General features: G+C 38.9%; 4 protein-coding genes and 2 pseudogenes across 5 annotated transcripts; 1 reads left to right on the plus strand and 5 right to left on the minus strand.

Moving 5' to 3' along the window:
- Window positions 1-1125: 1125 nt before the first annotated feature.
- On the minus strand, window positions 1126-2112 carry LOC143586838 (uncharacterized). Its single transcript, XM_077068300.1, has one exon. It carries the CDS (start codon window positions 2110-2112, stop codon window positions 1126-1128), a length of 987 nt encoding a protein of 328 aa, XP_076924415.1.
- A 15065-nt stretch (window positions 2113-17177) lies between these two features.
- Window positions 17178-17879, minus strand: LOC143586845 (basic blue protein-like). Its single transcript, XM_077068308.1, has 3 exons — window positions 17705-17879; window positions 17232-17548; window positions 17178-17183 (listed from the first exon to the last, which is right to left on the minus strand). The coding sequence occupies exons 1-3, from the start codon at window positions 17877-17879 to the stop codon at window positions 17178-17180; spliced, it is 498 nt and encodes a 165-aa protein (XP_076924423.1).
- Window positions 17880-21156: 3277 nt separating this feature from the next.
- LOC143586854 (phospholipase A1-II 1 pseudogene) lies at window positions 21157-50004 on the minus strand (annotated as a pseudogene). Its single transcript, XR_013144772.1, has 2 exons — window positions 49378-50004; window positions 21157-21854 (listed from the first exon to the last, which is right to left on the minus strand). The product of XR_013144772.1 is annotated as a phospholipase A1-II 1 pseudogene (transcript).
- Window positions 50005-51300: 1296 nt separating this feature from the next.
- On the minus strand, window positions 51301-55243 carry LOC143586167 (phospholipase A1-II 1-like; annotated as a pseudogene).
- Window positions 55244-59202: 3959 nt separating this feature from the next.
- Window positions 59203-63150, plus strand: LOC143586862 (R-linalool synthase QH1, chloroplastic-like). The gene is made up of 8 exons (XM_077068320.1): window positions 59203-59303; window positions 59842-60151; window positions 60257-60530; window positions 61351-61723; window positions 61805-62023; window positions 62109-62247; window positions 62332-62580; window positions 62681-63150. The coding sequence occupies exons 1-8, from the start codon at window positions 59203-59205 to the stop codon at window positions 62978-62980; spliced, it is 1965 nt and encodes a 654-aa protein (XP_076924435.1). The 3' UTR covers window positions 62981-63150.
- Window positions 63151-63864: 714 nt separating this feature from the next.
- LOC143586177 (phospholipase D alpha 4-like) lies at window positions 63865-68870 on the minus strand. The gene is made up of 4 exons (XM_077067779.1): window positions 68673-68870; window positions 66416-66976; window positions 64414-65608; window positions 63865-64335 (listed from the first exon to the last, which is right to left on the minus strand). Exons 1-4 carry the CDS (start codon window positions 68757-68759, stop codon window positions 63929-63931), a joined length of 2250 nt encoding a protein of 749 aa, XP_076923894.1. The 5' UTR covers window positions 68760-68870; the 3' UTR covers window positions 63865-63928.
- Window positions 68871-72089: the final 3219 nt, after the last annotated feature.

Consider the following 72089-nt stretch of genomic DNA (forward strand, 5'->3'; position numbering starts at 1 on the left):
GCTACCAAATGGGTCTTTCTTCTACTATCAGTACTCCCCCACAGAAAATTTCTTCTTTTGGCTTCCAACTCCTCTATGACCTTCGCCGGAGCCTTATAGATAGAGAAGTAATAGGTGGGGATGCTCTCGAGCACGGACTTGAGGAGGGTTAAGCGATCTCCCATGGATAAAAAACTTGCCTTCCAACCTGTTAACCTAGCATTGAACACATCTAACACCGATTGCCAATTGTTATAGTGGTTCATATTTGCTCCAACTATAACTCCCAAATGAACAAAGGGGGTTGAACCCACCTTGCAGTGTAAGATAGAAGCAAAGTTTTGAATTTCTTCATCCCCAGCCTCAACCCCTATTAAGCAAGATTTGCCAAGGTTGATCTTTAGGCCAGAAATGATATGAAAGATTCTTAGAATCCTCGCCAAATTATTAACATTTTCTAGGGACCATTCACCCAAGATTATAGTATCATCCGCATATAATAAATTAGAAATGAAAGGGCCACTATTTGGTAATTGTAGCCTTGAAACATCCCTTGTTCACACGCATTAAGAAATAAAACCGACAGCACCTCCATACCAATGATGAAAAGAAAGGGAGAAATCAGATCTCCTTGTCTAATCCCTCTCTCGCACTTAAATTCAAATGTGGGAGATCCATTAACCAACACCGACGACTTAGCCGAGGAAATAATACAGCGGATCCAGCCGCGCCATTTCCAAGGGAAGCCCATCCTTTCCAAAACCTTGTCTAGAAAAGACCAATTAATGTGATCGTAAGCCTTTTCGAAATCAATTTTAAAAAACATCCCTTTTTTCTTCTTTTTTTTTTGAGCCACGAGAGAATTTCGTTGATTATAAGTGGCCCGTCAATGATTGATCTACCACGAAGAAACGCAGTCTGATTCTCTGAGATCACTGAATCTATTACCAGCTTTAACCTATTAGCAAGAACCTTAGACACCACCTTGGAAATAGACCCGATCAAAGTTATAGGCCTGAAGTCATTTAGCGAGATCGGGTCGCGGACTTTGGGAATAAGGGTAATAAAAGAACACACCGATGTCGACAGCGAACCATGAACATAAAAATGGCTCATTACCGCTACAAAATCACGCTCTAAGAGGGATCAGAATCTTTTTATGAACTTAAAATTAAACCCATCCGGACCTGGAGCCTTGCTTTCACCACACTCCCAAACCGCTTTCTTAATTTCCTCAACCGAGAACGGAAGAATAAGCGATTCAGCCTCTGCATCAGAAAGGGATTTAAATCCCGGGCAAGAAAAGTTGGGTCTCTCTCCCCAAGACTCCTTAAACCTCCTTTTGAAAAAACCAAACACCTCCTTTTTTATCTTAATCGGTTTATCACACCACCTACCATTAATAATAAGGCCATGAATCTTATTTGACATAGCCTTATGTTTAATGATCCTGTGGAAATAAGCCGAGTTGTCGTCACCATCGGACGCCCATTTAGTTCTAGATTTTTGGAGTATATCCATAGACTTTTTATGTTCCATATCAGCTAGCTCTTTAATACATTCCAGCCGAACCCATTCTTCATCTTCTTCTAAATCCCTTTCCTCCAAAATCCCTTCCATCCGTAATAAATCTTCACGCGCCTTCTCGTATCTCTCCCCATGCTCTTTTTTAACTTTCCTATCCCACTCCTTTAAACATGATTTGAAATACTTTAACTTCTCAGCAATGAAAACAACAGGGCATCCATCGCAACTGAAGGAGTTATTAGCATTCACAACAACCGACTCGAGATCAGAGTGTTCCAACCAAGAATCAAAAAATCTAAAGGGAATGGGCCCGAAGTCAATATGATTAATTCTTAACAAGATAGGGGCATGATCGGAAAGAAATCTAGGCAAGACTAACCCACACGCCTCCGACCAAAGATCCACATACTCCTTATTAACGAGAAATCTATCTAACTTGCTGAATTTTCTGCTATTACTTTTACGGAAGGTGAATCTAGAACCTCTTAAAGAAAAGTCAAAAAGGCCAGCATTCGCTATAAATTCATTAAAGTCGCGAGCACTTGCCCCGTCAAAAGCCGATTTTAGTCTTTCATTTGGGTCTCTGACAGCGTTAAAATCCCCCATGATAATCCAAATACCCGGACGAGAGAACATTAAGTTACTCACCTCATTCCAAACAGCTTTTTTTAAAACATTCGATTTGGGACCATACACATTGACAACATTGACTTTCTGTTGGATTCCTTTTAAGTTCCCAGAGATTAAGATAAAATTATTGTTCTTTACAACGGGCTCCTTCAAAAACAAGGTTGGATTCCAGATACATAAGAGTCCGCCAGATCTCCCCGCCGAGTTAACAAAATCAAAATCGAAGAGAGTTTTGATCCCCAAAAATTCTCACACTTTAGACTTGTTCCATCAACCACTTTTGATTCTTGCACTGATAAGAATGAGACTTTATTGCTGGTAATAAAATGTTTAATCCACCTAACTTTAGCCTCATCCCCGACACCTGTGGCATTTAAGGATAAAAAATTCATAGGGCAGATCGTTCAATCACCTCCGCCATCACTTCTCTGTTGAAAGTGCCCAACTCAACACCGTTCAGACCACACTATGGCCCCCCCACTCCGCCATGAGCTTATTTAGGATACAAAGATCCTCAATTCCTTTAGTCTCACCCAGACCACTTGGATACCACCGAACAGACTTCTGGAGCCAATACAATAGTTTTTGAACAGACATTGTTATGTCCTGAGTCATTAACCAAAACACTCTTAATAAGTTGGATCAATGTCATTCTTATTTTAGTGGGGGTGGTAAGATAGTTAGGGTATAGAATGAGAGGTCAAGGGTTCGAGTCCTAGGTGGGGAAAATTTGCCAAAAGTACCTTCAAAAGACAAGGATCTATTTGTTATATTTTTCTATGTTTTCTTCTTCTTATGGATATTTTCTTCTTTAATTGTGGTTTCCTCCTGATTGATACGTGAGTTTGGGGATTGTCAACATTTATGTTGGATTTGAGATGAATCACTTTGCAGAGTTTGAATTCGACGAGTGGATGGTGGAGAGGATCATGGCCGGATGGGAGAGTTCGGTCGGTGGCGATGAGATTGGTGGAAAATATTAGCCGTTTTAATTTCTTTGTTATCAAGAAATATACATTAAAAATAATTAATTTAAGAAAGGTAATATATAGGGGATGGATCTTGCGAGAAGTGATATTACAGCGAGAAGTGAAGGTATAACTCCATTAATCCCTAATTTCACTCTATTTCATATGATGTTACATACATATATGTAGGTTGGTTGTATTTATGTCTTAATTACACATTCAAACCTACCTACAAACATATAATTGTACCGAGCCACATTCAAACCTATGTATCTACACACATACAAACATACATACACATATACAAACATACGTACCTACACACATACATATGCACCTACACAAGGCACCTACACATAAGAATGAGAGTGAAATTAGGGATTAATGAAGTTACACCTTCACTTCTCGCTGTAAAAAAACTTCTGAAATGATCCAATACCTATATATATATATATATATATATATATAGAGAGAGAGAGAGAGAGAGAGAGATGATTAAATAAGAAGTTTGATTTTCCTAAGAAGACTAGGAATGAGGGTATTTTAGTCTACTACCTTAATATTGAAACCCACTTAATTTAATTTTAAAAACCCACTTAATTAAAACACACTTAATTAAAACCCACTTAAATTTTCACTCATCTCCTACAACTACCGCCACCCACCACCACCACCTTGCCGGAAAAGTCTTCGGAAATTTATTCGGAAAATAAAACACTATGAAAAACACAATGAAAAAGACACAATGTAAAAAACACAATGGAATAAACACTATGAAAATAAAAACACAATGACAAAAACACAATTAAATAACACAATGTAAAAAACACAATGCAAAAAACACTATGAAAAAATAAAACACACTTGTATAACACAATTTTGTAAAACACAATTATGATAAAACACACCTTGTAAAACCCACGATTTTTTTTTATTTTTATAAAGCAATATGGTACTCATATAAAAGATAAAAAAAACACTCATTTTTATGGTGAAATTGTTTTGAAAAAAAATGTCGTATAAAAAAGTTATAGACGTTTTAAAATGATAGGGGAATTTGACATGTGCCTTGCATTGTGGAGAGAGAAAATCAACAAATGTGTTATCCCTATTATGCCCTTACCCTTGTTTTACACTTGATGATATCTTTAATCTAATCTCAACCATTTAATTCTCAAATGAATGGACAATATTATTTTCTATTCTTCCTAAGAAAACTAATCTTCTTATTATAACTCAACCCAATATATATATATATATATATATATATATTCAATATCACGTCAAACATCACATCATAAAAATTAACCATTGTCATGTAACCGTCACGTCACATCTGTCACACCCTCAAAATCCACTAACGGAGTTTTACCGTCAGAGGGTGTGAACTAACAGGATCGGAATCATTAGTTATAATCAAACCATAAAAACGTTTAAATGCAAATAAGTGCGGAAGCGTAAACCATATAAATAAAGATGATTCAAACAATGCATGTTCCTAGACCGCGCGCCCGCCTCGGCTACCTGAGAATAACATACTAAAAGGGTCAACACGAGGTTGGTGAGTTCACAAGTTATATAAAAATAAATCGTTTAGCGTTTGCGTTCAGCGTTTTACGTTAAGTGTCTTGCGTAACCACGTTACGGCGTTTAAGCGTTTTGCGTAACCACGTTACGGCGTTTAAGCGTTTTGCGTAACCTCGTTACGGCGTTTCAGTGTTGCGTAACCCCGTTACGACGTTTAAGTGTTGCGTAACCCCGTTACGACGTTTAAGTGTTGCGTAACCCCGTTACGACGTTTGAGTGTGTAACCATGTTACAGCGTTTGAGTGTGTAACCACGTTACAGCGTTTAAGTGTGTAACCACGTTACAGCGTTTAAGTGTGTAACCACGTTACAGCGTTTAAGTGTTTTGCATTACCAGATAGTGTTATGTCAAATTATATATCGATAGGTAGCTAATCTATACAACAAGTATTACTAAGTGGTTCGAGACCGAAGCTGACTGTTTATCAAGTGCCCGTCACCAGGTCAACCCAGACCATGGTAAGTGTTAGCCAAAATTACACCCACTCAACCTCCAGTTGAGCTTAGCGTCGGGTGGGGTTTGTCAAACCCAGTAGTACTACTCAACAGTGACTCGCTATTCCAAATATTAACCGGTTCGATGCGTGGGACTTCAAGGGTTACGTGCCGCTTAGCCTCTACAAGTGATATATATAATTTATAACAAAATCTTAAATATGTGTTTATCTCAAAAATGCGTTTATCGGAGTATGTTATCTCCCCCAAGTGAAAAACGTTTGAAAACAGTTCAAAGAGCGGGGTAAGTGAACTCACTGTTTGCGAAGAATATCCGATCTAGATCACCGAGTGATGCGCGTCGTAGAAAACTCTCTAGCGTTCTAAAATAACAAAGAGATTTTCTAAGTATCGGAATGTTTAACGAGTCTCTAGACTCGGCACATAATACCTATGCACGTAACATGTTTCGTGTTTCGTTTGTGAATCGTGTGTGACTTAAACAAGTAAAATTGTGATACGATACATGAGTGAGCAATTACTTTCGTGTCACGTATTAATAACATACTTATTAGCAATTATTCCCGTAGGGGCATTTTGGTCAACAAACAAAGACTAACTAACCATTATTCCCCATAAGGGCAATTTGGTCAATTCATGGCAATCAATTAGCAACTATTCCCCGCAAGGGTATTTTGGTCAAAACATAACAAATATACAAAAACTATCATATTTCATGCATTTTTACACAACTCAGCAGTTAGTTTCATTATGACAGAATTTCTACTTGAAAGATTGTACTATTTCACCGATCATAACGTCTCAATTAATTCACCAAAAATCACCACAGAAGCATACATATCTTAGGTTTCCAGAACATATTTTATCTTATTTTTATTCCACATATTTTTCTTATAATGACCAAAACATTACAGCAAACTCATATCAGTCAGATTCATGCGCAACAGAATGTTATTTGCAATTCCCGTTAAACGAAAAATCCAATAAATGCAGGACCACTTGGGTTAGGTTCCTAACTCAATAAGTCAACTTCCAGAAGTGGAACCAACCCAATTGGCCTCGTAGATCATGAGATATAACATTTACAAAACAACCTAACAGCAGGTCTAACAACTCAGCTTTGCACCACGTTTTTGTAAAATCATAAAAGTTAACTTTCACACGTCCAAAAATTACAAATTTATATTCTTTAGAAACTAGACTCAACCTAGTTTACTGTAGTATCAATTATCTCATTCATTTACCACTTTTACATCCCGTTACAGTCATTCCATCATCAACAACACAATCTGTCCAGAAACTGTTTTCATCCAAACTCAACAATTTAACTATCTATAGATCACAAATCATTCATAGAACATTCTAGACATCATAACTCCTATCAATCATACCATACATACATAGTTAGGGTTTTACTTGATATCAAACTCAAAGACAACAATAATCATGCAACAATATCAAATCTAGTTATCAATCATCATCAATTAAATCAAGAATCACATGAATAACATAATACCAAGAAATCAGCCATAAAGGTTTACAATTAACCCAATAAAACTAACAATTAAACATAGAGGATACATAGAATAGTTGTGTATACCTTCCTAGCACCTTAATCTTCAATCAAACTTGAAAGATCTTGATTGTGTGTGTGTGTATATTAATCGATCTCAAGGAAATAAAGGGAGGGGATGGCTGCCGATTTTAGTAGGGGAATAGGTAGGAGGTTAGGGTTTAGGTTTACCATGTATTTATAAAGGAATATGTTACACTTTGGCCCCTCAACTCCTAAGTATTACTTTTTCTAGAACATTCTATCATAACTTGCACATTAAGTTAACATTAAGTATTACTTTTTCTAGAACATTCTATCATAACTTGCACATTAAATTAACATGACAATAATATTATCACATAACACATAATCCTAACACATAATTATCACATAATTAGTGTTTTAGTGTTTTTCGTTTATTCATCAATCGTTTGCGTTTCGGTGCAAATCCCGAAAGACTACTACACATGTAGTAAGTGTTAAGCGTCATTTAAACCCTAGTTTAAATGTAATGAGGTTTGCGTTTAGATTCAATAATCTAAAGTTTGAATTGACGGAGTTGCGTTAACGGAGTTAACCTGAAATTGACGATTGTCACATCATTCCCATGTTAAAGAATTTTCGTCCCGAAAATTTGAGTCAAGTCGTGATGAGTGTCTGAAAAAGTAAGAAAAATTTTCAGTTTGTCATATCATCCCCTAGTAGAAAGAAATTTCGTCCCGAAATTTAATTCATACCTCCGGTGATTTCTGACGGTTTGCCGGGTTTCGCGGTTTTCTATGTTTGGTCAGCCCTTCAAAAAGGTGAGGATACTTTTTCATCATTTGATTCTCGCGTTCCCACGTGAACTCCGGTCCACGTCTCGAGTTCCAATGAACTTTAACAATTGAAATTTTGCTGTGCTTGAGCGTTTTGGTTTCCCAATCCAAAACCTCAACTGGTTCTTCAACGAAGCGTAACTGTTCATCAACTTGTAGTTCCTCTAAAGGGACTACTTGAGTTTCATCGGATAGGCATGTGAAAAACATTATGTACACTACTGAGTTCTGCTGGTAAGTCCAGTCGGTACGCCACTGGACGAACGCGTTCCGTTATCCGATAAGGACCAACATATCGTGGGTTGAGTTTGTTTCGCTTTCCAAAGCGAACCACACCTTTCCAAGGTGAGACTTTGAGTAACACTCGATCGTTTACTTGAAATTCGAGAGGTTTTCGGCGCTTGTCAGCGTAACTCATTTGGCGATCACGTGCTGCTGCCATGCGGTTTCGGATTTGAACAATCTTTTCCGAAGTTTCGAGTACCAGTTCTGGACCAGTGATTTGGCTGTCACCCACCTCTGCCCAGCAGAGCGGTGATCGACACTTCCGTCCGTCTAGTGCTTCAAACGGTGCTGCGTTAATACTTGCGTGGTAGCTGTTATTATACGAAAACTCTACCAAAGGTAAGTGGGGTTCCCAACTTTTTCCGAAATCCAACACGCATGCACGCAACATGTCCTCCAGGGTCTGAATAGTCCGTTCACTTTGCCCATCCGTCTGAGGATGGTATGCTGTACTCATATCGAGACGGGTGCCCAGTGCGCTTTGCAGCGACTTCCAAAAGTGCGAGGTGAAACGAGAATCTCGATCGGAAATGATCGAGACAGGCACTCCGTGTCTAGGCACCACTTCTTTCATGTATACGCGAGTCAGTCTTTCCATTTTGTCTGTTTCCTTAATTGCTAGGAAGTGTGCCGATTTAGTCAACCGGTCAACGATCACCCAGATGGTATCGCATCCCGTCGGTGTCTTAGGCAAACCCGTAATAAAGTCCATTGAGATGTGCTCCCATTTCCACATTGGGAGTTCCGGTTGTTGCAGTAGACCAGATGGTTTCTGGTATTCTATCTTGACTCTGGCACAAGTCAAGCATTTGCTCACGTAGGTGGCAATGTCGTCTTTCATGTTCGGCCACCAGTAAAGTGCCTTTAAATCATGATACATTTTATCTGAGCCAGGGTGGATAGAATATCGGGACTTATGAGCTTCGTCCATCACTAGAGTTCTCAACTCTCCGTATCGTGGAACCCAAATCCGGTTCTCAAAATATCGGACCCCGTCCGATTTGGTTTCAAGTTGTTTGTCCATGCCCCGCATGAGTTCTGATGGAAGATTATCATCTTTCAAAGCTTCAAGTTGTGCATCGCGAATCTGGTCGGGTAAGCTAGCATGAATTGTGAGTTGCAATGCTCGTACTCGTCTGGGTTTATCGGTTTCTTTTCTACTGAGTGCGTCGGCCACTACATTGGCCTTGCCAGGGTGGTACTTGATGGCACAATCATAATCCTTAAGCAACTCGACCCAACGACGCTGTCGCATGTTCAGCTCCCTTTGATCGAAGATATGCTGGAGACCCTTGTGGTCGGTGTATATGGTAAACTTGGTACCGTACAAGTAATGCCTCCATATCTTTAGGGCAAACACCACAGCTCCGAGTTCCAAATCATGAGTCGTGTAGTTCTTCTCGTGAATCCGTAGTTGTCGAGAGGCATAGGCTATAACCTTCTCGAGTTGCATCTGCACACAACCGAGACCTTGTATAGATGCGTCACAGTGTACCTCAAAATTTTCCGTTCCCTCGGGGAGGGCTAAAATAGGGGCGCTACAAAGCTTGGTTTTCAACAGTTGAAAAGCGGATTCTTGCGCGTCACCCCAGTTGTACTTAGTGCCTTTTGTGAGTCAAAGCAGTGAGGGGTTGAGCAATCTTTGAAAATCCCTCGATGAAACGCCGGTAGTAGCCGGCCAGTCCTAGGAATTGCCGCACCTCAGTCGGAGTCTTAGGTGCTTCCCAGTTTTTGATGGCCTCTACCTTACCGGGATCGACATGGATACCATTCTCGTTGATCACATGTCCAAAAAAAAAGTGAACCTCGCGAAGCCAAAATTCACATTTCGAGAGTTTAGCATACAGTTGTTCCTTCTTCAATAGTTCCAAAATTACCCTTAAGTGATCTTCGTGGTCAGTCTCGTTCTTGGAGTAGACGAGAATATCATCGATGAAAACAATCACGAACTTGTCGAGGTACGCCTTGCATACTCGATTCATGAGATCCATAAATACGGCTGGCGCGTTGGTTAGGCTAAAAGGCATAACCGAAAACTCGTAGTGACCATACCGTGTTCTGAAAGCCGTCTTTGAGATATCTTCTTCGCGCACTCTCAGCTGGTGGTAACCGGATCGTAGATCAATCTTCGAGTAGTAACTCGATCCTTGAAGCTGGTCAAACAAATCATCAATTCGGGGTAAAGGATAACGGTTCTTGACCGTCACCTTGTTCAACTCCCGGTAGTCGATGCACATTCGGAAAGTCCCGTCTTTCTTTCGGACAAACAAGACAGGGGCTCCCCATGGCGATGAGCTAGGTCGGATAAAACCCTTATCCAACAAATCTTGCAACTGAGTGGACAACTCCTGAAGTTCCGCCGGTGCGAGCCGATACGGGGCTCGTGCTATGGGTGCTGCACCGGGTGTCAACTCGATTTGGAATTCGACTTGACGAATAGGAGGGAGTCCGGGCAAATCCTCTGGGAAAACTTTCGGGAAGTCTCGCACAACCGGTATGTCTTCAATTCGTTTCTCCTCCGCTGGTTTCTTAACAATCTGTGCCAAAATTGCCGGATGACCCTTTCGTAGATACTTCTGTGCCTTCAAAAGGGTAATGACGCTGGTGGTCATGCCGCTTCTCTCGCCTCGGACCGAAATGATCTCGCCGGAAGGGGTAGAAATGTGAACTATCTTGTCGTGACATATAATCTCCGCTCGGTTCTCGGATAACCAGTCCATGCCGACAACGACATCGAAACTACTAAGCGTAAAAGGAATAAGGTCGATATCAACAATATGACCTGACAGTTTTAACTTACATCCCGCAAGTACATGAGTCGTTACTATAGTCTTACCGTCAGCTAATTCAACATGAATCTTAGCATCTAACGGAGTTGGAGTTAAGTCTAAGAGTTGACTAAAGGCTTTCGACACAAAACTCCTATCAGCTCCAGTGTCAAACAAAACAGAAGCAAAACAATCGTTTACAGGGAACTTACCAGACACCACATGCGGATCATTGCGGGCTTGACCCGATCCAATCACAAACGCTATTCCTTTGCCATTTCCTCCACCATTACTGCCACTTCCATTACCCCCATTATTGTCATTCTGTTTCAGCTTGGGGCAATCCTTCCGGAAATGACCTTCCTGTCCACATTCAAAACATCCCTTAGTCGTCATCGGTGGCTTAGGAGCACCCTTCGCCGCAAGGTCAACTCTACATTCCTTCGCTTGGTGACCTATCTTTCCGCATCTTTGACACTTGACACGGTCACACTGACCAACATGATGATAGTTGCACCTATTGCACTTTGGATATCTCCCAGCATATCCGCTCGAACCCTGCCCGCTACCGTTGTTATTGTTGTTGTGACTTTGATTGTTAAAGCTCCGAGTGAATTCGGGCTTACGGTAGTGTTGTTGCGGTGGGAGGTTCGAGGATGAGGATCTGGTGTTGTCAAACTTCCTCTTTCCGCTGCTCGGGTTGCTGTTGCTGTTGTTGTCATTACTCGGGTTGTCACGGGCCTTAGTGGTTGAACCCCTAGGTGGTAACGCACCTTGGGCCACTGCTTGATCCGTCAGTTTGTGAGCTAACCGGATCGCTTGTTGTATCGTGGCTGGTCTGGAAGACGTCACCATGCCCTGAATCTGCGGTGCTAACCCATCAATGTACATTTCAATCCTCTTACTCGGCGGATCTACCATCCGTGGACACATCACTGCTAACTCGTGAGAACGGGTAGTGTAGGCTTCGATTTCCGAACCCACCATCTTCAATGACCAAAATTCTGACTCCGACTTTGAAATCTCCTCCCTCGGACAATACTCTTCTCGCATCAAGTCTTTGAACTCCTCTCAGTTCATAGCGTTAGCTAGTTCCAATCCAAGAATTTGCACATTTGCACATCGTCTGAGGACACCTCTGAGTGTGCCTCCTCCTCAGCCGGTTCTTCTTCAGGCTCCTCCTCGGGATCTTCCTCGGGGTCCTCCTCAGGTTCCTCTTCAGGATCTTCTTCAGGATCTGCCTCAGGCTCGGCCTCAGGCTCTGCCTCGGGTTCGGCTGCGTTCTGAGCAAGTTGCATTTGTAGGTCATCGCAACGCTCGAGTGCTATCTCGGTTCGGGTCCTTGCTTCTTGGAGTTGCTCTTGCAAGTCTATCATCTCGGCTTGCATCTTCATCATAACCTTCGTTTGTTGTTCACTAGTCTCTTGCATTTCTTTCATTGCCGCTGCCATGCGGGCAATCTCCTCCTGAGTCTCGGTTCCGTCTTTAAACAGTCTGGAAACATTTTCTCTCGTGTAGCGCATGTAACCCACATCACGCTCCAAACAAGAAACGACAGCTGCGAGAACTCGCTCTACAGGTTCGGTTATGGGTGGTAGGGGGTTGGGATAAGTAGGGTGGTTCGGGTGAGGTAACGGGGGAACTTGTTCGCGATAGACCATACGTCTGATCATGTTAGGGTACCAATCCCAGCTAACGTCGTTTTCGTAAATGCCTCCGGATAGGCGGTACCTCTTTGGTGCGGGTGTTTCGAGTTCCGGGACTACTCGGGGTGGCAATGCGGTAGGTAATTGCGGTTCCTTCCCGTGAGCATGAGTCATCAGATCGGACGATGATGAGGATGGCGTCGACATCTCTACAGGTATGCCGTGTATGCGCGCGTATGAGTGAAAGAGGTAAAGAGATAAGACAACAAAGACTACACAAACCTATGCAGTGCGTATCATTATAACTAATGGGTCGTCGCGGTTATAGTCTAGTATGCATGCAGCTTCTATTTCGCTATAACCAATGGCTCTGATACCAATCTGTCACACCCTCAAAATCCACTAACGGAGTTTTACCGTCAGAGGGTGTGAACTAACAGGATCGGAATCATTAGTTATAATCAAACCATAAAAACGTTTAAATGCAAATAAGTGCGGAAGCGTAAACCATATAAATAAAGATGATTCAAACAATGCATGTTCCTAGACCGCGCGCCCGCCTCGGCTACCTGAGAATAACATACTAAAAGGGTCAACACGAGGTTGGTGAGTTCACAAGTTATATAAAAATAAATCGTTTAGCGTTTGCGTTCAGCGTTTTACGTTAAGTGTCTTGCGTAACCACGTTACGGCGTTTAAGCGTTTTGCGTAACCACGTTACGGCGTTTAAGCGTTTTGCGTAACCTCGTTACGGCGTTTCAGTGTTGCGTAACCCCGTTACGACGTTTAAGTGTTGCGTAACCCCGTTACGACGTTTAAGTGTTGCGTAACCCCGTTACGACGTTTGAGTGTGTAACCATGTTACAGCGTTTGAGTGTGTAACCACGTTACATCGTTTAAGTGTGTAACCACGTTACAGCGTTTAAGTGTGTAACCACGTTACAGCGTTTAAGTGTTTTGCATTACCAGATAGTGTTATGTCAAATTATATATCGATAGGTAGCTAATCTATACAACAAGTAGTACTAAGTGGTTCGAGACCGAAGCTGACTGTTTATCAAGTGCCCGTCACCAGGTCAACCCAGACCATGGTAAGTGTTAGCCAAAATTACACCCACTCAACCTCCAGTTGAGCTTAGCGTCGGGTGGGGTTTGTCAAACCCAGTAGTACTACTCAACAGTGACTCGCTATTCCAAATATTAACCGGTTCGATGCGTGGGACTTCAAGGGTTACGTGCCGCTTAGCCTCTACAAGTGATATATATAATTTATAACAAAATCTTAAATATGTGTTTATCTCAAAAATGCGTTTATCGGAGTATGTTATCTCCCCCAAGTGAAAAACGTTTGAAAACAGTTCAAAGAGCGGGGTAAGTGAACTCACTGTTTGCGAAGAATATCCGATCTAGATCACCGAGTGATGCGCGTCGTAGAAAACTCTCTAGCGTTCTAAAATAACAAAGAGATTTTCTAAGTATCGGAATGTTTAACGAGTCTCTAGACTCGGCACATAATACCTATGCACGTAACATGTTTCGTGTTTCGTTTGTGAATCGTGTGTGACTTAAACAAGTAAAATTGTGATACGATACATGAGTGAGCAATTACTTTCGTGTCACGTATTAATAACATACTTATTAGCAATTATTCCCGTAGGGGCATTTTGGTCAACAAACAAAGACTAACTAACCATTATTCCCCATAAGGGCAATTTGGTCAATTCATGGCAATCAATTAGCAACTATTCCCCGCAAGGGTATTTTGGTCAAAACATAACAAATATACAAAAACTATCATATTTCATGCATTTTTACACAACTCAGCAGTTAGTTTCATTATGACAGAATTTCTACTTGAAAGATTGTACTATTTCACCGATCATAACGTCTCAATTAATTCACCAAAAATCACCACAGAAGCATACATATCTTAGGTTTCCAGAACATATTTTATCTTATTTTTATTCCACATATTTTTCTTATAATGACCAAAACATTACAGCAAACTCATATCAGTCAGATTCATGCGCAACAGAATGTTATTTGCAATTCCCGTTAAACGAAAAATCCAATAAATGCAGGACCACTTGGGTTAGGTTCCTAACTCAATAAGTCAACTTCCAGAAGTGGAACCAACCCAATTGGCCTCGTAGATCATGAGATATAACATTTACAAAACAACCTAACAGCAGGTCTAACAACTCAGCTTTGCACCACGTTTTTGTAAAATCATAAAAGTTAACTTTCACACGTCCAAAAATTACAAATTTATATTCTTTAGAAACTAGACTCAACCTAGTTTACTGTAGTATCAATTATCTCATTCATTTACCACTTTTACATCCCGTTACAGTCATTCCATCATCAACAACACAATCTGTCCAGAAACTGTTTTCATCCAAACTCAACAATTTAACTATCTATAGATCACAAATCATTCATAGAACATTCTAGACATCATAACTCCTATCAATCATACCATACATACATAGTTAGGGTTTTACTTGATATCAAACTCAAAGACAACAATAATCATGCAACAATATCAAATCTAGTTATCAATCATCATCAATTAAATCAAGAATCACATGAATAACATAATACCAAGAAATCAGCCATAAAGGTTTACAATTAACCCAATAAAACTAACAATTAAACATAGAGGATACATAGAATAGTTGTGTATACCTTCCTAGCACCTTAATCTTCAATCAAACTTGAAAGATCTTGATTGTGTGTGTGTGTATATTAATCGATCTCAAGGAAATAAAGGGAGGGGATGGCTGCCGATTTTAGTAGGGGAATAGGTAGGAGGTTAGGGTTTAGGTTTACCATGTATTTATAAAGGAATATGTTACACTTTGGCCCCTCAACTCCTAAGTATTACTTTTTCTAGAACATTCTATCATAACTTGCACATTAAGTTAACATTAAGTATTACTTTTTCTAGAACATTCTATCATAACTTGCACATTAAATTAACATGACAATAATATTATCACATAACACATAATCCTAACACATAATTATCACATAATTAGTGTTTTAGTGTTTTTCGTTTATTCATCAATCGTTTGCGTTTCGGTGCAAATCCCGAAAGACTACTACACATGTAGTAAGTGTTAAGCGTCATTTAAACCCTAGTTTAAATGTAATGAGGTTTGCGTTTAGATTCAATAATCTAAAGTTTGAATTGACGGAGTTGCGTTAACGGAGTTAACCTGAAATTGACGATTGTCACAACATCACATCATCAAATTTAACAGAGTTAACTATTTGTTAGACTGATATTGTTGTTGGTAACAAAGTTGAATGTTTGTTTTGTCATCGGCTCACCGGTCAAATTGTTAGTTGAAACTATTGTTGATGGTTAATGTTAATATTTCATGTTAATAAAATCCAATTTTCCTTTAAGAATTTAAACTTAACAGGGTTACTTTTAAGATTATAATTCATGTGTGCATAGTCCTTTACTTCAAATCTATGTTAACTGGTTCATGCATGGCTACTTGTGTGTATATATGTATCCATTTTGTTTACTCACACGTTATTATTACGAAAGTGCTTTATATAATCAAAGACATTAATTCTTCGAGTTTTTTTTACCATAATGATGTAGTTAGAAAACATATTTACTAATTTGGTGTAGTTTCAAAATTATTTACCAAAATTGGTATTTTTTTGAAATTTGCTTTTCACTCTCTTATTCCAAATTAGGAAAGGGGAAATTGTGTTCTTAATAATATTTTTTTATTAATTTCAAAATATTTTAGTGTAGCAATTTGACTTATCCAATTAAAATAAGAGAGAGAAAAACAAATTTAATGAAAATACCCATTTTAGTAAATAGTTTTAAAACTATGTCAAATTAGTAAATATTTTTTCTAAGTACACCATTATAGTCAATAACTCCTAATTCTCCTCTAGTGTCACTAAAAACCAATCATTAAACATGAGCATATTCATAGCAAAGAATTTAGGTACTTCATTTAAAGGCCACTTGGTTGGTTGGAACCACTGACCTTGTTTTTAGAGCGTTTACAACAATAAATTTGTATAAATCGATACATCAGCTCCACATCAGATTCTAAATTTTATCAAAAACCTTCATTTATTCCACAACAACAAACCTCATTAAATATAATATATGTGTATATAATATACCTATATGTGTAGGTGAGATGGAGAGATGAAAGGTTGTCCACCTCGCTAGTTTGCCACAAGTTTGCAAGAACAAACTTTGGCCAATGGACTTTGTTCTACAACAAAGAAGTTTGTAACAACCAAGTTTTTAGTACGCTACGTAGATCCAAACCTTGGATTTAACACCCCGTTGTAGATGCTCTTACATGACTGTCTATCACAACAAAATCGATTACTAAAAAGTTCACTTTTGATGTACTACTATTTCCTTATCATCATATGACACAAAGTGTACTAAATATTTTACTCCATATTTATCTTCATTTTGTTTAATATTGACTAGTTCATGACTCGTGTAGTCGTGCATATATGCGTCTTGTCTTGTTAGATGAGTAAACTAAGTTATTTTTGTTCATCACAAATCTAAAACTAAATACTAACACAATAAAATGTATTAGCTTTTGTACACATATAACAAATATTTCATAATGGATCTTGTGGGATTTAATAGAAAAAGATGTTTTATAGTTTCTTGATATCTAGTCTGTTCCCAAATCCAACTTTGTAGCATTGAATAGAAAAGGTAGATCCGCAACCACGACTTTTGGTAACTAATGTTTTTTTATCGGTGTTTTGCCTCTGCAATAAGCCATCAAGCCTATCAATCACCAATACCCGAGTTCAAGCCAATCGTCCACTAGTTTGACTTCAGTTTTAACAGGACAAAAATTCCAAGATCAATTAGATTAAAAATCTTACAAAAAAATATAAACACAAGACACTAAAGCACTTCAATCAATCCAAGAAACTAAATTCTAATTCTACAAATTAAATACAAAAACAATAAGAGCAGTTACAAATTTACAAACCGCAAACCACACCGTTGAGTCTGGCAGAGAAGGCGCCAAACTCAAATGCGACGGCACAGTCGCATTGGGTATAGAAGGCGGCAGAGCCACCGATGAATTCGTATCCTCCTGATCGGGATTATACACTTCCAGCGCCATTTTCAAGCCTTCTTTACACCGATGATAATCGCCAGAGATGAAACACATGGTACCGGCTTTATCTAGATTGATTTGAGTATCACCGCCTTTAAAGACGGCAGCCGGCCTCCTATTATCACAGCGGGGAAACGCCCATTGTGGTATGATCATAAGTGAATCGACCGGATTGTAATGAAACCCTATTTCGAAAAATAACAATAATATTAATAAATTTAAATCAATCTACAAATTTAAAAAAATTTCTCGAATATAATAAAGTGACAGGTAAACATGCAACACGTCCTGTCACAGTATTTTTTGAATAACAAAACTGATCCTACTAATTTGGAACTTACGTAAAGTATCACCGATGTAAAATTGGCGTCTGAGAGCCCATACATAGTAGAATTGGGTGTCGTTAGGGACTTCCCATCCGAAGGCACCCCCAACGATGAATAAGTCGGCGGAGACGGAGCTAATGACGGTGACTGTGAAGAAGAATAACCGGAAGAAGGTTAAAGATGAAGCCATTGTTTGTGGGAATACGAATATAAGATGATGGTGGTGGTTATATAAACGGTTGAAGCTTTGGAGGGAAGTTAATTAGGGGATTGAATGTGCATTGTGTATGTGGTTATTTTAAAGTGTTTGTACTATTGCTTTAAAAGATTTGCACAAACTTTTGAGTGTATGTAATAGTAAGAAGTAATATTTAGTTTTATGTGGTTATATTTCAGTTTTTGTAACGGGTTAAACATATATATATGTTATGAGCGCGTGACTTGTAATTGATCATGTTGCTAGTACAGACGAGGCATGTCATGTTTTAAATCGAAATCAAATTGGTATTTCGTAACTATATCTGCATAAACGTTTCTACCTCTTCACCCGCATTTAATGATACCTTTTTCGATGGTGGTGCGGGTGAAGGGATTTATTGTAGGCCTTTTAGTAAATGCATAAACAAATTAAACCAAATAAATCCAATAAATCATTTTTTTATAACCAACGAAATTTTTATTAATAACTAGCAAGACACTAGAAACGTCAAATACAGAACACCCAAGCCATCGAGCATGTAACAAAACCCAAACATGCACCAACCAAGAAACAAAAACATGCATATTAGTATATTACAACCTAAACTTTTCCAATCCTCCCACGTCAAACCCTGCCTTTTGGGCCTATTTTTAACTTGAAGGAAACTCATCTGACTATATCTCTTCAATCAAGCTCGATATGTGAATCGGGATCCCATAAACTAATACATTTTGTTTCTTTCAAAAACACCACATCGTAACCAAGCAACCCTAGTGATACACCTTAGCTTTATCTTTAGAAAATAGTATAACTCCACCAAGTACACCAATAAATCAAATTCTAAATTCAAAGCACACAACAAAAACTAAAAATTCAATTAAAAAAAAAAAAAAACTAAAACCGCTATGCCTTTAGGGCCCACACTCCTAAACCAACAATAAAAGCAGTTACAGATTTAGTAACCGCAAATGACGTCACTGCATCCGACGGAGACGGAGACGGCGGCGGGGACACGGAGGAGTTCGTTTTCTCCGGCGGAATGGATACAAACGGCGGCGGAGGAGTTGGATTCTCCGGCGGATTGGACACAGACGGTGGCGGCGGCGGTGGTTTGGATGTGACCGGTGGCGTAGGCGAAGGATTCTCCGGCGGATTGGACACAGGCGGTGGCGGCGGAGCCGTGGAGTTAGTAGGATTCTCCGGCGCCGGCAGATTAGTACTCTTAACTTCCAACAACATATTAACGCCTTGTTTGCACCGATCAACATCATCGGTGATGAAGTACATGGTGCCGGGTTTATCGAGAGTGATCAATGTATCGCCGTCGTGATAATGAGCAATCGGTTTACTTGGATCGCAGTGGTAAAACCCGTATTTTTCAACAACGAAAACTGAATCAATCGCCTCGTAACGAAACCCTGTCAAATAAATTCCAAAGTCCAAATATAAATCGAATCATAAAAAACCGTGATTACATCAAAACAGAAGTAAAATAGGAAATTTTAAATTGTAAAACTCGATATTTTAAAAACGACATTATTTGAGTTTGAAGTCATAGCATTATTATGCATGACCAGTTGAATATTACCACATTGAGAAATTAAAATTGTAGCATACGACAAAATAGTTATATTAATCAAATAATAAAAAGTAGTAATTACACCGAAACCGAAGACAAACATGTAATTTTGAATTGCAAAACTTATTTTTTTTTTTAAAACTGCATTGATTGATCTTGGAGTCATAACGTTATTATGAATAACCAGATGAAATTAAAATTGAAACTTACTTAAAGAATCACCGACGTAAAAGTTGCGTTTGGAAGCCCAAACAGTGTAGAGTTTGGCAGCGTTCATGAGGGGGAGTTTCCATCCGACGACGACACCGCCGACTGCGTATTCTTCAGCGCAGACGGAGCTAATAACAACGACGGCAGCGAAGAAGGTGTAAAATAGGGTAAAAGTGGAAGCCATGTTTGGGGTAAAAGGTTTGTAGGGAGAGTGGGTTTATTATTATTATTATAAAGGTGGTGGAGGTGTATGGTAGGACGTGGGTGGGGTGGTTATTGATGGGTTAAAGTGTTTGTACGATTGCATTACAAGGTTGTAATTGTTTTGAGTAAATAAGTAAGTTAATTAATTACTAGTGATTTTGTTGAAATGACGAAATGGTATGAATCGTTTTATACTTCTTTTAAACAGGGAAAATGAGGTAATTTTTTATTTATGGTAACGGGCTAATAAATGATGTTTTGAAACTTATTAAACGAAAGAAATAAAGAGAGAATGAATAAATGAAAAAGAAGAACGAAATGTAGGGAAAGCGAAATATAAAATATGACTAAGTTCTATAGAGGAAAAACATAAAAGAAATTAAAGATTTTATGTGTTTACATTATGATTTTATTAGTAATTTGACATCAATTTGAAATTTTTCAAAGAGTTTAGTTTGATTATACTTTTTTTATATCTTAAAATTGTTTCAAGTTTGAACGATATAGAATAAGTACCAGTTTGACAACGTTGTGTGCTGTTGCTATGGGTCTAATTAGTTGTTTGGGCTAACTTTACACTTATTTAAGGCCCATATTTAGTTTGAACTTTGAAGTGAACATTTTCTAATGTTTATGAATCTTGGAAACAACTATTTCAATGTATAGAAGTCATTTTAACATGGGAAAACTTTACAAACAGTAATCTACTTAGTTCTTGATTTTAGACGTATTGAGATACACAAAATGGTTATATTTGACAATATATTAACTCTAATACCTGTGGTGTTTCATGATTTAATTTTCAAAAGATGATGGAAACTACAATTCGCGTTGTGCATAGCTCAATAGACTCCAAACTTGGAGTAATGATTTTTAAAGATGAAGGTGACCGGTGATAACTTAATTACACAATTCGCTTGTTGGAGATTGAAAATTGTAAACCTTTGTTGGGAACAATTGGGAGAGGAAGTAAGGGTTAGGTCACTACGCGACCAATAAGAGCATGATATTCATATAAACATCTCCACACAAGGTAATTGTAATATAACGTAATGATCGTTGACATGACATGACAAGAGATGATAAAGAAATACAAATAGAAACAAAATAGCTATATAAAAATAAATTAATTTTATTATTTGTTGTTAAAATGAAACAATTATTTAGCATCATTTATTGTTGCAATCACAATAAGGCATTTTATTCGATCACAACATATACATGAATAACATACAAATGGAAACAAACATATCATACATCAAACATTAAGGCATTTTATTCGATCACAACAATTTCTTCATCACCTTTATCATTATCACCACCAGCACTAATAGTACCAACATCATAATCTTCATGATCTATTAACAACATACTCCATCATCAAATCGAACCATACCTTTGTTTTTCTCAACTCGCCACTTAGCAGGCACATGATAATCATCATTAAGACCATCCGAATACTTGTTTACTAGAGCAATCGAGCGTGTAACAACCAAATCAAACTTCCCTTCGTCACCTTGTGTACCCGCGACTCCATGTAAATAAGTCTCCATATCGTGCCATCTTTGTATGTCTCCGGTTTGTTTCAAGTAAGGAGACTTACTTGTATCAATCCTCAAAACGTTCCCAACGTGTGAGTATCCTATATTTATTGGGAAACACATCACCTGCAGTTTCAACGGGTAATGTGGGACCACATCATTCGCATTTTCAATGCGTAACACATGAATTTTGTCACCTAGTGAAGTGAACATATTTTTGAAGCTCGAGTTTCCCACACGGGGGCTAGCAAAAACATAAGCAGTCACAAGAAAGGCCTTGCTAGAGGTATCCGTTGGCTTGTTGTATCCATTTACGACAATATCAACTGCATTAAGCGTTGCAAGTGCTGCACCCATACTATGCCCAACTATTGTCAAACTTACTTCCTCGTTCTTGTGTAAGTCTACCAATTGTCGAACCTCTTCAAGAACCTATGTCAAATATTATATTTGAACAAAGTTCTGATTTTTTTTGTTGCGTGTGTAAACTGATCAGTTCATACCAAAAGAAAATTAATTGGTTTGTGAAGTATTTTAAGGATTATTCGTATATTTCTCTTATATTTATGTTATATTAGTTAGTTAGTTTCTAGTTATGGACAATTTTATTTTCATTGTCTTTTATCAGAAACAAACTGTAATTTATTAACATTCAATGGTTTGAGAGCTTAATGATTTTATTAACCACTTTCACCACACAATGACCAGATTTAAACTTAGGGTGTGTTTGGGATTCCTTATTTAAGGTAAAAAGAACTTTTTGTTATAAATAGAAAAGGTCTTGTGACTACTTGATAAGGAGTTTTAAAAAAATTGTTTAAATTAACATAAGTCAATAAGTTATTTTTTAAAAATGGTGGAAAGGGTATTTTAAACCTATAAGGAGATAAGTTATGATATCTCAACTTATTCAAAATCCAATTTTTAGCCTTATCAATAAGGAGAAACTCATAAGAACTTATTAGTTCCCAAACACTAAAATGGATAAAAAAGGATTTATCCATCTTCATAAGTTATAAGAGCATTCTTAACCCATTCTCTAAAGTTGTCAAACCCATATAATTTATGGTAAATTTTAAGAAAACCATCAAAATCACCTCTACAATCTATTCTCTATTATATGGATGAGTTATATGAGAACTAAAGTAAATCCCTAAATATAGGGACTCATTTTTTATCCATACCATATAATATATCACATATCTCCCAATCACCATTTACTATATAATAAGACAAAAAAGAAAAAAATTAATAAAGAATTAATTTATAGATATGAATAGGGAATAGAATGTGGAAGAATTTTGAAAAATGAAACTGTTGTTAATATTTATTAAGAAACATAGATATTACATCAACATAGCAGGTAGACGGGCAACAACTGCGCCGCCACCCCTTTCTGAATTGCAAACCCTAACCTGCTTGTAACATCTTAAAATTTATAATGTTAAATAAAGAAAGTTACGTTTAATGATTTCGCGTTATTAATTAATTAATGTCGAGTAAAGAACGGATCATGGACTTAGATTAATTAAGATGGGTTAAATGAGAATGGGCCTTAGGTCCATGGGCTTTAAGGGATATAAATATCCCCTAAACCAACCTAAAACCCTAAACCCTCATTTCATTTCCATCATAATCTCTACACACTCAAAAACACACACATACACTACACCATATTCGGCCGAGAGAGAGAGAGACATCCGAGACCAAGAATCAAGCCGACCATTATTAGATCTTCAATATACGAGATAACCAAGCAAACCGCGACCACACCGAACGTATAAAAGGTATGTTCTTGACCTTTAAAGTTTACGTAGTATTGAACGTTTTTACCTTAAAGGTCCAAGCTTTATAGTATATACGGGATATATATACGAACGAAAACGGTTAGGGAACGTAGGGGGTGATGTCAAACCATAACAAGGGTATTAAAATCGCCAAAATGCTTGATAAAAACCAAACCCGTAGCTGACCTGAACAACTTCGCCTGCAAAAGCTTAACTTCGCCTTCAAAGCATAACTTCGCCTTCAAAGCTTAACTTCGCCTACGGCCAAGTTCGCCTAATTGATAACTTCGCCTACGGCCAAGTTCGCCTAACTGATAACTTCGCCTAAGGCCAAGTTCGCCTAACTGATAACTTCGCCTAAAGCTAAGTTCGCTTAAGGTTTAACTTCGCCTAAAGTTAAGTTCGCTTAGAAAATAAATTAAAAACCTAATGGAAAATGTGTTAAGACAGTTAATGTAAATAAAATTTTTCCAAGCTGACCTGGCAGCTCGACCCCAGCCAGGGGCTCTGCCCCTTGGACCCTGCTAGGCGCTGCCCCCGGACCCCTGTTCGTTGTGGGTAGTAGTTAAGACTAGAAAGATGATATGAGTAGTGATAGTTAATTGATACGTATACTTGTTATACAGTCAGTCGTGCACAACTGAATAAAGGGATTACGATTAACGGTGAACATAACCGTGTTCAGGTGAGTTTCTAGCCCCAATTATGTGTTATGTTTTCGGGGCTGTGTGCATACTCGATATGTTTGTTAATACACTTATCCTAAGAGATAAGTGTATGCCTTATGTGAATGATGTGATATGTATGAATGATGGCTTGACGCTACGTGAACGATCTTCGGAGATTGCACGTACTGTCAGGTTGTAACGCTAAGTATAAGGTAAGTATGATATGTATGCTTATGTGTATGAATGTGATAAAGTTAATAAAAGAAGGAAAGGATGGTTGTATGGTTACGAAGAGGATACCGGGCCCTAATAATACTCGAGGTATGATGTATGGTTGTATGGTAACGAAGAGGGAATCGAACCCTACTAATATTCGAGAACTAGGGAACCGAACCCTACTAATATTCGAGGAAAGAGGGTACCGAGCCCTAATAATACTCGAGGAAAGAGGGTACCGAGCCCTAATAATACTCGAGGAAGGAGGGTACCGAACCCTAATAATACTCGAGGAAGGAGGGTACCGAGCCCTAATAATACTCGAGGAATGTAGGGCGTAATGCTCTTTATAATGTAAGATATGAAAGTAAGTTAATACAAAAGAAAGTATGAAAGTATGAAAGTATGAATGAAAGAATATAAGTTTATGTGTATTGTATAGTGTATGATTAACTAGAACTCACTCAGCGTAGTTGACTTTTAGTATGCACGCAGGTGAGTAGGATGAGGCAGCTTGCTTGAGGAGACACGTGGCACTGAATAAGAGGCTGGCATCGGAAGACTCAAGACGTTTAAGTTTAATGTTTCGTTTATTTTGAAAGACAAAATGATGTTTTAAGACAAGACGTGTTTTGTTATGAAATGTTTTATGAAAGCTTTTATATTCCGCGAATGTTTTAATTAACTATGATATTTAGAACTGCGTTTATGAGTAAATCCAACACGAAAGTAGGGCTACCGGTAACGGGGCCTTACACTGCTAAAGACATACCCCTGCCCCTTTAGAGTCGACACAATGCTATGCACAACCCGTTGGACCCTGGTTAGGAAACGGATAGCTTCCGGTGCCAAGGAGCCAAAAGTATCAAAAGCCAGAGGGACAAAAACTTGTTGGTTCTCTTCGCAGGCTTTAGCATGTTTTTCCACCTTCTTCGTTTCAGCCCTTTTCATTGCTTACCCAGCTACAAACCCATTATCCCTCAAACCAGCTAAAGGAGATACCCCTGTGAGGTCAACACAAGCGTGTTTTCCCCCGGCCCAACCAAAGATGAGCAAATCTGTCGGGCGTAGAGTGGATCTCCCTTCCGTGGGGTCTGTAAGGAAGTTTACAGGGGCTTCCTTTTTAGCTGATATCCCAGCTCGCCTTAAGATGTCCCAAAGAACGTCCCGCACCCAATCATGTCGGTATTTGAACCCAGGCATCTCCTTGCAATGAACCGCATGCTCTCCGAATTTATCCAGGCAAGCCTTACGGCAGATCGGACATGTTTCGTCTTCTGGGTACATTGGGACCATCAAACGGTACTTAAGAATGACCCTATACTCGACCGTGGACATGCTTTGGCCCAAACCATCAATCGGGATAACGGTCAGAAAATCTTGGGCATGAGGACCTTGTAAGTATTCAATAACCGTCTTCTGTCGGGGGGACAATCCAAAAACTTCTCCCAGGCTCTGAGTGATTTTGTCAAAAAGGGCATTCGCCAAAGTTTTTTGAGGCTTTGGTGGGGCGGTGTCCTTATTAGAGAAACCGCCAATGTTAAAGTCTGGGAGAGCGCCATTTAGGCGTTCCAGGGCCTGCACGTAGTCTGAGTCCAGGTCGACAACTCCGCTATTCCTTAAGATGTGATTCTGTAGCTTCCAAGACTGAGCCCTCGACGCTACAAAAGCGTAAACCCCAACATCATGAGCCGAAAGAAGGCCTAAACCCCCCAAGCGTATCGGTAAAGAAGCAAGTCGCCACTGAAGATCACCAAAGAACGGGCCTCCGCATACAACTATGTCTTCGATGACTTCTCGAAGCCCCTTATCAAAACAGGATACCACATCATCCATCATATGGGGGTGGCATGTTCGTAACCCAAAAATCAACTTAGAAACCCCCATGCAAGACCTAAGCAGGAGGAGTTCGATCTGGAGATCCCTAAGGTAAGGTAAGAGTTTCATAAGATCAACCGCACGAGATGCTCTCCGCCTCGCCAACTCCTTAATAAACTAGGGATCTCGACTAACAGCCCCTCCAAGGAGCTTTACCCCTCTCTCTGGTCTACCAATCCCACTAGGGAAAAGCCCATCTTTAACTTTCACTCCATTACACGCTGGCCAAAAAACCTCGATTTTCTTAGTATTAAGTTGAAGCCCCAATGATGGCCCTTCCTAGCTGATAATGTCTAGGGCTTTAGCGACTTCGTTGGCACCACCAATAATAGTCCCATAATCCAAGTACCAAGCATGAAATGGGAGGTTACAGTCATTTTGTACCCGGAGAACAAGAGGGTGTAATGCTAAGGCAAAGAGGAGGCGCCCAAGGGGGTCTCCCTACTGAACCCCAGTAGTAGCCCCTATACAGTCATCACCAACATACAACCTAGCCGGCTGGGCATAAAGGAACTGGACCCATAGATAGATAGATGGGCAATGATGATGAACCTCCCGGAGAAGGGCTGTGTGGTCGACCATATTGAAGGCGTTGGAGAAGTCCACGGTAAGCATAGCTAAAGAACCGTCCGCGTGAAAGGAGTTAAGAAACCGGTTCGCGCTGTGAAGCACCGCCTCTGCCCCATTAGGGGTCCCTACCCCAAACTAAAAGTCCCCTAAATACTGTCATAGCCACTTTAGAAACCAACCTACGCCAGATAGCCCCCACAGCAATGGGCCGAATTCCATTATCCGACTTTAATAAAGGGGTAAGGGGGGCGAAGCAATAAACTCAGCGAGCACCTTGGGGCACAGACCCCCTAGCCATAAGTTGACGACTTCAGTGATGGCTGAGAGCAGACCCATGGAAGTCACTGATCCCTCACCACTAAGAGCGTCCAACAAGTGTTGCGCCCGCATCCCGTCTCTCCCGCATGAGGTCCCTTTAGGAAATGATCGGATACATCTAAGCACACAGTCCCCATCCACAGAGAGAGTAGGCAGGGCGACAGAGCTAGAAGGCAAGGACGGAGGCAGCACCACTAGGTGTTTATCAATGAGGGCTTTTATGGTTGAATCTCCGAGAGGGGCAACCTCACTTGAGCATAATACATTGACTGCAGCTGTGAAATGACCATCCCTGACTTTCCTGAGACATTGTTTAATATTGAGGCTATTTTCAGAACCCTCCTCCCCTCCCACCTCTCTTTTAGAAAAAGTGCTTCCCCACACGTTATCAAAGAGAGAAAGAACCAAGTCAGCAAAACCAGATCCATCTTTCCACACCGCAAGTGCTTGCTGAATGCTACTACATTTCAAAGACTTTCGATTCCCTGACCTGCGTTCCTGCCTAGTGGAAGGTTTCACCACCCTTTATGGAATGGTGTTTTTTAGCTAAATTATAGAGAAAATATATGGAATGAGATGTGAATGCTCTAAGAAGAGGAAAATAAGGAATCCCAAACATGCCCTTAATTTGATGATATTTATGTTAGGGTGTTTACTCCATGTTGACCGGCTTTGACCATATTTGGCCCGTATCATTAAGTATAGTTTTAGAAAAACCAATCTAAATCAGTCAGCTTGGTTGGGTCGGTCATTTCAAAATAGTTCAGTTTTGGTGATTTGCCCGCTTGGGACACTTTTTATTTGCACATGATTGTATCCCTAGATTTACGAAAGTCTAGTAAATTGAGAGGTTCAGTATAGAGGTAGGGTACCAAAAAGACCCAAATACCCTTAAATACCACCCGCGGGTCACAAAAGAACCCCTAATAAGCCACCCGCGGGGCATACGGATCACCCGCATATCACGATAGAGGAAGAATGTCCTCATATTACGCGCGGAAGCATCCTTGCACCCTCGAAAGTCGTCCGCAGGATAGGACATCAGTCCGCCCAAACGATCGAGAGGAAGTGCCAGTGGGACAGCTGTCACCAACCAATTTCCATCTAGAATAATATCCACGATTGTTACGTGAGGAATATGTGACCTATCAGCCAATGAACAAAGGACACCTGGCCAGGTTGTTATAACCGTGCACATGGTCAGGGTGCGATCCGTCCTATCATTGGGCAACACGTGTCCGGGTTGTTATACTCATGCACATGGGACGTATAGCTCAACCTATCATAAAAGGACACACGTCCAGGCGGTTATTGAAGATCTTCTAGAAGAGGACAGCTGGCCCAATCATCTTCCTACATCTTTCGGCTATAAATACCTTGTCAAACGGTATGAGGTATTCATTCATTCACCCACTTACATTTTGACTACACTTAGTCTGTTTACTTAAGTACTTTCTCGATCTACGAACGTTACTGATTCTCACGCCGGAGGGTGGTTACAGGAAGACCCCCCTCTTGTCCTTCCTGTAACGAGACTCACGGTGTCTGTTTTGGAGGTTCCGGTCATTGGACTTTGGGAAGTCATACTCATATCCTAGTTGTAATTATCGTACTGTACCCTGTGGACTCATTGGATCCAGGACCCATACCCGGGGATCGGATCCGTATTTCTTCATTGGCGTCATCCGTGTTGGTATTTGAACTGCATAATTTTGTCTCTGTCGGTTTTTTGGTTCGTTCGATATGAGTAAACTTCCTGAAGGGCCGACGGGAACTCCTGCACCCGATTCACGTGTAACTAACACAGAAGCACCTCCGAGTCTTAGTGTTTTTGCACGTATCACAACTCAGGGTGGCCGTGCTCTTGAGCGTATCACTGCTCCGGGGTCATGAATCACTGAGGTAACACCTGGGGGTTTTCCCTAGAAAATGTCACAGCACCAACCGATCCCACCCCCACAAACATGGGACGTGCCTTGGCACCGGAAGGTCCCAATTTGGGTCAAAAACGAATTACGGAAGAGACTCGCCAGAAACGGCCAGAATTAGATTTGTAAAATGATTCAGGCAATTCTGATATCGCGGGATCTCATCAACGTAATTCTAGATCCAGAGGAGCATTAACTCCTGAGGAGTGGCTCCACGTGCAACAACAAAGTTTGGTGGCTGAATACGAGCGAAGAAAATGTAATGAACGACTTCACGTTCGCACTTTGGATTATGAGGAATCTCCTAGGAGATCTCCTTCCCCTCCACCAATAGTGAGAGGAAGTCAGATTCGTTACAGCCAACAGGCAGAGCCAGAATTTGGCGAATTACCGAGGCTACGCCCTCGTCCTCGCATAGACATGCGGATACCACCCTATTTGGACGAGTTTGATAGTTATGATTCATCTTATCACCCGGGCGATTACAGTATGTATACTGGGGATAGTAGGATGAGCTCACATGCGAGAAGCAGTCATCCGCATGACAAAGTCCGCCACACCGAGTACCATAGCAATGCTGAACGAGACTTTACCAAACCATACCGCCCCACGGCTTTCGCCGAAAAATCAAAATTTATAGCGAGCATTGCCACATCACCCTTTCCTGTTAATGCTAAAATACCTACATCTGTAGGTAAATACAATGGTATGACTGATCCAAGCGATCATCTCCAGAACTTTGTGGCGGTAGGTGGTGTTAGTGGTTGGACGCTTCCCTATTGGTGTCACATGTTCGCATTGACACTAACATGGGCAGCAAGAGAGTGGTTTGAAAAGTTACCCGACGGTGAAATTTCTAGCTGGGACGATTTGGTGAAAAAATTTTCTCAGCAGTTCAGTCAGCAAAAGAAACATACGCGGGACCAATCAGAAATTTTGGATGTCGTTCGTCGCGATAATGAGTCTATAGAAGATTTTATCACTAGGTTCAACGATGAGAGCCTGAACATCGGTGGAATTAGTAAAGATATGCTTCGGGGCGCCTTCCGCAAAAACGTCAGATGTGATGATTTAGTCTGCACACTTACTGGCATAGGTGGAATGCCAAAAGAGTGGGACGATCTCATGGCTGCAGCAAAAGTGTATGCGAACACTGAGAAAACATTGAAAAGTGGTAACTCAAAGCAAAAATTTAAAGTCGAGTTTCAAACTCCGAGACCAAATAGACAGGCGAAAGGTCCTATCTGGTCGAGACTTCAGCCAAATACGGAAGCATCAGAACCATTTGATGCGCGATCCCTCATAGGCAACAAAAACAAAGCGGGACCCTCTAACCGAGGTCCCAATAATTGGACTCCTCTTTTAAAGACTCCCACCGAAATTCTCACCGAAATTCTCCCACCGAAATTCTCACGACGAGAAGGTCATTCCTTGACCCGAAAAAGCGTTGTTCGTATCATGATGACATTGGTCATAATACGAATGAGTACAGAACATTAAAAAATGAAATTGAAGCGGCTGTAAAGTCTGGAAAACTTGGACACCTGGTAAAAGGTGGGAAACCTGACAATGGTAAAGCTCCCGCACGGGATATCCAAGGCCCGAGTAAAAAGCAAGTCAGAGATTTAAACGTCCATATGATACAAGGCGGGTACGATACAAGGAAAAAGAGGAAGGAGTCTGATGATGAGGACTGGAAGAATGAGCCAGTGATCTTTCCTCGTATCAAGGGGGGCCCGAATAACAAAAACCCCTTGATCATCACTGCCCAATTCGGACACTACCGTTCCCAATACGTCTTCTTCGACACCGGTAGTACTTCCGACATTATGTATGAACAATGTTTTGAACAGCTTGACAAGGAAGATAAGGAAAGATTAAAACCCATCCACGCTCCAGTATCGGGGTTCGAAGGGGAAATAATGCATCCGCGAGGTGTAATTTCATTCCCAGTCACCTTAAGTGACGGAATTCACTCTAGGACCGAGGAAGTCGAATTTTTTGTTCTGCCAGCAACATCAAAACATGACATTATTCTTGGACGATAAGCGATTGGTGACTTTAATGCTCATCCGTCCACGTCACATGGTGCAGTAGGAGTTCCAACTTGCACTGGCATAGCAATAATTTATGTTAATCGGCACTGCTTTGCAACCGAGAGCTCAAAACCAAGCAAAATCCCAAAACAAACTGTGAAGACTGAACCAGAGAAATGGATTTTGAACAAAAAATTTCCTGATCAAACTGTAACAATAGGACCTGCTATTTCCGAGATAGTGCAGACCTTCCAGTTATTATCAAAGAATATTGATGTTTTTACATGGCAACCCGCGGATATGACCGGTGTTTCGAGGAACATTGCGGAACACAAATTAAGGGTAAACCCGTTGTTTACGCCAATTGTTCAGAAACAACGTAAGATGGGTCCGGAACAAACAAAAGCAATGAATGAGCAAGTCCAGGACCTCTTACAAGCTGGAATCATTCGCCCAATTCGTTATCAGACCCGGGTTGCTAATCCAGTTATTGTTCCCAAAAGCAATGGGTCATGGCGGATGTGAATTGATTTCAAAGATCTAAATAAAACATGTCCCAAAGATTGTTATCCCTTACCCGAAATAGATCTCAAGGTTGATGCTGTAGCACAATTCAAATTCAAATGCTTTCTGGATGCTTACAAAGGCTACCATCAGATCCGCATGGCAGCGGGCGATGAGGACAAAACATCATTTCGTACCGATCAAGGCACTTTTTGTTACAAAATGATGCCTTTCGGACTAAAAAATGCGGGAGCCACATATCAACGATTAATGGACATGGCGTTCAAAGATCAAATTGGCCGAAATTTAGAAGTGTATATGGATGATCTCATAATAAAAAGTGTTGAGGAAGACCAGATGTTGAGGGATATTGAAGAGACGTTCGAAACCTTGAAAGGTATTAACATGAAGCTGAATCCGGCTAAGTGCTCATTTGGAATGGAAGAAGGAAAGTTTCTGGGAGTGTTGTCACGGATGCGGGCTTCAAAGCCAACCCAGATAAGGTTCAAGCTATAGCCCGCATGCCTTCTCCATCTTCCCTCAAGGAAGTTCAGACACTCAATGGCCGACTGGTTGCTTTGAATCGTTTTTTGGCAAATCATGCAGCCAAGTCTCATCCTTTCATCTCAACTCTAAGGAATTGCCTCAAGAAAGCACAATTTAAATGGACCGCGGAAGCAGAACAAGCTTTCTTGGAGGTTAAAAAATATTTGATGGAACTCCCAACGTTAACAGCACCTCACGCGGGAGAACCTTTGACGTTATACCTATCAGCTTCAGACATTGCTATTGGGGCCGTCCTTCTGATAGATCGCAAGAACGTTCAGACATCGATTTACTACGTCAGCAGAACACAATCGGATCCAGAAACAAGATATTCCATGCTAGAAAAACTGGTTTTGGCATTGGTCTATGCTGCACGACGCCTCCACGGGTACTTTCAAGGGCACCCCCATCAATGTCTTAACTGGATACAAGCTCATAAACGTTCTCAGCAAGCCAGAATTGTCTGGGCGATTGGCCAAATGGGCCATCGAGCTAGGTGAACACGCAATAGAATACAAACCTAGGCCAACAATCAAAGGGCAAGTGTTGGCGGACTTCGTGACAGAGGTCCCGCATAACAAAGAAAAAGAATGTTTGATTGAGCAACAACCCCAAGCACCTCCGGAATCAGGACAGATTTGGTCCTTATTTACGGACGGAGCTTCAAGCAGTGAGGGATGTGGCGCAGGCCTCAGGCTAGTCAATCCCGAAGGCCATGAGTTTACATATGCCATAAAATTGGACTTCAAAAGTACCAAAAACGAGGCAGAATATGAAGCTTTCTTGGTGGGCTTAAGGATAGCTAAAAAGCTTGGGGTTAAGCATTTGGAAGCCCGAGTGGATTCCATGTTGATCGCGGGATAGATTAACGGCACATATGAAGCAAAAAGTGATATCATGGATTCATATGTGTCACAGGCGAAAGATCTGATGATCCAATTCTCTTCTTGCAAAGTTATTCATATAAAGAGAAGCGAGAACAAATCAGCGGATGCTCTCAGTAAATTGGCTTCAACAAACTTTGAACATTTTGCCAAAGACATCCGCATCGAAATATTAGATCGCCCGTCTGTTCCGCAGCATCAAGTTTTAGTGATCCAAACGGGAGTAGAATCCTGGATAACACCCATAATAGCATATTGTCATCCAGAGCACTTCCGGAAGAAAAGGCAGTGGCTCGGAAGATAAAGCACAAAGCATTGAACTATCAGATACTTGACGGTGTTTTATACCGACGTTCCTTCGTCGGACCATTACTACGATGTGTGGATGCCGAGGACGCGAACTACCTAATAAGAGAAGTTCACGAAGGCATTTGTGGTCTTCATGCTGGCCCGCGCATGGTCGTGGTAAAATTGATGAATGCCGGATACTATTGGCCGGGGATGCATTGGATGCGGTTAATGAAATCAGAAAGTGCGATTCTTGCCAAAGGCATGCCCCTAACACGCTACGACCAAAGAACGAGTTAGTTACAGTCACTTCAGCTTGGCCGTTCCATAAATGGGCTATTGATATCATGGGACCTTTCCCTGAAGCCCCTGGACGGGTCAAATTCTTAATAGTAGCCATCGACTACTTTACAAAATGGGTGGAGGCCAAACCAGTTGCTTCTATAACAGCAACGAGTGTTAAAAATTTTTGTGGGAATTCATCATATGTCGTTTCGGCCTCCCCCTAGAGCTCGTTAGTGACAATGGAACACAATTCGCGGACAGTGGGTTACAAGAATGGCTAAAAGAATTACACATTTCTCAAATCTTCACCTCTGTAGCCCACCCGCAAGCGAATGGTCAAGTCGAAAGAACCAATCGGACGATCAAAGAGGGAATCAAAACGAGATTAGGGACGAAATGAACGGGATGGCTGGATGAATTGCCCTATGTACTATGGGCCTTTCGCACTCAAAGGAATTCCAGTAATTCCGAAACCCCATTCAGTTTAACATATGGCACAGAAGCCATGATTCCTGCTGAGATTGGTATTCCATCCGCCAGAGTTCTTATGATTGAGGATAATGATCATGAACTCCGGATGAACCTTAACCTCCTTGAGGAAAAGAGAGAACTAGCATCAATCCGCGAGCATAATTACAAACGACAGTTGCAAAAATATTACAACTCGCGGATCCAAAGATGTGAATTCGACGCGGGAGACTTTGTCTTCCGCAACAACGAGGCCTCCGGACAAGAACCTCTAGGCAAGTTGGCCCCTACCTGGGAAGGACCTTATAGAATCCAGAAAGTTCTATCCAAAGGTGCCTACAAACTCGAAAGGTTGGACGGGGCAGAGATCCCTAGAACCTGGAATGGGGCCCAACTGAGAAAATGTTACATTTAGTTGGTTTTTCTTTTGGCATGCATGCCTAACTAGATGTTAAGAACCTTTGTAATTTCGTTTCTTGTAATTCGGCTTATGCCTTAGTTATGAAAATTTTCACTTCAGTCATTTGAGACTTGTATTATTACATAATCCTTTATTCGTACACAAAGAAGATCCGCCGAAAACACTTATATTATATAAAAAAACAAAATAATAAACAAAGTGTGCCGGATGCAATAAAAAGCCTTCTTTATTTATACAAAAAGGGATTACAAATTGTGGAGAAGCCTAGCTAAAAAGAAAGAGAAAGATCTATCTATGGCGCGACATCTTCATGTTCCGCATCGTTGCCTCCCGCATCTTCCTCTTCTTCATCTTCTCCATCAAGCTCAAGAAGAGTCTTTAGCTGCTGGATATTGTCTTCCTTATCAGCAAGCTTGGATATTTGATCCGTCAAAGAAAATTTCAACGAATCGAAGTCCTTTGTTTTCTGCTTAAGGATGGCAGCAGTATCTTGACCAGCTAAGATGTATTCTTCAGGAAGCTTGGAAGTTGAACCAAATTGATAACCTTCTTGGAAGCCCAGTTGGCGACCAACTTGTTTAGAAGCCTTCAGAAGGATAGCAACGCAGTTCCCAAGCTCATCACTATCCCGAACATCGGCGATGACCTGTTGAAACAATCATACATGAGTAACTCTAAAACATTTAGATTATTTATGATAAGAGTAAAACATATACCTTGGGGATGGTTTCCGACAATAGCCATTTTAGATCCGCTTTGGCTTGGACAAGTTCCAGCTTATGACCGGCGCATTCCAAGGCTTGCGCACGGTTCTTGGCATTAAGGTCAAGTAGACGTTTGTCCTTAGAAGCTGATTCAGCTTGAAGGGTCTTCAGCGACTTGGCTTGTTCATTCATCAATTTGGCTTGTTCGTCCAATTGTTTTTAGAGAGCACCTCTCGCTTCCTCAGCAGCGGATCGAGCAGCCCTTTCCGCCTCCAGGGCCTGGTTGGCTTCCCTGGCCTCATTGATAGCCCTAAGAGCTTCTTCTTTGGCCTCGAAAGCAGAGGCCGCCAGTTCGTCCCGTTCTTCATTCATCGCCAGCCAATCTCTGGTTATCTCATGGGTAGTGGAAATAGAATTTGCCACATAGTAAGTATGGGAGTTCAGCAATTCCTGGCGGACACTGAGGCGACGTCTTTCCTTTTCACCATGCGGAAGACTCTCCCGCAGAAATTCATAATATGCGTCCACGTCACGGAATGTCGAATCCCGACGTAAGGACCAATTAGGTTGATGCGGGGTAGGGTCTTCCTCTTCAAGAGTAGGAGAAGTTTGGGAAGCATAAAGGAACGTGCTTATACCCCCTTGATCTCTGAAACGGTAAACATTATAAGAGGGCGACACCTTGGCATGATCAGTCGTGTCGACTCCCTTATCCTTTAAGGGCCACAATTACCGGATCCTTGGCAGTATTAGGAGGCGGTGGTGGTGGACGGGGAGGAGAGTCTTTCAAACCAGGAATACCTTCGGAAAGGTTATCCAGGCTCACTGAAAACCATTAATGAAGAGTTAGGAATACTTCAATCCAAATAAGATAACAAAGTAAAGAAAGGGTTTGCATACCTAACGAATGGTCTTCAGCATCAAGTTGCTCTAAACGCGCCTCCAAGGCGGCAGGATTGGCCTTCTTAGATTTTTTCTTCTTCTTCAAGGTAATCGTGACCGGATTAACCTTGCGCTTTCCGGCCACTTTGGAAACGTCCGCATCAACGACTGGACGTTTACCCGCAACGGTAATATTATCAGCTTCTGGACCCTTGGCGTCCGCAGCAGCATCAACGTCGTCTTGACCCGCCGCCTGACTAGAAGTGGCTCGTTGACGGGTAAGACCTGCAATTGAGTCCACGGCTTGGTTAACATCAATTGAATACATTTCTTCACAGAGTGATGACTCCTCACTATATGAAAAGAGTACGATCACTCCGTTAGAAGTAATAGCAGTTACGGGTCGGGGTTGCAGAATGCCCTCACCTTTGAGTATGATTTCTTGAACGTACTTCTCACCTTTGGCATACATTGGTTCGGAAACCAAAGGTTCCGGACGAAAAGCAGTAGGGAATAAAAAATTGTTGCGGGTTCGATCCAAAAAGGGTCCGTCCCTAGGTTCAATCGGACGACGTACCATCATTCCCCCTTCATGATACAGTAGAGTGCTGAAGGCGGAACCCTCACCTGTACAAACAATAAAACAAGTCAGAAATTAAACGTTTTAAAAAATATATATATAGACATAACACGAAGCTCACCCCTGTTGGTCATTTCGTAATATGGTTCTAACTCGGGGAATGGCCACAAACGGCTCATCTTGGCACTCACCATTGCCCCTTCATGAATTGGGCGCAGGGGAGTGGGCGTGGATATTAGCGTTTTATACCACGCTTGGCCCTCATGAGCACTGGCGGGAACCACAGGCATGGGAGCGTCCGCCTTACGCTTCGTCATCTTTAAAGGAATGACGTCTTCTCGGATCTAGAAAAATTTTGGCTTCCAGCCATGAAGGCTACGGAGCCACTCCGTGCCTATGGTCCTTTTCTCGATGGATGCAAAACTGTACCACCCATCATGAAAAGTCATCTTATAAAACACGACAAACATGCCAAAAGTCGCTTCAAGGTTGCGAGATTGGAAACAGAACTCGAAATGCCGAATCCTCAACATCCCAAAAGGATGGATATGGGAGAGATGGATCCCATAAGTCGTCAGGATCGATTCGACAAACTTGGTCACCGGAATCCGGAAGTTCCCTATTGTAAAGTGGTCTATGTATACAGCCATTTTCTTCGAAGGCGGACTCGTAGCAATAGAACCACTAGCAGGACGTTCCGGTTCCCACTCCGTCGTCAATCCATATACGTTAACAACGTCTTTATAATCTTCTTCTTTAAGGCAGACTTCAACCTCGTCGATAGTGGGGGTACTTTTCTTTTCTTTAGCCATTTGAATAATAAAGAGATGAAGAAAAGGGGAAGAAATCTCAGAGAAGGTTGGAAAGTCTAGAGCGTTCGAGAGAAATCTGAAAGTGATAAAGATTAAATGGAAGTCATAAGGGTTATATTTATACCCATCGCAATTAATGCGATACATAAAGTGACAGAAGAGAGAGAAACTGTGGACCGCCAGATGGCTGACATGTCAGGCGGGAAATCCAAGATAATGAAAACAGGCTGTCATAAGGCGCCAGACACGTCTCATCAGTTGTCCTCAACGAACTTCTCTCTCCACCACATCATCATAATTATCCAAACCATTAAACATTTCAAAAAGTTGTAAATTTCAAAAATATCCTTTAGAGATATTTTCTCTAAACAGTTGAATGTCCACAAAAGCCAAAGAATTTGTTCTCATTAATTATTCAAAAAAAAAAATTAATTACAAAAAGAGAAAGGAAAAACTACAAGTTACAAGCATCTAGACTTATACTAAAGATTCGAGGACGATGAGTCTTCTGGAGCCTTTAACGAAGTATCTGTAACATCCCGAAATTTCTAAAGTAATATTTAATATATTATTTTATCGGGTGAAATAAACGAGTTAGTGGAACGATAATAATAATAACAAAATATGAAGACTAAGTAGGATAATGTCACACCCTCAAAATCCACTAACGGAGTTTTACCGTCAGAGGGTGTGAACTAACAGGATCGAAATCATTAGTTATAATCAAACCATAAAAACGTTTAAATGAAATTAAGTGCGGAAGCGTAAAAACCAAAAGACAAAAGTTGCGTCACGCAGGACGACTTAAAACCCAAGTAATAATAGTTAAAAAAAACATGTTTGCATATCAGAATGTTCAAAAACCATGCATGATCCTATACCGCGCGCCCGCCTCGGCTACCTGAGAATAACATACTAAAAGTGTCAACACGAGGTTGGTGAGTTCACAAGTTTATATAAAATAAAGCGTTTAGCGTTTGCGTTCAGCGTTTTGCGTTCAACGTTTTGCATTCAGCGTTTTGCGTTACCAGATAGTGTTATGTCAATTATATATCTATAGGTAGCTAGCCTATAAAACAATTATTAATAAGTGTTCGACACCGAAGCTGACTGTTTATCATTTGCCTTGCCACTAGGTCTATCCCGACCATGGTATGTGTTTAGCCAAGATTACACCCACTTGACCTCCAGTCGAGTTTAGCGTTGGGTGGGGTTTATCAAACCCAGTAGTACTACTCAACAATGACTCGCTATTATCCAATATTAAACGGTTCGATGTGAATGAAAGACTTTAGTTATTGCGTTTGCCACTTAGTCTTTACAAGTGATATATAATCTATATTAACAAAATCTTAAATGCGTTTTCGGAGTATGTTATCTCCCCAAGTGAAAAGCGTTTGAAAACAGTTTAAAGGGGTAAGTGAAACTCACTGTTTGCGAAGAATTCCCAAAATAAATCACCAAGTGATGCGCGTCACAGAAAACTCTCTCTAGCGTTCTAAAACAACAAGGAGATTTTCTAAGTATCGGAACTAATATCGAGTCTCTAGACCCGGCACATAATTCCTAATCACAAGATACGTTTCGTGTTTGTTTGTGAATCGTGTGTGACTTAACAAATACATTTGTGATACGATACATGTGTGAACAATTATTTACGTGTCATGTATTAATAATGTACATCACTAGCAATTACTCCCCGTGAGGGCAATTTGGTCACACATTACAATTTACTAGCAACTATTCCCCGCAAGGGCATTTTGGTCAAAACATAACAATTATATAGCAAGTATTCCCCACAGGGGCAATTTGGTCAAAACCTAACTAGCAATTATCATGTTTCATGCATTTTCACAAAATTCAGCAGCTAGTTTCACCGAGACAGAAATTCTACTTGAAAGATTGTACTATTCCACCGATCATAGCAACTCAATTAATTTACCAAAAATCATCACTAAAGAATGCATGTGTTAGGTTTCCAGAACATATTTTATTTTATTTTTATTCCACATAGATTTCTCATAATGATCAAAACACTACAGCAAGCTCATAACAGTCAAATTCATGCGCAACAGAATGTTATTTGAAATTTCCGTTAAATGAAAAATCCAACAAATGCAAGACCACTTGGGTTAGGTTCCTAACTCAATAAGTCAACTTCCAGAAGTGGAACCAACCAAATTGGTCTCGTAGTTCATGAGATATAATATTTACAAAACAACCTAACAGCAGGTCTAACAACTCAGCTTTGTACAACGTTTTTGTAAAATCATAAAGGTCAAATTGTACACGTCCAAAAATTGCAAATTTATATTCTTTAGAAACTAGACTCAACCTAGTTTACTGTAGTATCAATTATCTCAACCAATTTTCACATTTACACCCCGTTACAGTCAATCAAACATCAACAACACAATCTGTACAGAAACTGTTTGCACCCAAACTCAACAATTCAACAACAACAACACAAATCATTCATATAACATTCTAGACACTATAACCACTACCCATGCATATCAATTACACCATACATACATGGTTAGGGTTTTATTTGATCTCAAACTCAAAGACACAACAATTAACATGTAATAATATCAATACTAGTTATCAAATCATCATCAATACATCATCAAATCAAACAAAATCATATGAACACAATAACATATAGAAATCGGACCTAGGGTTCACAATTATACCTTCAAAAACACCAACACAAGCAATAGGAAGGTAGAAGATGGCTAGAAACGGATGTAGGATGCTTCAATTGTGAAATACAAGATCAAAATCAAGAGATATGTGTGTGTGTGAGCCGATTGTGAAGAGAGGGGGGGGGGGTAGCTGCCGTCGGTTTTGGGGAGAGGGAGAGGGAGGAGAGGTTAGGGGGTTTATAATATTATTAATAATAATCAAGTTACATCTAAGTCCCTCCACTTTCAAATGTTACTTTTCTAGCTTAATTAACTAGTTCTAGCACATTGAGTTAACGTTATATAACATGTTATCACATATCACATAAGTCTAACACATAATTATTGTTTTGACGTTTTTCGTTTATTCACCAATTGTTTGTGTCAACTCGTTTGCGTTTCGGTGCAATTCCCGAAAGACTACACATGTAGTAAGTGTCAAGCGTCATTTAAACCCTAGTTTAAATGTAATGAGGTGTGCGTTATAGATTCAGTGATCTTTAAGTTGAATTTAACGGAGTTGAGTTAACGGAGTTAACGGAGTTAACCTGAAATTGACGATTGTCACATCATTCCCATGTTAAACAATTTTCGTCCTGAAAATTTGAGTCAAGTCGTGATGAGTGTCTGAAAAAGTAAGAAAAATTTTTAGTTTGTCATATCATCCCCTAGTAGAAAGAAATTTCGTCCCGAAATTTAATTCATACCTCCGGTGATTTCTGACGGTTTGTCGGGTTTCGCGGTTTTCTGTGTTTGGTCAGCCCTTCAAAAAGGTGAGGATACTTTTTCATCATTTGATCCTCGCGTTCCCACGTGAACTCCGGTCCACGTCTCGAGTTCCAACGAACCTTAACCATTGGAATTTTACTGTGCTTGAGTGTTTTGGTTTCCCAATCCAAAATTTCGACTGGTTCTTCAATGAAGCGTAGCTGTTCATCAACTTGCAGTTCATCCAAAGGGACTACTTGGGTTTCATCAGATAGGCATTTCTTCAAATTGGATACGTGGAATACATTGTGTACGCCACTGAGTTCCGTTGGTAGGTCCATTCGGTACGCCACCGGACCAATGCGTTCACTTATCCGGTAAGGACCAACGTATCGTGGGTTGAGTTTGTTTCGCTTCCCAAAGCGAACCACACCTTTCCAAGGTGAGACTTTGAGTAACACTTGATCGTTCACTTGAAATTCGAGAGGTTTTCGGCGCTTGTCGGCGTAACTCTTTTGACGATCTCGTGCTGCTGCCATGCGGTTTCGGATTTGAACAATCTTTTCCGAGGTTTCGAGTACCAGTTCTGGACCAGTGATTTGGCTGTCACCCACCTCTGCCCAGCAGAGAGGTGATCGACACTTCCGTCCGTACAGTGCTTCAAACGGTGCTGCTTTAATACTTGCGTGGTAGCTGTTATTATACGAAAACTCTACCAAAGGTAAGTGAGGTTCCCAACTTTTTCCAAAATCCAACACACATGCACGCAACATGTCCTCTAAGGTCTGAATAGTTCGTTCACTTTGCCCATCCGTCTGAGGATGGTATGCTGTGCTCATATCAAGGCGTGTGCCTAGGGCACTCTGTAGCGACTTCCAAAAGTGCGAAGTGAAACGGGAATCTCGATCAGAAATAATTGAGACAGGCACTCCGTGTCTAGACACTACTTTCTTCATGTAGACGCGAGTCAGTCTTTCCATTTTGTCCGATTCCTTAATCGCCAAAAATTGTGCCGACTTAGTCAACCGGTCAACGATCACCTAGATGGTATCGTATCCCGTCGGTGTCTTAGGTAAACCCGTGATAAAATCCATTGAGATGTGTTCCCATTTCCACATTGGAAGTTCCGGTTGTTGCAGCAAACCAGATGGTTTCTGATATTCTATTTTGACTCTGGCACAAGTCAAGCATTTGCTCACGTAGGTGGCAATGTCGGCTTTCATATTCGGCCACCAGTAAAGTGCCTTTAAGTCATGGTACATTTTATCCGAGCCAGGGTGGATAGAATATCGGGACTTGTGAGCTTCGTCCATCACTAGAGTTCTCAACTCTCCGTATCGTGGAACCCAAATCCGGTTCTCAAAATATCGGACCCCGTCCGATCTGGTTTCAAGTTGCTTGTTCATGCCCCGCATGAGTTCCGATGGAAGATTATCATCCTTCAAAGCTTCAAGTTGTGCATCGCGAATCTGACGGTGTTGGAAACCGATCCCGATCAAAGGTGAATACGCCCTACTTTTACAAACTTGTTTTCAAATAAACAAACATGTTATGTGTAGAACTTTACATGAGACTAAGTGTCTCTAAAAACATTATTAATAAGAGTAAAAGCCTAGCCCTCAGGCTGTAGTATACGTTTGTCTGGATCCTTACATATGTGGAAAAATGCGGTGGGCACATCGCACCACGCCTGGTCACGACCTCCAGCCACGATGGGCCGAACCAAAGTATGTTCGAGTGAGAATGACCTTGTGTATATTTATGGTACCTAAGTACGTCATCACGTTGCGGTGTCTTGCTGGGGTGACCTAGGTAGAGGCTCGAGTTTATAATGATATTGTTTAACTTTGTTATTCCTAAGCCAAGATAGGCCGAGGCATGCGTAACCCTCGAGGGGTAAAAAAGTAAAACAAAATATTTTCGCGTCAGCATATTTACCAGCATTCGTTGCTGACGTATTTTTATAACATTTTGCAGGTAACCAAGATTAGAGCTAAAGGACGAAGGCTCAAGAATCCGATGGCTCGGATAATTTTGTTAAATGTTAATATAACTAAAATGGTGGTTTTGTAAACTTAAAACAAGTAAACACAAATTGAACTTGTTTCCATCTTTTGTAATGTAAATATTTTATAACTTTGATCCTTAAGTTTTCAAGTCTTCCGCTAATTAACCGTAACTCTGATTTATTTACAAATGCGGTACCAACTATCAAGTCACACGCCAGGGCCTAAGATGGGGGTGTGACAGTTCATCCCTTCATGAAAGCCCGTCACGCGCCCAAGTGAAGAGGAAGCAGCCATCAGATTGGCAAAACTATCATTCAGCTCCTTACTTCCTTTGATATGGCGGACGACCTGTTAGGACATAAACATAAGTTCCCGGTATCAAAAAAGTGAGAGTGAAAGAACAAGTAATAAAAAGTAACTTACAGCATCAACCCCCTGAGTAAGGAACCATCGACGGTCCTGCTCCGCGCGTTCCGCCCGTGCTCGGAACCCCTGTGATTCCGCGGTGGCTCCCTCATGGGCTTGAAGGAGAGAGTTATAGGCAGTTTGGATTTCAGCAGCACTTTGCTCTTTAAGTTCGACTTGCTCTTTCTGCAACCTCAGCTCCGCCTCAAGATCATGAATTCGGGCACCCTGAAGGGCCACTTGATTTTCCAACGAGGAATTGACTTCCTGAGCATGGGCTAAATCGTCTTTATCCTTTTGAGCTTTTTCTCGGTCAGCTTCACGAATGGAATTATGCCTTTTACAGGCTTCTTTCCATCGGCGGGCAGCGTCAGCGTTTCGGTCTTGCTCACTCTTCAGGGCATTCTCTGCGTCAGCCTGTTTCCACTTAGCAGTTTGGGCAGCAATACGATGCTCCTCAGCTTCTTTCTTAGCAGCTTCAGTGGCCCGCCGAGCTTCTCCCACTTTCCCGCCAAGAGTACGCCACTCACTTAAGATTTCTTGACTACCGGCCAAGGCATTAGCTAGATGACAAGCTACGTTCGTGTGAAGATCATGGCGAGAAAGGTCACGTTGATATGCCATCTCAGCGGGTGGCGCACAGTGTTCAATAAAATCCATACAAGTTCTAGGATTGGAGAACCGGGACCCGTTAGTAATACCCCATGGAGGAACAAACAAGTCATGTTTGTCACCCAAGCCCGCGTCCCCGTAATAACGGGAACCCGAAGGTTTAAAGCGAGTTGGGGTCGAAAAAGGCTGTTGACGAAGAGGCCGATGAGGAGACTCCTCATTCCTATAACCTTCCTCATTAACGGCAGGATTGTCCTGTTGATCACCAGTACCACTCCCAGCCTGAAAAAGATAGTCAAAGCGAGTATCAGTTTCAGACTGGTTGTTAATTCCCTCTATCACAGTATCAATTGGCGGAGTCGGCACCCTTTCTTCTATAGTAATATCAGTCGGAGGGGAGGTCGGCCGATCCTCCGCCACAAGGCTACTTGGCGGAGTAGGCAGCTTGTTCTCCACCTCTTTTTCCGGAAGAGGAGATGGTTGCTTTTCAGTATGAGGAGTGAAGATGGGTAACTTCTCAGAAACGTCTTCATCAAAGATCAATGGATCTACATAAATACTCATAATTAGATGAAAACATTCCAAAAAAAAGCCTAACGTTTAATGATAATTGCTTACATTCTACAGTATCGATGCGATCGGCAAGATTGTACTGGGGCTTCTTAGGGCGATGAATTTTTCGTTTTTTCTTCGATGGCCCTACCTCAGCACCCGCAGTCGTCGCGCCTGTTTGGTTCCTTAAAGCTCTATTCTTCTCTAATTCTGCCAATAATTGGGAGATAGAAGAAGACTCAGGTATATCGACATCGGACTCTGTCTCCTCTTGCGAGGAGGAGAAACAGGAACCATCGCCATCATCATCACTTGATAATAAAGTGGTGATCGTTCCATTAGAGGTAATAGCAATAAGCGGATGAGGATTAAGAATGTACGCACCTGTCTCAAAGGTGGCGTTAGAGACAATAGGTTCAGCTCGCACCTTCTTCGGAAAAAGGAAACGAGACTTGGTTTTCTCAAGAATAGGTAGGTCCCCGGCATCTCGGATGCTGTGTCGGACGCAACCTCTATCCTCAAAAAGGGCGTTAAGCATAGAGCTTCGACCTGAAAAGATAAGGAGTTTAATCACGAAGTACTTCAAAATATATATATATATATATATATATATATATATATATATATATATATATATATATAGAAACAACAAACAGAGGTCACTTACGCTCATACAAGTCAACAAAAATGGGCTCCATAAACTCTGAGGCCCATAACCGGCTCATGCCTGCCCACATCAGGGCTTCCTCAGGTAGCGATCGCATTGGCGTTGGTTCCGCCATTAAGGTACGGAACCAATCACGCCCCTCGTGGGCAGCTGTGACAACGTCCGGAAGACGAGAGTTAGGAGGACAGCGGACCATGGCAACGGGTACTACGCCCTCAGAAATCCAAAAGAATTTGCTACGCCAATCGGCGGACACCTTCTCGACCTCATGTGTAAGGCCCCGTTACCGGTAGCCCTACTTTCGTGTTGGATTTACTCATAAACGCAGTTCTAATATCAGAGTTAATTAAAACATTCGCGGAACATTAAAAACTTTCATAAAACATTTCGTAACAATTCAAAACTTGTCTTATGCAACAACTTGTCTTTCAAAAACAAAGTAATTAAAACATATCACGTCTTGAGCCTTCTGATGCCAGTCTCTTATTCAACGCCACGTGTCCCCTCAAGCGAGCTGCCTCATCCTACTCATCTGCGTGCATACAAAAAGTCAGCTACGCTGAGTGAGTTCTAGTTAATCATACATTATACAATACACACAAACTCATATTCTTTCAATCCTACTTTCATACTTTCATACTTTCTTACTTTCTTTTATACCAACTTGCTTTCATATCTTACGTTATAAAGAGCATTACGCCCTACATTCCTCGAGTATTATTAGGGCTCGGTACCCTCCTTCCTCGAGTATTATTAGGGCTCGGTACCCTCCTTCCTCGAGTATTATTAAGGCTCGGTACCCTCTTTCCTCGAGTATTATTAGGGCTCGGTACCCTCTTTCCTCGAATATTAGTAGGGTTCGGTTCCCTAGTTCTCGAATATTAGTAGGGTTCGATTCCCTCTTCGTTACCATACAACCATACATCATACCTCGAGTATTATTAGGGCTTGGTACCCTTTTCGTAACCATACAACCATCCTTTCCTTCTTTTATTAACTTTATCACTTTCATACACATAAGCGTACATATCATACTTACCTTATACATAGCGTTACAACCTGACAGTACGTGAGATCGTTCACGTACCATCAAGCAATCATTCATACATTTCAAATTATTCACATAAGGCATACACTTATCTCTTAGGATAAGCGTATTAACAAACATATTGAGTATGCACACAGCCCCGAAAACATAACACATAAATGGGGCTAGAAACTCACCTGAATCCTGTTACGCTCTCCGTTAATCGTTATTCCCTTCTTTGAGCTGGGCACGGCTAACTGTATAATATTTACACAATTAACTACTACTACTCATGTAGTATTTCTACCTTTATATAACCCACAACGAACGGGGGTCCGGGGGCAGGGCCCCTGGCAGCGGGGTCTAGGGGCGGCAGCCCCTAGCAGGGTCCAAGGGGCAGAGCCCCTTAACACATTTTTCATTAGGTTTTTAATTTATTTTCTTATTTGCTAACTCCAGCGAACTTATCATTAAGCGAACTTAACAATAAGCGAACTTAACATTAAGCGAACTTATCGTTAGCGAACTTAAGCATAGGCGAAGTTAGTGTTCGGCGAAGTTAACCCTAGGCGAACATATGCCAGGCGAAGTTGAGCATTAGCGAACTTAGCCTTAGGCGAAGTTATCATGAGCGAACTTATCACCAGGCGAAGTTACAGTTTGGCGAACTTGGCCTTAGGCGAAGTTAACCTTGACAGCGAACTTATTGTGGCGAAATTGTCAGGGGCGAACTTGGCTGGCGAACTTGCTTGCAAGCGAACTTACATGAAGGCGAAGTTGGCTTGCAGGCGAAGTTATTCAGCATTCGCCTCTGTTCAATCTTAATCATCAAAATCACCCTTATTTCATCGAGAATTTCTTGGATATTACGTTAACTAACTCCGCGATCATTCCCATGGCCTAGTTCGGGTAAAACTTAGCCCGGAAAGACATAAAGTTTGGACCTTTCGGCTTAAAACGTTTAATAACATAACTACGGTTTAGCGAGCCGTTTATGTTTACGGGTCCATTAGGTGGTTTTATCATCAAGTTTAGATCTTTATGTTTCACTCTTACCCGATCCATTCTCGTTCTAATGTTTCAAGGCTAAACGTTTATAAAAACGTAAACTTTAAGATCAAAATGTACCTTTTCGTGTTTGTTTGGCTTAGTCACGGACCATAGATCTTGTATTTATCTTGCGTATTGAAGGATCTATCAAGAATCTCGTTTACTTGGTCTTGGATCCCACTCTTGCTCTCGGCCGTATATAGGTGTAAGTGTATGTGTGTGTTTTGAGTATGTAGAGATTAAGATGGAAATGAATGAGGGTTTAGGGTTTTAGGTTGGTTTAGGGGATATTTATATCCCTTAAAGCCCATGGACCTAAGGCCCATTCCCATTTAACCCACCTTAATTAATCTAAGTCCATGATCCGTTCTTTACTCGATATTAATTAATTAATAACGCGAAATCACTAAACGTAACTTTCTTTATTTAACATTATAATATTTAGGATGTTACATCATGTCCAATACTTCGATCAGGAAATCCATGGCAGGAATACCAACCATCGTGGATGGCAAGACGGTAGAAAACTGGGAATCGATCAACATATGGCACCAAATCCTGTGCTATACAGACAAATTCATAGTGTTGGATTCGCATCATAGCACGTGGATGTAGTTGGGACAAGTGATCCCATAAGCGGTTAGCAAGTTCATAAGGAATTTCGTCAAAGGAAGACGGAAATTCCCACATGTAAAGTAATCGGCATAGACAGCCATTTTCCCAGGAGGAGATAGACTGGCTATCGACCCCGGTGAAGGAAACTCTGGTTCCCATTCCGGTGGAATGCCATACGTCTCCAGTAGCTTCTCATATTCTGAATGGTTCCAAGAGATCTCTATATCATCAACCTCAGTCTGAACATTCGACATTGCAGATGATTTTGGAGAAAGGGTTATAAGAAAGTTCAGTGCTTTTATCAGAGAAAAAGCAAAAGGATGATCAGGGATTAAAGGCGATAAAACTTCAACTAGAAGATATCTCTCACTATTTATACTCATTGCAATCAATGCGATGGGATATGAACAGTGGAGAGAGAAGATCATCGCTCAATCAGTGATTGCCACGTCACGCGGGAAATTCAAAAAAGAGAAAAAACTGCACAGTCGGGTACAGTGGCAGTCGTCAAAAACGTCCCATCATCTGTTCACGCGCCCGCGAGTGGTCAAATTGTCCTTTTTTCATGATTATCCATACCAACAGAAGATATTTTTACCTAAACTTCAAAATTTAAAAATCCCCAAAACTCATTAGAGTCCAGAATTTCACCCGCATAAAGACCTCACGCAGAAGAAACATTGGACTGGGGGGACTTATAGAGGTAGGGTACCAAAAAGACCCAAATACCCTTAAATACCACCCGCGGGTCACAGAAGAACCCCTAATAAGCCACCCGTGGGGTATACGGATCACCCTCATATCACGATAGAGGAAGAATGTACTTATATCATGCGCACCCTCAAAAGTCGTCCGTAGGATAGGACATCAGTCCGCCCAAACGATCGAGAGGAAGTGCCAGCGGGACAGCCCATCTAGAAGAATATCCACGATTGTTTCGTGAGGAATATGTGACCTATCAGCCAATGAACAAAGGACACCTGGCCAGGTTGTTATAACCGTGCACATGGTTAGGGTGCGATCCGTCCTATCATTGGGCAACATGTGTCCGGGTTGTTATACTCAAGCACATGGGACGTATAGCTCAACCTATCATAAAAGGACACGCGTCCAGGCGGTTATTGAAGATCTTCTAGAAGAGGACAGCTGGCCCAATCATCTTCCTACATCTTTCGGCTATAAATACCTTGTCAAACGGTATGAGGTATTCATTCATTCACCCACTTACATTTTGACTACACTTAGTCTGTTTACTTAAGTACTTTCTCGATCTACGAACGTTACTGATTCTCACGCCGGAGGGTGGTTACAGGAAGACCCCCCCTCTTGTCCTTCCTGTAACGAGACTCACGGTGTCTGTTTTGCAGGTTCCGGTCATTGGACTTTGGGAAGTCATACTCATACCCTAGTTGTAATTATCGTACTGTACCATGTGGACTCATTGGATCCAGGACCCATACCCGGGGATCGGATCCGTGTTTCTTCATTCAAAATAATGACCAAAAGTTTCATTTTTTACGTTTGAAAATTAAAGTGATAACGAGAAAACTTTAAAAAAAATTAATAAAAAGAAATTGATTAAGGAAATAATATATGCGTATTGTAACTAAATATATTTATACTAATTATAACTTCTGTTTATAAATTAAAATTATATAAAATAAAAACAAATAGTTTTTTATGCATCGGCCGGTTCGATACCATGTGAGTTTTAACCCGTAAAACGAACCTTGAAACCCTTGTAAACCGATCATGGTTCAGAAGGTTTCACAATTTTAGAAAATCCCTATTACTTATTTACTTGGTTTCTATTTTGAAAAACCAAACATAAACTATAGAAAAACTCACTTGGTCTCAAACACATGACTTGTTGAACCTAGACTTAGGATCCGAAGTAGTGTAAATAGAATGCCACCCACGTTGTATTTTAACATTCTCATCCCCTCTAAATATATCAGGAGCAGCCACCTTATCAAACTTAAGATCATTAATCCACTCCAACGTTTGCACGGTACCTCTCCAAGCAACCACAATATCCCGTCGTCCTAACGCCTCCTTCCCTTTGTCGGTAGCCACCGCAACATACCCTATCCAGTTAGACTCCTTGCTCCACGCCTCCCTAGACAACGACTTCACAAGAAACGAAGGTAAATCCACCGCGGACGTACCATATAAATATTTTGTGACTTCATATTTATAAGGGTTCCCTTGCTCTATTTGGACTTTAGAAAGTAAATGACTTGGTTTGTATAGACAGTCTCCTGCGTACTTTGATACCTTCTCCGCGTTAAAAGAGTCGCCCGTCGCCTGAGCCATCTCGCCATAGTGGATGATGTATCGCCGAAGATCAATGTCTAGAGGATCTAATAAACCAGACCAGTTGTGTTGTCCACTTAGTTTCATCCAATTGCTGCCCATTTTGCCTTTGGTCCGAAAGTTGATTTGTGTGTGTTTTGTTGTAGTATTTTTAATCTTATACATATATATTTATTTCATAATCATAGTTATAACTCTTAAAATATTCATTGAAGATGATCGATTACAAGAATTGGTGTTTAAGAAACTAGTAAATTAGTTTAAAACTTGTTTAAATAAATAAAAAGAATATATGTCACGACTCCACGTTGCTTTGAGTCTAGAAATTAACCACAATCAATTTTTATTGGGTGTTATACACGTTATATATAAATAAAGACATTATGCTTGTAGGATGTAGTAATAAACCTTTTTTTAATGCTTGTCGAATGTATTATCTAATCTTTCTATAGCGTCCGTAATTGATAGACGAAGGACGTCCGTGAGCCAACGTGGAGGGCGCATAACTGAAGTTTAGTCCAGTCTAATTTAGGCCAACATGATAACTCATAACTGTATACATATATAAATTTATGAAAGTTTTTCCGGTTTATTTGGTTGAAACTAGAAACCGAACCAAATACGAATTTGGTTTTTGGTTCACTTTTGAAATAGCTAAGTTCGTTTGGTTTCGGTTTCACTTAAAAGTCTCCAAACCGAAAATAATGAGGCCTCTAGTTTTCGGAACAATCAAATCCGTTCTATTTCAAGATTGGTCAATGAATGTGGTAAGTGGAACAATAGAAGGACGTTCAGGGCGTGTACTCGTCTATGTAGTCGGGTTTTGTTTTATAAAATGGTTCAACATGACTGGACATGGCCCATGGGTAGATGAAATTGGCGAGCCTTTGTTGAGCCAGATCTCTGTGTGCTTTACCTCTTAATCATTCAGACATAAGGCTTCCTTTTAACCATTGAGAGGTTATGAGACGTTAAGAGGTAGCATTTTAATGGCTATTAAGAGGCTACCAAGCAACCCCTTAGTCTGTTGGTTTCAGATGTGTTGAAATGCACAATATTACCTCTAATATTGGCAGTGTGTCATGATTTAATTTACGAAAGATGACGGGAACTTCAATTCGTGTGGTGCGTTATGGTGAGATATGATGACTTAATTAGGTATTCAGTATTTCGGTTGTCAGATATTGATATACACATTTATGAACCATTCAGAAAATCAAGAGAGAACAATAGGGAGAGGAAGTAAGGGCAAGGTCACTGCTCAAATAATAACATAGCGTAACGTATAACATAGTGATTGTTGAAACGACAAGAGATGATAAAGAAATAGTAAAGAAACAAAATAACTATATAAAAATAAATTAATTTATTATTTGTTGTTAAAATGAAACAATTGTTTAGCGTCATTTATTGTTGCAATCATAGAAACAATTTGAATTTTACATACAAGAATAACATACAAATGGAAACAAACATATCATACATCAAACATTAAGGCATTTTATTCGATCGCAACGATTTCTTCATCACCATTATCATTATCACCACCACCACCACTGCTAGTACCAACATCATAATCTTCATGATCTACTAACAGCCATACTCCATCGTCAAATCGAACCATTCCTCTGTTCTTCTCAACCCACCACTTAGCAGGCACATGACAATCATCATTTAGACCATCTGAGTACTTGTTTACTAGAGCAATCGAGCGCTCAACAACCAAATCAAACTTCCCTTCATCACCTTGTGTACCCGCGACTCCATGTAAATAAGTCTCCATATCATGCCATCTTTGTATGTCTCCGGGTTGTTTCAAGTAAGGAGACTTACTTGTATCAATCCTCAAAACTTTTCCAATGTGTGAGTACCCTATATTTATGGGGAAACACATCACTTGCAGTTTCAACGGGTAATGTGGGACAACATCATTCGCATTTTCAATGCGTAACACACGAATTTTGTCACCTAGTGAAGTGAACATATTTTTGAAGCTCGAGTTTCCCACACGGGGACTAGCAAAAACAAAAGCAGTCACAAGAAAGGCCTCACAAGAGGTATCTGTTGGCTTGTTGTATCCATTTACGGCAATATCAACTGCATTGAGCGTTGCAAGTGCCGCACCCATACTATGACCGACTATTGTCAAACCTACTTCCTCGTTCTTGTGTAAGTCTACTAATCGTCTCACTTCTTCAAGAACCTATGTCAAATAATATGGTTCAACAAAGTTTTGAATTAATTTTTGTTAAGTGTGTAAACTCAGTTCGTACCAAAACAATATCTTTGCAAATTAATTGGTTTGTGAAGTATTATAGTATTATTCGTATATTTTTGTTATATTTATGCTATATTAGTTAGTTTCTAGTTATGGACTAAATATGGACATTTTTATGTTTCATTGTCTTTATCAGCAATAAACTATAGTTTATTACATTCAATATGTTTATAACTTGATGATTTATTAACTACCTTCAATACACAATGGGGTTTAGATATGGTAGAAAACATGTGTTGGGTAAAAAATGTAAGAAACAATCTAGGCAATTAAATTTTATAGCCAAGGGATTAGATTCTCACATAAAACAATATGAGTTAATGTTCTTTAAACGTTTGTAAAAGGGCAAAAAGGTAAAGAGGGTGTTTTTTAAAAAACAAGGAAATTGCTTAATTGGAGGTTGAACGTTCATTTTCAACAAGCTAGTCCACACAAAGTGCTAACAAAACTGAAGATAAAGATGAGGCATTTGAAGATTATCAATGGATTTTTAACTAGTGTCTCCTTAATGTGTTGATTTTTACCTATTTAGGTATGAACCCTAATTTTTTTTTTGCTTTGTTTTTATCATCGGAGTTGTGATTGTAAAAATCTGAAATATGCACCGATGAATGTTCAATCCAACTTCGTATTGTGGTTTTTTTTAGCAAAATTCAATGTTCAATAGCAAGATTTTTTATGGTAATGGAGTCCGTTTGTATTTGTTTCTGTAATTAAGTTCAGTTGGTGTTGTTTTGATGTTGATATTTTATTTGTTGATGTTCGTAAGAGGTCTGTTGGGTTTGTGTTGGTTTCATATGGGTTGCTTTAGGGGAATTAACAGGTTTGTGTTGTTTTCATGTGTTGTTAATGTAATAAAGCTTGTGTTAGTTGTTATAGGACTGGTGTGTTGCCATTACTGTGTGTTGTTGAAGAAATATTCAGCTGGCCATGTTATTAATCTCATGTGTTGCTAAACTTATATTTATGTTGTTAGGAAGAGAGATATATGTCGGGTTTGTTTTGGTTGCATATATGTGTTGTGCTGGTAATGTGTTGGTTATTATATGTGTTGTTAATGTTGAATGAGTTTGACTGTGAATATGATCGAGAGAGAAATGAATAACCTTGGGAATTACCTGAATTTTTGTAACTAATCATGGTAGAATTGATTGAATAAATTGTGGATTTTTTTTTCTTTTGGTAACTGATGGTTAACTTGAAAAAACAAATAGATTTTAACATATTACCAAACTGCCCTTTTTGCTTTTAATTATTATTTTCCATTTGACATCTTCTAGTTGGTTCTTACTATTCTCACCAAAAAAACACTTTCTATTTGATCCTTCCTCATACACAATGACCAAATTTAAACTTAATTTGTTGAAATTAATATCAGGGTGTTTACTCCATGTTGACCGGTTTTGACCAAATTTTCGCCCGAATAGTTAGTATAATTTTAGAAATACCAATCCAGACCAGTCGGCTTGATTGGGTTGATTAGCTCAAAACGATTCAGTTTTGGTAATTTGCCCGTTTGGGACGTTTTCTTATATGCCCATGATTGTATCATTAGATTTACGAATGTTTAATAAATTGAGAGGTTCATAATAATGACGAACGTTTATCTTTTGAATGTTAAAGGGTTAAAGAGAAAACTTTAATATAAAAAGTTAATAACACAAAATTGATTAAGCTATTAGTATATACATATTGTAATTAAAAATATCTATAGTAATTATATTTTTTTTATGTACATAGATAAATGATCCAATATAATAATTCATTATCGTATATTATATACGCGACACCCTTAATCCTTGATTTCAAAAACACGTTAACCCTAAAATCATAACCACACGATCTGTTCGTCTTCCACCAACTCTGTCATCTCGTCAAAGTCCACCGTCCACCGTCGCGACCATCGTCTACCTTGGTGAGCATCGTCCTATTCCGTCACGACCATTGATCGTTGTTCACATGCCAGTTGGTTAATTTCCAATTGAAAATGAAATTGTTGAACCTAATTGATTAATTAACCTTGAAATCGATCCAATTAATTATCAATTTGAAGCTTCAATTGATCAATTTTGAGTTTTGAGTGATTGGTTTTAACCTTGAATGTATCAAGAATTAAGCCTGAACGTTTAAAGGTTTAACCTTGAACGTTTTAAGGTTGAGAATTTGGCTTGAACGTTTAAAGTTTTTTAACACTAAACTAATTTCGCGTATCCAATGTACGTTAAGCCATTATTGTACGTTAACTCACCCTTGTATATATATAAAACAAATACTTTTTTATATTTCGGCCGGTTCGTTGCCATATTGTTAGTTTCAACCCGTAAAACGAACCATGAAACCCTCGTAAACCGATCATGTTCCCTCATAAATCTCCCGAGTTAGATGGTTAAGACGGTTTTAACAACTTTTGGGTTAAGATGGTCAAGGCGTTTTAGGGTTAGAGGGGTTCAACAATTTTTGGAAACTCCTATTATTTATGTACTTTGTTTCAATTTAAATAAACCAAACATAACTTAAGAAAAACTCACTTGGTCTCAAACACATGACTTGTTGAACCTAGACTTAGGATCCGAAGTAGTGTAAATAGAATGCCACCCACGTTGTATTTTAACATTCTCATCCCCTCTAAATATATCAGGAGCAGCCACCTTATCAAACTTAAGATCATTAATCCACTCCAACGTTTGCACGGTACCTCTCCAAGCAACCACAATATCCCGTCGTCCTAACGCCTCCTTCCCTTCGTCGGTAGCCACCGCAACATACCCTATCCAGTTAGACTCCTTGCTCCACGCCTCCCTCGACAACGACTTCACAAGAAACGAAGGTAAATCCACCGCGGACGTACCATATAAATATTTTGTGACTTCATATTTATAAGGGTTCCCTTGCTCTATTTGGACTTTAGAAAGTAAATGACTCGGTTTGTATAGACAGTCTCCCGCGTGTCTCGATACTTTCTCTGAGTTAAACGCGTCGCGTGCTGCCTGAGCCATCTCGCCATAGTGGATAATGTAGCGCCGGAGATCCACGTCGAGTGGGTCTAGTAGGTTAGACCATTCGTCTTCTCCACTTAGTTTCTTCCAATTGCTGCCCATTTTGTCTTGGGTCCGATTATGTGTGTTTTGTTGTAGGTTTTAACTTTTAAATGTTATAATTTATATAATGTGGTAATGAGGTATTTGATGTTTATTATCATATAATGAACATATAGTTAATTGATCGTGATAACCATTGCTATTAAACTATTATCGTGACTTCTTCAAAACAGTATTCCATAAGTAGTAAATTAGCTTAAGTTATAATAAACAAATATAAATAAATAAATAAAGAAAATGTGTTCACGGCTTCACGTTTGCTTTTGAGTATGGAAAACCCATAATTAATCAAATTTGATTGGGTGTTATATAATTTTTTTAAGTAAATAATTGGAAATTGTCTACAAGTCGATCTCCAACCTTCTTGACAACTTCTGATTTAAACTATGTGTGTCACTGTGTCGAATTTTATATATCAACTTTTTTTAAGCAAAGGTTGTGTTTAACATGCTAACAATTTATTGACGGATATAGGATTCCCATTTTAGACTTTGACAAAGCTTGCAGGACCATCTTCGAGTCTTAAACTACTTGGGATTAATTAAACATTAAGAGTACATATTTTTTAAATATATATATATATTTAAAACAAAACACTTGGTCTTGTTGGGGTTTCGAGCCGGGGTCGGTCGACCACCCGACCCTGCCTTATAGCCGGCTCTGCTTGCATGCAGTGATGGATTACTTACCGGTGAAGCATTTGTTGGTAAATATACATATAAATAGCAACTTTATTAAATAAACATGTCCACTCAGCATCGTTTATGTTGGATGCCTATAACTATGATTGCATTTGTTCGTCACTTGTCAGTTGGCCAAAGCTCGTTATATCATAGGTTATTTGTTTCGTGTGGTGGTAACTAAAATGTTGAAATAGGTGTTCGCATAAACTAAAACACATCAAAGATGCCTTGGATTTTTGGAATACCGATCTTTGTGTCCTGCAATCTCCGTCTTTGTTTGCGATATATCTATTGAGCAGGAAAATCACCATTGTTAAATTGTCATGGCCTAGTGTTGGTTTGTGTAACCTGACAGGGTTCATTAGGGACAAAAAATATAAGTTACTCATAAATATGTTTATTAATAGACCCAAAATAACTTATTATGGCCTACTGTTTGTTTGTTTAACTTCAACTAAACCGACTAACATGTGTCAAGGACCGTAATTTTGCTGTGTTATGACATAATTTTGCTTCCTTTAACTTTAATTGGCCCACTAAACATGTTACGGTTCATTAAAGCCCAAAAATGTAAACTAGGGATATATATGTAAAATAGGCCCGAAGCAACTTGTTACGGTCAGTGTTGTAAAAATCGTTAGTCGCTAGTCGCCCGGTGGGGTGTGGACTAGCGATTAATCGGGATTAAACGAGATTAACCGGATCAGACTTTAATGCATAATTTTCAGTTTTACATATACACGCAAACATTTTTATATGTAATTTTCAGTTTAATAAATACACAAACATATTTTGCCTGGAATCTCGCTTGTAACCGCTAATTTTTGCTGGAATCTCGCGCGGAACCACTGATTTGGTCGGAATCTCGCCGAAAACCGCTGATCTTGGTCGGAATCTTGCTGGAAACCGCTGATTTTGGCCGGATTTGACCATTGACCGGTTAATTAGATCAGTGAAGTGGGGACTAGCGATTAATCGGGAATTAATCGGTGACCAGTCAGGATTTTTGCAACACTGGTTACGGTGTTATGTTGTTTTGTCTAACCAAAGATCAATTAAGGTCTACAATTAAAAAGCAATAACCGTTTGTCATCTATTGATGACATATTGTTATGCTGTCGTCTATTACCGTTGGATTACTGAAAAAAAAATACTATGAATTAAAAATTCTGGTCAACGCTTTTCAGATTATATACAGGTATATCACTATATCTTTGTTACCTTAAAACAAAAATATTGGGCAATAGAATATAGTAATATACTCACTTGGGATTATTCCAACAGGTAATCAACAGCTAGGAATTTAGGATTATTGGAAGTCAACGGTCCAACTTGAAGTTTTGGAATAATGATAGATATATAATATCAAGATGACATTGATTTTCAGATATTAAAAATCAGATTACATGAGAGGTCAACAACAATTTCTTATTGATCATAATTTTGATTCATAATAAGTTATAATGTTAAACTATATCTTTTTGGGTTAGGATACATATCATCATCCTTTACTTGTTATATCTCATCCCTAAATTTCAGTTCATTAACAAATCTTTTAGCATATTATTCCCTCTTAACATTTTTTTTTGTCATTTTAGTGTCTCTCTCTAAACTATCAAATTAAAAACTATAAAGTTTTTTTTATTTCTCTTTTGTTTTTCTATCGTTTCGTGTTTATTGTTCTTGACAATAATAATAATAATAATAATAATAATAATAATAATTTTTGTTATTAGATGCATTATAAAATATATTTAAAGATATAATAATGATATAATGTCTATATATAAGTGATATTTTTGTTTGTATTTTTTTTATCTTAACATATGCCTTCCGCTCGAAAAACAAAAATCATCTAAATATATTTTTTTGTTATGTTCGGTGCATGAGATTAATATCGTATGAGAAAAGAACCAACTTGTTAATTAAATGATATGCTATTTAATCATTTTTATTTATTAATAAACAATTCAAATTTTCTTTTGACAAAATTAACTCTCTCTAAAACTTAACTAAAAAAAACACTCAAAAAAATTAAAACACTTATAGAGAAAAAAAAAACATTTTTTTCAGTTTAAATAAGAAAAAAACATTATTTGTACATATAATTAAGATATGTGTTGTTCACATGGAGCAGTACAATGGCAAGGTGAGGAGGTGACAACCGTATGTTTTCGTCGTTGTAGCTTAATTCTCTCAGATATGTACGTGTTTTCATATTCTTTTGTATTAATTTATCACTTTTCAAATTAGGCTTTTAGGATGTACATATATATATTGGTGAAGATATTTAAGTTAGCTGAAATTAGGCAGGCTGTGTTTTTTTTACTGCACACCATGTGTTCGATGAAATGTTAGTTGCTTTCGTAACCGTTGAAGCATTGGTTTTAAACGCATGAATATGTTTATTTGTTGCTTTACTATTGTGGTTGTCTATTTAAGCCATGTGTTTACATAGTAAGTATATAGGCGTTTGTTATTTGTTTTTGTAATTGAAGATGTTGTTGTCTACACTATACGTACACTGTCATTAGCTTTTGTCACCATTATTAATATAAATTTAGCTAGGTGTACCTCGTTTTATTACGTTAACTTTTTGAGTAATATGGCATGTGTTCTCAGGTGCTTTGGGCTTATTTCCTTTGTACTAGCACTAGCATAAATTCTCTAGTATTGATGTTTAGTCCTTATTTCCTTGTTGTCTACTTAATGCCGTGAGACGTGAGTGAATGTAATTCATTTGAGAATTCCGGATTATTAGGCTCCTCCCTCCCCGTCTGTCATGATTTGATTTACTTGCATTTTTTTGTGCCTTTTGGGAGTACTTAGATATGGGGACTGACCACTTGAAGACTTTGGCGTCACGTAACTTGATCTCTTTGTGTGTTTTGGTATGCACAACCGTCGTCCAGCACACGATTACCCTAGGTAACTTATCTTTGAACCTGATTATGTACATGTATTGTTTGTTAACTTCTCATGCCATATTGTTTAATCATGATTTTGATGGATATTTGTTACTCCTATATTAGCTATAAGAAATCTTCATCACCTTTTGATGTATTTAATAATCTTAAAGACATGGGGGTGTCATCTTTAAACAGACACATGGATGTCTGCTAAAGAACTCTTCACGAAGGTTGAACACAAGAGTTCCGATCAAACGAGAGTTTTCTTTCTGTTTTCATGTATTATTCAAATCAAATTGCATGTTAGTGTTACCATTCTTCTTGATTTTGATAGTATAATTGTTACTTTTGTATAATAGCTTTATTGACAACAACAAGAGCCTGCAACAATGCTAGCCCAAAAGCAGAGGACTTACAAGCTGTTGGAGGCTATGACTATTGTGAAGCCTAAAAAGACCGACAAAAAAGATAAAACGTTTCAAAAACAAGAGTGAAGCCCAAGAAGATGAAGATGACGAGGTATAAATGCTTGTAATCTCTATAATAAATTAATATTTTTTTTTTCATTGTAAGCAGCATATATTGGTGTCTAAAAGATCACTCATGCATTTTAATAGTAGTGAATATATAAGAAGTTATAAACATATATTAGTGAATATTTACAACAGTTGAGTTGTGAATGTACATTAAAGGTAGAAAGTGAAAAGAGTTGTGGAGAACGACTAAAGTAGCCCGGAGATTACACATGAGAACAGAGAGACAATCACTTTCGGTTAAGGTCATGGAGTGGAATGACTTTAGGAAGTGAATGCTTAATATATTTGTGTGGATATGCAACAGTTTAATGGCAAACATGAATATTTCAGACTGACACACTCCCCAGAGTCTAGACCACATGCAACCAATGCATGGTTAGCACTAAGCAGATCCCTAGACCACATCCAACCACCTGCAACCTGACCACTTAACTCCTTTTGCTTTTATAGTTAACAACATTAATAACTAACTGCCACCTGAATTATCCTTAGAAGAATTTATTTGAAGTGTCAAGTCAAGTGTGCCTATATAAGGACAATCACATATGATAACTTAAGCAGACCTCACCACAACTTGTTACATTCTCCTTCAATTTCAATGGCGTCCATGTGCTTGCTCGCCTTTCCTATCCCAGGTTATAAATGTTCTACTATCGTAAGAAGCGGTTCTAACGTTCACAAGCCGCATTCGTCACAATCGACAACAGTCGTGGTCGAACCACCCGTTGTTAGACGATCTGCAAACTATGACCCCACATTATGGTCATTTGATCACATTCAGTCATTCTCTAGTAATTACACAGTAAGTACGCGCGACAACTGTTATTAATTTTCCAAATAATTAATAATATAACTTGTTTTGATCATACATGTACGTTCAAAAACTGACTCGTAAGCATGAATGCAGGGAGAAAGTTATGTCGCACGAGCGAATGCGTTAAAGGACACGGTCAAGATGTTAATCAGACGCCAAGTTGGAGATGTTTCGAGAGCTCTCGAGCTGATTGATGATTTGCAAAGACTCGGAATCAGTTATCATTTTGATAATGAGATAAGAGATGCATTGGAGTCGATTTACTCCGGTTATTATCAAACTCAAGCCAAGTGGGATGACCTGAGTTTGAACCTTAAAGCACTTGGATTTAGACTACTGAGACAACATGGTTATCAAGTTCCTCAAGGTACTGAAAAAAAAATATTTATATAATTAATATTAAGTACATATCTTCAGAAGTTACACTTTTATTTAAATCATAATATAATGATTTACATGAAACTGTAACTCCTAACGTGTAAAAGCTCTTCAATGTATAGAACTAAGAATAGACATGGTCAGAACAAATTAACATGCTGTCTTATTGTATGTTGTCTTATTACACATTCAGGAGTAATAAGTACACAGCTTTTGGACCACATTTTTGTTTTGCATGTATATATGTATATCATTTATCCTTTCTGTCGGTATAAAAACTTTATTGTTTGTTGTCTTGTATTGCAAATGGCTTTGCTCCTTTAACTTACACGGAGTTCGAGCTTGGCTCGTTTACTATTTCTTAATTAATTTTTTTTATATTTATTTATATTTTTATTTTTATATATCTTTCTTTCAATTATATTATATATTATTTAGTTATTTTTTATGACATTATATATATTAACTAATAATTAATAAATATATACATTAAAAAGTTATATAACTGACAGGCTCGTTTAGGATCGCGAGCCGGCTCGAGCTCGATAAGTGAAACTCGGGCTCAGGCTCGTTTGTTATACGCACTTACTTTTAGGCTCGAGCTCGGGCTCGATTAAGCTCGACTCGATCGAGCTTTTTCACGAGCTGATCTCGAGTAGCTCACGAGTGGCTCGGCTTGTTTGCACCCCACAAACACTTATTGTTGCAAACAACTGTCTACATGGAAACATACTATATATGTTGTTTAAAACTTTCAGTTATTTTTCAACAAAAGATAACATGATGGTTTTTTAACTGTTTAAATGTAGAGATTCTTAACAACTTCAAGGACACCATTCAAAATGCTAAGCCACACCTAACAGAGGATATGGTGACCGTACTTAACTTGTATGAGGCTTCTTATCTTTGTTTTGAGAATGAAAGCATTTTAGACGAGGTTAAAGAGTTGACAACCAAATATCTGAAAGAAAATCTGGGAAATATTAATGGTGGTTTATCGTCACTAGTAAGCCATGCTTTGGAGTTTCCATTGCATTGGAGAGTACCGAGAGTTGAGGCAAAATGGTACATTGAAGTATATGAAAAACAAAATGGATCGATTTCCATTGTGACCGAGCTTGCAAAACTTGATTTTGATATGAGCCAAGCTATCCACCTTGAAGATCTAAAGCACACATCACGGTATCATTCATTTATGGTTTATATATAATATGCTAGTTTAATATATATTCAGGTGTGCAAATGATACATGCATGTGTGTAGGTGGTGGAACAATACAAGATGGGATGAGAAATTGAGCTTTGCTCGAGACCGATTGGTGGAGCATTTTATGTGGTCTCTTGGTTTTAGTTACGACCCAAAGTTTAGTCTTGGAAGGAGAATACTTACAATGGTTAACTCCCTGATTACATCCATCGATGATGTGTACGATGTTTATGGTACTTTGGACGAACTTGAACGATTTACTGATATCGTTGACAGGTTAAAACTAACATACCCTTAATTAATTTCTGGTGCACGTTTATCAACCCGCAAGCTAAGCTTATTGATGGGTTCTAATTTGTAGATGGGATGTGAATGCAATGAAAGACCTTCCAGATTATATGAAAATAGCATTTTTGGGATTCTACAATACCATAAATGAGATTTCATATAACATACTTACCGAGACTGGATTCCTGACACTTCCATATCTTAAGAAAGGAGTAAGTTTGTTTCAATATCGATGTGATTGCTTGCTTCAACATTATAATTTTTTCGAATGACATTCGGATTTAATTATCATGCAGTGGGCAGACTATATCAAGACATACATGGTGGAAGCACGTTGGTACCACAGTGGACATAAACCAACACTCCAAGAGTATTTGGACAATGCTTATGTATCGATCGGTGGTCCTATAATACTCATGACCGTTAATTGTTTAACACCGTTTAGTTCAAGTGAAGAAATGTTGACAAGCATGGAAAGAGCTGAGAATATAATTCGCTACTCATCAACAATCTTCCGACTTGCTAATGACTTGGGGACATCGTCGGTATGTCTTTAACGTGCCTAAATTACGTTAAGTGACTATTTTATTAAAAACCTATAACACCACCACTTGAATGTTGTCTGTCTTGTCTTGCTACTTGAAGGAGGAAATTGCAAGGGGAGATATTCCAAAATCAATCCAGTGTTACATGAATGACACAGGTGCAACCGAAGAAGAAGCTAGAGTGTACATCAAAGGCTTGATCGAAGCGACGTGGAAGAAGCTTAACAAAGAACGAGCGTGTGGTTATCGTGAGTTTTCAAAGGAGTTTATCGACTGTGCTACAAACATACCTAGGATGACACAATTCATGTACAATGATGGAGATGGGCACGGTCATCCGTATATTACCGAGTCTCATGTGTTATCACTATTGTTCAATCCAGTTCAGGGCGCGAACTAGCAGCCAGGATCAATAGGTGTAGTATTTGTTGGACGTGGACTTATTAGTAAAATAAGATCACATTATTGTATCCATATTTTTTACTTTCCAAGAAGTAGCAATGACTTAGTCTAATGTAATGGAGATCGAATGGTTATGTTGAATGTTGTTACTGAGTTCAGGTAATTATCAATACATCAATACACACAAAGGGTAAAATGGTAATTATCAATAAATACCATAGCGAAAACGACCATAATGTCCACTTGACCTGTCAAAGTCAACAAAAGGTCGATATGACCATCTTATTCTAAAAATTTCCACCTCTAAATCTTGTCAAATCAACGATCAGAACTCGAACAGATTTTTACCAACCAGATTTTGCCACTTATCCAAGAAGCTTGTCCAAAGCCAAAAAGATTTCGCTGGAAGCCCTATATATATTCATCCAGTTGCACAGCTTCTATATATATTCATCCTATACAAGTAGTCCAACGGAGTGCCAAAATTAATAAAAATCTTAAAATTTTCATTAAATTATATGGTTGATAAATATATGGGATTAATATATATAGGGCTGTGCTACGGTTAGGAACTGCGAGAACTAATTCCCCTTGTAATATTTGTTCTTTGTATGTTGCGTTGCAGATGAACGTGATTCTAGATGCTGGAAATACATTTACTGATGATTTGGGAACAGCAAGTTTGATCTATATTTGAAGTTCCCAAATAGGTAAGATCCAAAATTTACTATGCAGGTCGGGTAACGGGTAAAAACAGGTTAGCTTTTGTTATATTAATAATAATAAACGTGTCAGGTAAGACTAAAATAAGTACAATATAATGTGTAACAAGTTAGTTTAATATAATTTTGTAACAAGTTAGTTTTTAATGAATGCATTACAAGTAATTTCAAATCATCTGAACACATGTTCATGGGTTGCTCAATTTGCTGCAATATCTGTATGTTTATGTAGTAAAGATTGGTGGTAAAATCTTCGATCGTTTTCCCTTTATTTGTGCTTTCGTGTCCGGAAAGTGATCCAACCGGTCCTCAACATTCCCCTCTCGTGTTACATTAACAGGATAACCAACAAGATGTACACCTTCCATATCTATAACCTCGTCACCCGAATAAATCTGCCACATCAACTCCCCAAACTGACTCATCATCACCACACATTCCAAACTCTCGGGATTTTCAAAAACACCTTCTGTTCGTCCAGTATGTTCGTACCATAACGACATTCGGTAACCATAAATATCTCCTTTGTTTGTCTGTTGGTAACATCCTATCGCAATCTCCGTGTCCCGTTGACCATCCATTGACCGCTGGTTTATGTTTGCTGATCCTATTATCATGTAAATATCATCCACTGCAAATTTTAATCAACATTTAGATTATAAAAAAAAATTAATAAAATTAAAAAAAAAAAAGTTATATGGATGATTACCAATCATGAGTTTTGAATGTACATAAATCATGAACCTCCTATGTTGTTGAGCATTCCAGTATTGTGTACCATGATGAGGCGGGTACATCGGGACATACTCGCCTCGGTTTTCGTCTTCGCGGTTAGCAAGACAGTAAAAATTCAAATAATCTTTTGGATGCAAATTTTCACCACTATCTTTAATAGCTTCTCCTATTAAACCATACATCATCTTCATTGTTTCCCTTGTCCAATGCAATATATCCTGCACCGATTCGCTCTCGGGCCCACCTTCGGGCCACATTGGTATCAAAACATACACTGCAAACCGCTCTTTCGCTTTGATTTTACTCACTATCTTAAGTGCAATCTCAATATGAATCAAGTTCCCGCATCCCGAATATTTGTCATTTTCCCATAAATGACATCCCCCGATAAAATACTGGTTTTCGATGTATATAAACCTCTCGGCTCGCCTAATTGTCTCTACATACGCTTCGTGTATGCTTCGTTCAACTGTAAAGTTCCCTTTACCGTTGAACGAAGCTGACACGTGGTCTATTGACCTAAAAACTTGAACGTTCCAGTTTCTTTCGGTTGAGTTAACCGAGTAGTCATGTTCAAGTTCCGTTATTTTATTAACGGGAATGAGAAACGATGGGTCGAACTGTTTGACCCATCGTTGCTCAAAGTTCTGCATTATATCCCATGCAGCTTCTCCCCTGACACATGCATGTGCATCGTGCCAGGGTTCCCGGGGCCCACCTTTTTTAAAGCAGGCACCGGGAATACTTGTTTGGTAAAAATCATTTGCATGTGATTCATTAACAAGAGTTTTGAAAAGGGAGTGTTGTTCGGTATCATATCGACCGTTGCATAAATCTATGCCACCGATGAAGCTAATGATTTCTCGTTTGGTTGAGGACAAGTGCGCGCGTGTGTCAACTGTGATGGTTTTTTGGTGGTGTGTGAATATTGTTGGGAGGTTGTGGGATAATCTTGGGCATAATTTGCAGACAACTTTTGTTGGTTTGAAGAATGCGAGGGCGTTTTCGTCGTTGGTTCCCATTACGCCTTTGTTTTTGATGATTGGTAGTGAAGTTTCATCATCCCAGATCATGATTCTTACTGCCACACCTTCTTCTGCTTTTCTTTTAAGCAACTCACCTAGCTTTACTCCTCTTGCATGTGGGATTTCTGTTTCCAAATCCCTCACCTGTGGTATTTAATTAACGGGTTAGTCGTGCTACGATAAGGGGGCAAAGGAGCCGAGCCCAAGGTCGCCTTGTTTAACTTAAGAGAGCTCGAGTGTGGCTCATTTATAGCACTATTTCTGAAGCTCAAGTTTGGCCCGTGAGTAGTGTTTTAGACTTGAGTTTGGCTGATTTATTGTTTTCTTAATCATTCAATTATTTTATTTATAAAAATTTATACTTATAATTTATGTGTAACATTAGATATATTATTATTATTATTATTATCATAATTTGTCTCATGTTAGCTCAAAATGGTTGTTTTGAAAAAGAATAAACACTCTTTCTTTTTCAAAATAACCATTTTTTAAATCAGCATGTTCTGACCCGACCCAAATAACCCTTTTTCTATAATCAACCTGACGAGACCCACCCGTTTTGTCAGGTCTTAGCTCATATATTAAACAAGCTGCATTACAAGCTCGAGCTCGTTTAAGCTTGGCTGTTCGAGCTTTTAGCGAGCTGATCACAAGTAGCTCACTAGTGGCGCAACTCGTTTACACATAAAAAGTTAAAAATTTTGATGGTTCTAGATGTGTCACTTAGTATTTAGTAGTTAGTACCCATTTGAGTTGGGTTGTCTTTCTAATGCATACAAGTTTATATATCTTTGCAAAAAGATTTAATTTTTGTGAACATAATTAGCATATTCAAGAATGACATATATATGCAAGGCAACTTAACCCGGCCCGTATGAAAAACGGCCCCCCTATCTTCCAAACTATAATATTTACACTAATATAGTTTTGATAAGATTTTTATTTTCTTACCAGAATGAGGTGAGGATTGAAAGACCATCCTGCAATATAAATAACATGTTTGGCACCTTCAATGGCTACAAAAACATCTTCCCAAAGGTTTCTACGTGACCCGCAAACATCAACCGGCGGTTGAAACATAAGACAATGATGAGAATCTTGATACAATGTAACACTGCAGTTACTCCTTTGTGGAAATGTAGCATCCCTCAGCCCATTAAACCGGTTATTATTTATAATTTTCGCCCAGTTTTGTTCAAGTTGTGCGGGTTTGAACCATAACATGAGTCTGATTTTCACTTGTGGATGTGGCTTCCCATTTTCCATGCACACTGGAAACAAACCATCAATCAGGTTTGACTTTTCTAACAACTGATGAGCTTGGATGTTGACTTTTCCGAGTATTGTGCATTTTGTCTTGAGGGTTATTGTTATTGTCGCATTTATGTGGTGCGCGCATAGAACACGTAATGTTTGGTTCCAAACGCGGTCACTTTCGTGACTTGTTGATGCTATCTTTTTGTGGTCTATTTTGATGGTAACGTATGTTGGCGCTCCAGTTGGATTTATGCACTGTAAAAGCTAAAAACCGATCAGTATTGGGTCAAACTAAGAGTGTCAAGACGGGTTGCTGGGACCCATATTATTATTCGTGTCAAAAACGTCAACTCTAATGCGCACACTTAAAATTGTGTAACCCAAATATGACACGTTTAACTCATTTACCTAAAACGTGTTAAAAGAGTGGCAGGTGATAATTGTAAACGTGTTAATCGTGTTAGTGGGGTGTAAAAGAATGGGTTAAACGTGTCATAAACAAGTGAACCAGAACAAAGACTTGTTTAATTAAACAAGTCAACCTCCAACCCGACTAATTATTTTAAACATATTTGATATACCAACAAAAAACCTGATTATTTTCCTGTTATGTACGGATTGTGTCGAAAATTGTCACCCTTAGGTCAAACGGGATGATTCAGTTAACCTAAAAGATATATATATATATTTTTGTGGTTTCTTTTATTTAAAGCTCTTCTCACACTTCTCACAAAACACTTGTTTTTTATTTGAACTCTTTTCTATATATATATATATATATATATATATATATATATATATATATATATATAAGAACTCCAAAAAAGTTAAGAACCGTTAGGAACTCTAAACAATCAAACATGTTTTTAATTTTTTTTATATACTAACATTATTTAAGAGTAGTTTTATCATATTTTATATAAAAAATTTTGATTACATATATAAATCACAAGTTTACATATATGTAAAATTTATTTATTAACAAATTTACATAGGTGTAAAATAAAACATAGATATGTATAAAAACTAATTTTCAAAACTGTAATTATAAATATAGATATACAAAATGATGAAACTACACTCAAATAACATTAACATACAAACATTTTTATAAAAAACGTTAGTTTTCAATGGTTCCTTCAAGTTCTTAAATAATTTAAGTGTTCTGTAATGATATTTATCATATATATATATATTGGGCACAATCATTTAGTGTGTCAAACAGAATTACAAAACTTTTGTTATTTCTTTAATAATTTAAATTTTTAAATAAAATGATTTAGTATGTTTTATGAATTACAATTATATTCTTTTGCTCTTTTAATCTAGAGTAAAATGCGGTTTTCGTCCTTGTGATTTGTCTAAATATGAAGTTGTAGTCCAATAGTTTCAAATTTACGATTTTCGTCCATGTGGTTTCATTTAACTTGCAATTAAACCCGACCTCACTAACCCCGTTAAGTCTAGTCGTTAAACCATCAGCGTGCCCTTACGTTAGGGGCAATTTTGTCATTTTTTTAAATACACCCCACCCCCTCACATGAAAGGGCTTGTGAATTAGGACTGTTGATTATTTGGGAAGAAGAAAGACAAAACTGCCCCCTCACGTGTGGGGGCACACTGATGGATTTAGCGACAAGGCTTAATGGGGTTAGTGGGGTCGGGTTTAATTTCAAGTGAAATGAAACCACAGGGACGAAAATCTTAAATTTGAAACTATTTGACTAAAAACCGCATATTTAGACAAACCACGTGGACGAAAACCTCAGCTTACTCTTTATTTAATCTATTTAGTTATTTAACTAATGTTATTCAATATCACCCTGAGGAGATCAGTTAATATACGAATCGACTCATTCATAAGTATAGTACTAGTCATAAAAAGTTAAAAACCATAATAAACTCGTAATGAGTTACATATATGAGGTAGATTTTGAAATGCGATACGTACATTTAGTAGAAACGGCGGTGAATAAGGCGTGGCATGGAAGATTGTAGCTTCAAGTGTTCCATGAAAAAACATTAGTTTACCTTGCATTGTTTGTGTAACATATATACAATGAAACCAATCTTTATAGAAAAGAGGTAATGAACATATGAAAACAAATATTGCATTTTGAGTGGAACTACAGTTTTGGAAAACTTATAAAAGTCTACAGTTTGAAACTTAGAGGCAACCTTTAAGCCTACATTGTTTGCTTTTTCTTCAAGTACAGGTTCTTCAGTTTGTTTTATCTTATTTCATTCAAGGTTTACATCAAACATCATATCTAGCTTAAGCTAGTTGTATCTTATGTTTTGATAAATGTTGGAAAGAAAGAACATAAATATATACATATATGGTAATCTCACTCCAGACCATTAAATTTGTTGTGAGAACAAAAATAATATATATATATATATATATATATATATATATTTAAACGCCGTATTTCTTGTGTTTAGATTACCGCACTCTGGCAGGAATATAATCGTTGTATTACCACAAGAGGAGAACTCTCTAATGTAACACATGCTAGGACATGATTTATCTTATGAATAATAATTAGAATATAGTATACATAAACAAACAATTAAAGTAATATAGTAACCATTATATTTATATATTTTTAAGTTTTAGTTTTTTCTAAGACAGGAAAAATAAATGTTTTTGTGCTGGCAACATCTCCTTTATATTTATTTTTTATTTATTTGTGATTTTGACAACATACCTGTCAATTTCTAATGTATTTGTTTGGCTATTTCTTGCCCCTTAAGGTTTCACACATTGATTATTTGCACAATTTGGTTATTTAAATCGCTTAAAGGTGGCATTTTCTATCCTAAGTACATCCAAAATAGTCATACACCAAGATAATGAAGTTTGATGTAACATAATGGAATTACTAATCACTAATTGGTTGATTGTCTCGACTCACACATGTATCCAAGATAATTTAGCTGTGTTGTGATATATAATTGCTTAAGTTTTAATGAGCCTAATGGCGTTGTTAGTTTTGCAGATCTTGGTCACTCGCTAGGATTCAAGGTTCTCTGTATCAACTCACCATGTGGAATTTGGAAATACCCGTCTTGACTCCAATTTAGATCCGTGATTCTTCATATGTCAACCCATTAAACATTCGTTATCCAGATTACCCAAATTATGTGTATATAGTATTGTTTTCTGTTGCTAATTTACTTTGCTTAGTGTGACATATTTCATTTGTTTCCTATTGAACATTTCTTTGGTGCCCTATAGATGATTTGTAATTTTTAATTTTTAATTTTTATAGGTGTTGTGGTAAACATCCCATTCGTGTAATATGAATAATCTGTTAAAAGTTTGTTACAAAAATATCATGAAAATTATAAAGCAGTCACGTGGATATAAATTACAATACTTTCTTTTTGTTGTGGGCCGCTAAGGAGAATTATAGACATGAAAGCACTTTTTATTTGGATTTATTATTGACATGTTATTTTTGGCACCTCATTATTGGCTCCTCCATATGCTAAAGGCTTTTCAAGTTGTGACCCAACCACATGTGCTTACATATATTGACACTTGATTGTACGAGCCACTTGTATCAATATGTTGCCCATGTCGATTGTGGTCTCTATGTTATACGTGTTCACTGCGTCCACATCGTATATGATTTGGTGTTCTGTAATCTCATTCAAGGACCATTGAGTTCGTTAGGTCAATTTAATCCTTTATCAAATATCGGGTTGGAAAGTAACATACATCAACTCGAGTTTATAGGTTGAAATTATAAAGTTATTTGAACTCGTAATTATCAGGCTTTAAATAGATGATTTATTAATAAAATAACTTCTAAGATGTTAATTATATTTTAAGTTTGGTTCATATATTTAAACCATTATATGTTAATATTTTTAAAAATAATAATAATAATAATGATAATGATAATAATAATAATAATAATAATAATAATAATAATAATAATAATAAATCTGATCCACGAAATATGGAGTGTTTGACTTCAATTAGGAATTTAACAATTCTTGTAAATGTTTTAATAATGTTACACGTCTCTTTTGAAAATATTACTATTTTTATTATATTATTTTTATTTTTTGAATGGCAATGAGTCATGACGAGTAACTTAATATCAATCGGATTCGTAACATATATAGTACATATTTATGATCTTAGGCTGTTTAATATTAACAAGTCATTAAAAGCTTGACTCTTCTATTATGTCTTCCACTAAATATAATTAAGTACAAACTACATATGAATAGATACAACAACAAATAAGAATGGACTCATTTGGCAATGATGATCCCATGAACTACTAATCGTTACGAGGTTTGTAACCTAATACTTAGGCTGAGGGGTGCGGAGCGCTAGTCAGGACGCGAGAGGGAGTTCGCTCGCGCCCCGGGGCGCGAGAGCCACACCACCGGGGCGCTAGAGGGGCGCGAGAGGGGCGCGAGAGCGGAAAACGAGGCTGGCGCCAGGAGGCTCGCGGGACAGGTTGAGCGTGAGGGGTGTCTTGGGATGCAAAATAGAGCCGTTGGGGTTTAAGCTGGGTGTCTTGGGAATGTTTCAGCATATATATATATATATATATATATATATATATATATATATATATATATTCGTGCAGAAAAGCTTCAATTCAACCACCGAGTGTAGGTGACGCCGATGGTGGTGGAGGTTACGGTGGTGGTGAGGAGGAGGAGAGAGAGTGAAGGTGCCATGGTTTTGACCGGATTCCGGTGGAGGTTACGGTGGTGGTGAGGAGGAGGAGAGAGAGTGAAGGTGCCATGGTTTTGACCGGATTCCGGTGGAGGTTACGGTGGTGGTGAGGAGGAGGAGAGAGAGTGAAGGTGCCATGGTTTTGACCGGATTCCGGGTTGAGAAATTCCGGTTTTGACCGGATTCCGATTGAGTTTTTGAAGACCGGATTCGTTGAGGTTTTGACCGGATTCCGATTGAGTTTTTGAGAAATTCCGGATTCGTTGGGTAATACATTTATAAAAAAAAAAAAAAAAACCGCTCGCGCCCCCTCTCGCGCCCCTCCACACCATGCCCCGGGGCGCTATCACCACTACCAATACCCATCTTATCAAGTTTCTCTCTCTGCCACACGTCACAATATTATTGGATGGCGCCCCCACTCACGCCCCCTCTCGCGCCCCCCACACCCCTCAGCCTTATCAAACTCTCTTTACATTTATAATAATTCTAAAAGTTTGCAAACTTCAAGATTTTAAACACCACACGCTATATAATGTAACCACTACACTTAGAAGAGTTTGTGTGTATGAGTATTATTATAGACTTGTAAAATTAAATTGATATTTTTTTTGGTCTGTTACAAATCAATTGTTATTGTTTTAAACAAAACATGTAAAT

This window comes from Bidens hawaiensis, unplaced genomic scaffold (genome assembly GCF_021521415.1).
Source record: "Bidens hawaiensis isolate Kalapana, Puna unplaced genomic scaffold, B.hawaiensis_p1.1 tig00001575_1, whole genome shotgun sequence".
NCBI classification, from domain to species: Eukaryota; Viridiplantae; Streptophyta; class Magnoliopsida; order Asterales; family Asteraceae; genus Bidens; species Bidens hawaiensis.

What these genes read in the sequence shown, in the direction of transcription:
- LOC143586838 (XM_077068300.1), bottom strand. Translation starts at nt 2,112, where the DNA reads ATGGGGGATTTTAACGCTGTCAGAGACCCAAATGAAAGACTAAAATCG.
- LOC143586845 (XM_077068308.1), bottom strand. Translation starts at nt 17,879, where the DNA reads ATGGCTTCATCTTTAACCTTCTTCCGGTTATTCTTCTTCACAGTCACC. An exon ending in TTACATCGGTGATACTTTAC is followed by an intron (nt 17,549 to 17,704) that starts GTAAGTTCCAAA and finishes TTTTCGAAATAG; the next exon opens with GGTTTCATTACAATCCGGTC.
- LOC143586862 (XM_077068320.1), top strand. Translation starts at nt 59,203, where the DNA reads ATGCTAGCCCAAAAGCAGAGGACTTACAAGCTGTTGGAGGCTATGACT. An exon ending in AAAACGTTTCAAAAACAAGA is followed by an intron (nt 59,304 to 59,841) that starts GTGAAGCCCAAG and finishes AATTATCCTTAG; the next exon opens with AAGAATTTATTTGAAGTGTC. An exon ending in GATCTAAAGCACACATCACG is followed by an intron (nt 61,724 to 61,804) that starts GTATCATTCATT and finishes GCATGTGTGTAG; the next exon opens with GTGGTGGAACAATACAAGAT.
- LOC143586177 (XM_077067779.1), bottom strand. Translation starts at nt 68,759, where the DNA reads ATGCAAGGTAAACTAATGTTTTTTCATGGAACACTTGAAGCTACAATC. An exon ending in TCAATCCTCACCTCATTCTG is followed by an intron (nt 65,609 to 66,415) that starts GTAAGAAAATAA and finishes TAAATACCACAG; the next exon opens with GTGAGGGATTTGGAAACAGA. An exon ending in ACATTCAAAACTCATGATTG is followed by an intron (nt 64,336 to 64,413) that starts GTAATCATCCAT and finishes TAAAATTTGCAG; the next exon opens with TGGATGATATTTACATGATA.